This window comes from Triplophysa dalaica, chromosome 21 (genome assembly GCF_015846415.1).
Source record: "Triplophysa dalaica isolate WHDGS20190420 chromosome 21, ASM1584641v1, whole genome shotgun sequence".
Taxonomy (NCBI): domain Eukaryota; kingdom Metazoa; phylum Chordata; class Actinopteri; order Cypriniformes; family Nemacheilidae; genus Triplophysa; species Triplophysa dalaica.
The window spans coordinates 15,481,054-15,553,142 of NC_079562.1; the positions used below are offsets into that span (position 1 = coordinate 15,481,054).

A 72,089-nucleotide genomic window follows, 5' to 3' on the forward strand; every position below is an offset into this window, starting at 1 on the left:
AACTACAAAACATACATGCCTAATGTACAGAAACTGATGGCAAAGACCGTTCGCCCAGGGCCTGCGCAAGGATTTATACAAAAAAAACTTTACACAATCATAAACACACTGTTCCTCATACACAAACCTTAACCTTTTTCTTTCCTTGAGTTTTTCTCCTCTCTGGCTCCGTGACCTGTAGTTGTTCTGAGTCCCGAGGGCTTGAATAACTGTCTGGTGCCAGCCTTCTGCACCCAGAGGCGTATTGGAGATGAGACAGGGGGGGCGGAAAGAAGGCTGATGTGTGTTCAGTGTGTGTGCCTCTGTCCGTTCGTTGTGTTCCCTTTACCTGACCCCGATCATGAGATCTGGAATCAGCCACGGCGGGCTACTACAAGCACAAAAGCTAATAAAACTATCTGGCCTGTTTCGTGTCTCCCAAAGCAGCATTCCCAGAATTCCCTTTGTGATTTCATATTGTTCTCGTCGATAATTGATGCCTGCTACGGACGAACAGGGATGCTCCTGGAAATATATATATTCATAATCGTGTAAGTGTCACTTTTCATAGCTGTCTCGAGCAATAATCTCATTCCTCCGTGTGCTGTGGACACAAGGGCTACTGCTGTGCGTTGCCCCAGGGCAGGACTCTCTCTCTGGGCATGAGGGGCCTGGCTCCCTGGGTGGTTTGGCCTGGACGAAGGCTCTCGTGCACAATGACGGGTCTGGTTGTGATTTTGTGTCTGAATGTTCGCTGCTTTTCCCAGGGATCCCGGGTAATATAGAGGTCAGGAAGGTGCCAGACAGTATGTTTTGGAGACCGTGTGAGTGTGTGTGTGGCATGGTGTTTAATTTTACACATAAGTTTGTCGAAGATTTTCTTTAAATGTTGATTGATTGTCTGTTTTGCAGTGCCTGACAGCATATTTTCACCAACATAAATAATAATTTTGTTGATAATGATATGCAAAATCACAGGCACAAGACAAAACAAAACAACCTTTCACGCAGCTCAAGTGGGTTGAAGTATTGTTCTTTCATAAACGTTGCATATGAATTTTTTCTGGAAACATTTATTTTATCTCAATGTTGTTAGTGTTATGTTTTAATAAGCACAGTTTGTCACAATGCGTCGCTGTTGTTGACAAAATCAAAAGCCTTTCATCAATGAACAATTTAATTGGAAAGTTTCACCTCAAATTCAAATTCTGTCATCGTTTATTTAGCATCAAGGCACTCAAAACCTGTATATGACTCTTTGTATGTAACACAAAAAAGATATTTTGAGTAGTTTTGTGTTCATACAATGAAAATCGACGGGGAAAATGTTGTTCGGTTATCAACATTTCTTGCTTTGTAGGAGAAAGAAAGTCATTCAGGTTTGGACATGACATGAACATGAAGAAATGAAAGAAATTTCGTTTTTGGATGAACTGTCCCTTTAACAGGGAGAAGAATGTCTAAATCAGAGACAGCGGCGCTCCCCCAGCTTTTCTTAACAACTCAAAGCAAATAAACATTGTCATCCTCTGATCATGCTTGCCAGACGTGCACGTTCACTGGGGTAATCACATCTCCACCACCTCCCGTTTCCTACATGCCACTTAAAACAGGAAGTGACACGCTTAAAATGTTACTATTGGGTCGGGATTGATTTGACTCAGGAACAAAAAGGTCAATCAAAAACGGTTCTCAAGGCCACTCGGAATGACAATTACACTTACATTTCGGCTTTCTGTACTCCCACACGTCCAGCTAATCTCCGACAGGAAAAGATCCGGGGCATTCCTAACAAGTTCAGGGAACGCAGGGGTACTGGGTCAGTGTTGACTTTGGATCCTCGTGGACCTGCCCCTTTCATAAACGTCTTTCAAAATCTAAATTTGCCAAAGGCCGACAAATTCATCAAGCACAAATAATTGCTTCTTAGACTTGGTTTGATTCATGCAATCACCCGGCGCGGTGAGGTGACCTGCTAGGGGGTGAGGGCTTGTTGTGATATGGGGCGGGGCGTGGAGGAAGAACCCAAAGGTCATGGCCAGGTCAGCATAACCCGTCAAAAAGCGAAACAGATGGGAGAGTAGCACGCCGTTCGAAAACTTTATCTTCAGATATTTTTGTTCTTCAGGAGGGATTATGCTGGTTTTAGCTCAAGTGTACGTCCTGTTTTCTTAGCGGAACCAAAATCGTCGTCTCAAGCCGCATAAGACGGTGATATTTGGGTGATGCCAACACAGTGTAAACAGTGTAACCTTTTAATACCTCTGCAAATCTCGCCTCAGACCTCTGAAAAAACAGAGCTCACAGGTCAAATCCAAAAAAGGTTGCTAGAGAAAATCTAATTTAAAGTGTGCGTTTTGTTTGGGCTTTATACATGTATATATGGGGGTTTCATACGTTTTTGAAACTTGCACATAAACTATAACTATAATGTTATTATTTCAGGAGACAAATATTATCGTGCAAACTATTTTATTTCATTAGAATACTTTTTTTGTTTAACATGAAGAAAAGTATAGGCACACCTTCAATGCTGTTTAAGAAGCATATAAATATTTATATTAAATAATAAATAATGTATTTGTATATAAATAAACTTTTAATATAAATTATTATTATTATTTATGAAATTAAACGTTTTATAATAATATGTGTTTATTCTGATAATTTAACACAAAATAACTTATTTTATTTTTATATTAAATAAACCACATCCAGGAGACCAACAGTATACATTTAAGACATCACACATCACACACATTTCCACATATTTTAAATCATCATATATTGCTTAAATCTGGCTTCTAATTCAATTTGGGTCTGTAGATGAATGGTAAATGACAAACTCGGTCTGAGTTAATGAAAGAGCGGCACACTCCCGAACAATTTTCCCAGATTGCACCAGGATTCCTGTCGTCCGCCTGTCTGCCCTCTCTTTTACTCTTTTACTTTCTATTTTTGAGTTTTTGTTTGCTTGTTTCTCGTCTTATCATACCATCTGGAATTCAACTCCATGGTTCTGATAAACAAGTGGCACCACTTTGTCTCTCTCTCTCTCTCTCTCACTCACTCACTTTCTCAGATGAAATTGTGATTTAACAGGCATGACAGTGCGGGCACAAGACTCCCAGCATGTGAAAACAAAACAAAAAAACAAATCAATAAGATAAGTTTGAAATATGTGCAGAATCTTATCGTCATAGAAACCAAAAAAAGTGCAAAACTGGTGGAGCTGCTCCTTTGCAGTGAGGTGTGAGCGAGAAAGAGACATACAGTATCAGACAACAATAAGCAGACTGTGACTTCACACTCTGGCATTTCTTGCAAGAGTCATCTGAGATGTGTACGAGGTTTCAACATCATGGACATCATGAACCGATAGTCAGATAATGCTGCAGTTTGGTGAGACTAAACTGATAGCAAATGGAGATCTTAGTTCAGGAAATAGATCTTCCAAAAATAAAAATTAAATCATAATTTGATCGACCTCACGTCATTCCAAACCTGTTAGATTTTTTCTTCTTCTGCAGAACACAAAAGAAGATATTTTGAAGGACGCTAGAAACCAAACAACACTAACCACCATTGACTTCCATTGTATGAACACAAAACCACTGTGACATTTCTCAAAATACCTTTCTGTCTGAAAGAAGAGTCAAGTTTTGAAAGACAGGAATACATGATGACAGCCTGCAAATAAATTAAGTTCTTCTGTATGAAAATTCATCACCATTTATTATTACTCCAAACCGAAATGGCTTTCCTCTTTTCAGGGAAACACAAAAGGAGATTTCAAGACATGTTGAATATTCTAGTTGTGGTTTTCTGTATGACGGTGAAAGGTGACTAAAGACGACACGTAAACTGAAATTGTCTAAAGTTTGGCAAGTAAATTATGAAGAATTTTTCATTTTTGAATGAATCATAACTGTACATCTATGATGAATTAGGCCTATAACACTTTTCTCATTTACTTCTGTTTTTATTTATCCTATGAAATAAAAGATCAGTTTTTTTATATCAAGGCATTTGTCAATATTGGTGAGTGCATTAACTAACATGACGTAACAGTGAGCAATATAGTTTTCAGCATTAAATAATCCCTGTTAATGTCAATACATTTATTCATGTAAGTTCAGGGTGCATAAACAAAAATATGAACAAAGTTTGATTTAAAAAATGTATTAGTAAATGCTGAAATGAACATGAACGAAGATGAATAAATGCTGTTGAAGAACATTGTTCGAGTTAGACAATGCAATAACAAATCGTTAACAAATTCAACCTTATCAAGTGTTACAAAAAAAAACATAACTAAGAACTGAAATCCTGCACTCTAAAACAAATCTTTAATATTAGGGCACAATATACTATATTAATATGAAGGAATTTCCGTATTCATGTTTTACTGTTGTTTTACCAGTATTTTACATTTTACACCTCATTGTATTACATTGCAGCATTAACGGAAATGTCTGTGAAATAAAGAAAATGTACTGGTAATTTTCTGCCAGTACTTTATCCGTTTTTATTTACAGGATTTTTTTACAGTGCTTTGACGGATCGTTGAGCAACCTCAGAGCAGCAACATTTCTTCTGGGCCAGTCTTACATAAATCAAGATGCTGTAAATTTAAACCTAAAACTTCAAGCTCTAAAGTGCTCCCATTTTCCACAAGTATACATGAAAATGTAGATACAGGGCCTAACATAAGCAATTCAGGCAAATCTGATTGAATGAAGCCCAAAATCACATGATTCAATTCACAAGGCGCTGAAGGAAAAGCGAGAAATAAATGAATGCTTTCTTTAACCACTCCAAGCATGAGGGAGAAATGAAAGAAGCAGACAGTAAAACACAAAGAGCACATTAAGAAGAACAAGATCGTAAGAGCAAGCATACAAGGCAAGGAAGGAGACTAGAGGGAGATAAACCCCGGATGGCCATGCAGGTGATTCCAACCTCGGTCAGGTGTGTCCAAACAGCGTCGTTCTGAGACAGACAGGCGGGCACGGGCGGGCAGACTGGCGTCAGTGGCCACACGCATGCCCCGTCACACCACGCGCCAAGGACCCGCATACCGGCGCTCCCACACGCGTGCACACAATGAGAGCTCAGTGCTGCATCACGCATCAACGACAACAGAAATGTGAAATATTCAAACAGGGACAAAGGTACGGCACAAGAGCGGTGTGAGGGGTTCGCTGCGGACCATCGAGGGGCAAGAAATGGGCCGACGGGTGTAGAACGAGGCTGAGATGTGGAGATCAAAGCGTGAGATGACATGACGAAGCAACTTTACAGGACTTTGATGGAGTCCAGATCATTCAGGGTGAAGGTCAAGGCCATTAGATGCGGCTCAAGAGAAATGAGGTCATAGTTAGTGTTTAGCGACACACCGCTGCGGGATTCTTCATTACCTTTAGAACTTCCGCTGCTTGAATGATAATGAATCAGATCCTGTTACCTGTGATGCGTGCAGACAAGCGTGACACAGAGTACTGACAGACTGCAAAGACATTAAAATACGGACAGATTAGAATGACACTGCTGTAGAGATAGCAAAATATGGACAACCTAGAATACTGTAGTTTTAACACACTAGAGAACACCAAAAGACTAGAATAACAATCATATTCTAATAAACAAAATAAATTCTGTTGTCAAAATAATGCATAATGATAGCTCAACACGACTAACTACAGACACGAGAAATGTCATAGTGGATCATTGAAACAGGTTCACGGTATATGAACGTGAATTAGCTACTTACTGTAATTTTGCAATAATTGTTATCTTGGCATTAATTGCTAATTTGTTCTCGACGTTTAGTAACATGAGCAAATATTGTCTCATTATATGTCTAATTATATTCATGATGACTGAATAGAGGTCCATCCTATTTCATCAAAGTCCACATAACAGTGATATATTGACAGAGAAACATTAATATACTAATAAACTAGAATGACTTGAATGACATTCAAATAACGACACCACAGCATTATTAAAATACTGACAGACAGCTACATTAATAATGGACTGTTGTATAGTAACAAACTAGAGAAAGTTCAGTTAAAACAGCTCTGAGAGACTATCAAACAACATTTATAGAGATTTTAGCACCAGTTTGTTTGACATTTTAATAGAAGTTATTATATTTAAATAAAAATATATAAAAAGCTTTTGTTAAATATTTTGTTTCTAAAGATTTTGACTAAATCAGACTCTATGGGGCGGTTTCCCAGACAGGAATTATCTTAAACATCCTAGTTTGACCAAGGCCTAGCCCTGTTTTAACTCGTTTTTAAAACTTACTTTACAAAGTAAGGGAATCTTGAGACAAAACAATCACACTGATATGTTTTAAGATATGTTAATGCAAGTTGTTTTCGATTAAGATGCCTCGATTATTTAAGTTAGTCTGGTACTAGGTTTAAACCCTGTCTCGGAAAAACGCCCCTACTTAAGCTTAAAGTGCTTTTTACCATCAATATATATGATGTTTATACTGTATATATATATATATATATATATATACCTATATATATATATATATATATATATATATACAAAATGTGAATTTATATGTATTAGTAGAGTTAATATTATAAATTTGAAAAGATGAGAATTATCTAAACATTATGGGGTGGTTTCCCAGACAGGGCTGAAGTCTAGTCCCAGATTAATTTAAATGTTAGAGGTGTCTTGATCAAACACAACTTGCACTGAAATATCTTACAACATATCAGTGCATTTGTTTTGTCTCAAGATGCACACTATTGTTTTTTGTAAAGCATGTTTTTTTTAAACCATCATAGTTTAACTAAGGAATACTCCAGGTTTAATCTAATCCCTGTCCGGGAAACTGCCTCAAAATGGTTTAGAATTTGATACCATGATTTCTGAAACAAATTAGCGCTAGCATATACGTTGTAATCAATTAATGTAAATATAAAAACATGTCTTTGTTTAATAGTTTTGATTTATGTTTTGGTGAACATACCTTTCCCTACTTCACAACCCACATATTCATCTGCAAAGAAGCTTTACTTTTATTAAATATTGTATACAGTAAATAAAACATTTATGTATTGCAATATTAGTCTACTGATCATTGATTTTTTGTAAATGATGCACACCTGAGGTTGTGATTGATTACATTTCTAACTTAGTTAGAATCTAAACTATTATTGAAAAAATATGTATTTAAAAATATTGAAACCAATAAACAAGGAATATCAGCAACAGCAGCCAGGTCATGGTAAAAACAGAAATCTCAAAATAAATGAAGTTACCATTGAACGTTTTTAGCTTGCAGATATCATACATGCCTACATGTAATCCCTAATATCAAGTCGTTTTTTTATAACAATCAAGTTGAGGATTCTCAATTTCTGTCAAATTATGCGTCATTGCAAGAGGAAAACTCTTACATGAAATCCTGTGCTGCCATCTGGTGGACACCACATCCAGTTCAACACAGTAACTTTACTGCCCTCTAGTGTCTAAAGTTAGAGACTTCGCTGGACAGTGATTGAATAAATTACTATATATTATATAAGTTATTGTAAGCACAATATATATTTTATATCACCATTCAACTTAGTTAATCAATGTTAAACAGTTATAATGGCCCAAACGAAGTACCATACCTCTATGAAGGCCATATCTATCCTTTAGTGGTATTGAGAAGCACATCTGTTCTGCGTTAACAAACCCTCTGGCCTCGCAGACTCCTCAAATACAGCTCAACTCCTGAACTTCCGACATGATCTGGGTCAATTCCCCTGCCCTCGCCCTCAAGGAAACACACACTTCTAATCACGGCTGAAGAAGCACAACACACTTTAAAAGCACAAAACTCTCAAGCACATACACATCAAACTAACATGGTGAACAGTGATCAAATGTACTTGTTAATATCTCTGCATAGGGAAAATAAAACTCTCATTTTAAGAAAGCTTCTTGCACGAGTTATCGATGACGATGCTGATGTCTGATGTCACCTCCCAAATGGGGATTCTGAACAGTATTAGCAAACTTCAAAACTATCAAGAATTAATGAAACTTAAGTCGACTTAATTCCCGCAAGTTTAGCATTGAATTAATTAAACAGACTGATAACAGAAAGTATGCGATTCATAGAAGGTGTTGCCAAACATGGATGGAATCCAAGGAATACAGAAGTGATTCGAACAGGGGTTTAATATAAACAGATCAACAGAACAACAAAACAAAACTTAGACAATGTGTTGTTGATCGTGCTTAGCAAAGAGAAACAACGTAAAGAAATAAATCAAAAAGAAATAAATCAAATTCAGGCGGAATATATTGTGGACAGTTTATAGAAAAGACCGGGGCTAGTTGTCACACTGGGAAGTTTTAAGTAAGGCAAAATCTTAGTCACCATATGGTTTTGAGAAACAATTGTCTGCTTTCTCTGCAATGGTTCTTTAGGTTGGTTTAAATCAGAATAAAAAAAAAAAGTTTTAATTAAAATAATATTTTTGAGAACGTTGTCCTCCAGATTAAGTACCAGACTCAAGGTCATTCCTTTTTGTTCATTAACATTGGTTATTATTAATGTTTAGCTTAATAATACTTTCGTTACTGTATATCATTTTAATAAAAATATTCAGTTTGTAATTTAACTGGAATAGCTTGGTCAATTTTAGTCATGCCCTAAATCCACTGCTGTGTTTTTTCGATTCACAGTGATGGCCATTTATAGCAGTCTGATTCGGGCTGCCTAAACTCTGACTCCTTGTTTACCTTGTGAAAAATGACATCATATCTGACTTCAGCCTTGTTAAAAAGGGAGCGGTATGAAAATGAAAACATTCAAACACACCCGTAGCAAAGCTGACCAGACGTGACACATCAGAGACCGTAAAACCACGGACAAACGGATTCATTGATGCTAATACACTTCTGATTCCCACTCTCTATATTTCGCTCATCATCTTGATTACAGGACAACACAACACTTTTCAACACACACAGACTTTTCCACACACATATACAGAGGTATGTTTTGTGTGAGCGGAAGTGCTTTTGATAAATGAGAGGTTATATTGGAGTTATCCAAGCAAAGCGAGGCTAAGAAAAGCATCTCTACTGTAAGCAAGCGAAACAGGATGATGGTAAAGTTCATCCACAGGACCACATGTTGTGTGCTTTGAGGAAACGCACATCTAACCTGTGATGTTCAAAAGCTTGTGTGTCAGATTCAGTATATAACATTAGGTCTTGCAATATATTATGGTATTCCAAATGTTTTTTATATGTTGCCACATGGTGGGCGGGGCATTCTAGGTGGTTCCAGAGGAAAATATTATTGGTCTGAAATTGCTCTTTCGTGTCTCTGGAGATTTGAGTTCTCAGTTTCATTTAAGAAAATGTTTCTCCTAAAATTGCAAAATAGAAACATATAAAACCACTTTTTAAACACATGAATAGTATAGAGGTCAAATGATCTGAATTTTGGTCAATTTGATTATACTGAGATCTTCAAAAATATTGACTTTTGATTACAGACTTAAAATCCGAACTTCTCTCTTCATCTCTTCTGAAACTCTAATGACAGAGACATTTGTGAGATTTCGGACTCATTCTTAGGATAAATATCCGAGAAGCAGGTGAGATGTCAGATAAGGTTTCCATCTGGATTTCATCTCATTGATGTCTAGGAGAAATAACTGATATATTATAGTTATCTAACATGCAATTTATTTGTTTACCCTATCGGTATGAGTCAAAGTCTCTATATTACTCTGATCCTTCATATGGATTGGATTACGTCTTCACCCAAAAATGAAAATTCTGTCATCATTTACCCTCACATTGTTCCAAACCTGTATAAATGTATTTGTTTTGCTCAACACAGAGGAAGATATTTAAAAGAATTTCAGAACAGTTTTCCAAATGTCTTTCCAAGAATCTTCATTTTTGGGCAAAGTTTCCGTTAAACTTCCTATTTCTTTAACCATTAAAAGGAAGAAAAGAAATCACCTACAAGCAAACTTGACTCCTTGTGGTATCCATCATTTCCTTAGCACCAATTGCAGGTCCATTAGGATTAGGTTGGAAGTCTATTCAAATAGTAAGACAACATTATATATTAGACAGTATTTTAAAATTAACATTAAAAATGAATTAGAATTTAATATGTTTCTGTTTATGAGTCAAGGTGAATTCCACTGTTTTGGGTGGTGTTTCTGGGCAGATTATTGGGTACACTCACACACCCCTTTGGCAAGTCTTAAATGCCCTGTACAGAACACACAGACATTCATTCATTGGCTTGAGTTGCTCTCTGTCTCTTCTCACTCTGACTTCAGAACATTAGCAGGCAGAAGTGAAGTCAGTTCAGTCTTTACTTCATCATGACTGCACTGAAACGTATGATGCGTTTGTGCGTGTGTGTTAGTGTGGCTCTTAATGTTATGGCTCAAGACAATACACTCTTCAGAAATTCAGAACAGGTAAGATTTACTTTGTGTATTTTCATAGCATGAGAAGATTTCTGGATGGTTTCCTTGTATGAGTTCCTGTGTTGCAAATCGAATGTAGAAACTGTCAAAAGGGAAGGAACCTAAAGATACAAACGTGACAAACAAAATGAGATGCTGAAAACAATTTCAGGCCTCATCACTGATTGGAAGTTTCAAGATTCATATTAAAAATGGGATTTCTTACTACTAATTTCTTATCATATATAACACTTTTCTTCGGTGTACATGGATTTTAATTTTCTTGGCTGGCTAAATGCCTGACAACTGCTAAGCACAATAAATTATTACAGGCCTGAAAGATTTTTTGGAAAAAGATTGAGCCTTCTTTGGATGTATGACTGTCAGGGGGTCTGCAACAGGGGGTCTGCCGTGGCGCTTGCTGCAGTTTGTTTCTTCTTGTTTGTTCTCTTTTTTAATGTGTCAACTTCAACCAAAATAAGGAAGCTGAAGTAAACTGATTTATTATCTTTCAAGCATTACAATTTGTTATGTCAAATTAAAATGTATCTAACAAGTAAGACTTTGATTACTCAACGATGAAATGATTTCAGTTTAGCATTCAGACTAGAGAATGTGTATAAAAAAAATTGACTACGACCGCCCAAATCTATACCCAAGTAAGGTGGGCGTGCTTGTAAATATCTTCGCAAGGACAGTCTTCAGTTTAGCAGCCTGTTTGTATATTTTCATTGTAGAAGACTTTGTTGAACGCAAGTTGAATTTGTTGTATGTTTGTAGCGCATGTTATTTCTTTGTGAGATCTGCAAATGCAGACATGCGCGGAACTTGAAAAATGACAACATAAGTCCTAATAATCAATTATTATGTTCCAACTACAGGCACAAATGTGTTTAAAATGGGATTTATTGTCTTTATTAAGTCGAGATGAGACATGGCGTAACATTGGTTGATCACTAACGGCAAATCTTTATAATGTCGTATATAAAAGGTTAAACAGTTAGCTATAGTTTTTAACTATTTAACATAATATAAAAAAAATACCAATCCTTTAAATCCTGCTCATGTCACGCTGGCAAAGTTGATGTATCGGCTTGATCATCTTCATTTTCCGATTCGGGCTCGAACTGATAAGGAAAGTACTGAAGACATTTTATCACCTGTCAGTACAAATGCTTGGAAACATGATGTTCCGAATATGGTAAGAGGCCTTGCATTTCCGTCACACGCTTGCAGTATTCGACCAATCACTACACACTGGTTAACTCCACACCTCACTTTTCAGAGCGATGAGCTTTTTTTTTTAAATCTGCGCAAGGCAAAGAGGAGATAAAAACATGCAAGGAGTGTGGAAAGTACATTGTTTTGGACCTCAAATCGTGTTTACACGTTTCATTACATCTAAAACAAACAATAATATTAGTTTTAGCCGTATCATTTGACCCCTTCAACACAATGTACACAATGTACACAAACAACAAACCAAACTCTGATGCGACTCAAATAAAGCAAATACATCCATCACAAAGGAAAACGTCTTGGTTACGGGAACGAGACGTTGTGTCAAGACTGACAGATGGGGTTCGCCCTTGAGAACCAATCAACTCTGACTACTATAGAAAAGGCCAATGAAATTTGGCGAAAGAAATTTGCATGCCGGTCTCCGCCCCCCGGATGTCCGGTATTAAAGGAAGCCGGCGTGCAGCATTCATTTACCTCTTGTTCTGAAGAGCCTGAGAGCCTCTCAAGACTCCAGCAGAATACGATACGTGTTTGTGGCATAAGGGACACAACGTCTGGAACATTGAGGTGGAGGTCCACCTGGGGAAGCTCATGGCTTACCAAGAGTGGGAACCATTCTCATGAGGATACATCAGAAAGAACAGCCCACGGATGGGGTGTTACAGTGTCCGGTTAGAGCTATCTGTGATAGGTCATATGGTGTCCCGGCCTAAGGGAGAAGGCTGCTCTGCCTCCAGGGGGTGCTTGCTTAGTGATGGATTGAATGCCTGTTCTTAACCAGTGTTTGGGTTAGAAGGAAGGTTGGTGAGGTACCAGTTTCTTAGCCATGTGTTTGGGTAAGAAAAAAGAACAGAAAAAACTCTGTGAGTAAGTGGGCGCCAGGCCCTGAGAAGGGTGTTGTCCGGCTTTGGTGAAAGAGGCAGGAGCCGTCCCGTATTGACAGATCAGAGCCGTGGCTGTTAAGGTCAGGCCCGATGTTGTTCTCCCTGGGGTCTTCCCGTCAGTGTCCCTTCTCGCGAGAAGGTTGCTGACGGGTTGGAGGTTTCCCCCCTCGACCTCCACTTCCGGGGTGACACCTGTGGGGGCACAGGAACAGGAGCCGATGTCGAAGGGGTCCTGGGCTGCCGGGAAGCAGACGTCATGCAGGATCTCGGAGGCCTCTAGGCGGCCGAGTCGCGGTGCTTCGTCACCGTCAAAAACTGCTGAGCGCAGTCCTCGACGGTGTTACCAACAACCCACCCTGCGAGATGGGTGCATCAAGAAAGCAGACTTTCTCGGTGTCACTCTTCTGCGCAAGGTACAGCCGGGGGTGTCTCTCCTGGACCACTGCCATGGACATCGTCCGACCCAGGAGATCCTGCATTATACACGGGTCATCTTTACCCTCGTGGAACTCTCTCAACGCCCTGGCCTGGCGGACCTGCAGGATGGCCATGGCGTAGAGAGAGGAGGCCGCCTGGCCTGCAGCAGCGCAAGCTTTCTATAGCAGTGATGCCGAAGTCCTACACGCTTTGGATGGTAGGCGTGGCCAATTCCCCCAGGTGGTAGCCGTCCGCGGCACAGGTGCACCGCAGCCGCACGTTCCACCCAGGGGATCTCGATGTAGCCTTTGGCTGCCCCACCATCGAGGGAAGTAAGGGAGCCGGAGCTGGTTTGACTGGAGCGGGCCGTGACTGGAGCGCTCCAAGTTTTACACAGCTCCACATGCACCTCCGGGAAAAAAATGGCACCCGGGGTGGGCACGGTTTGCACCGGGTTACCACTTTTGACATCACTTCTGCTTCCTCCTGAGCTCGACTGCTGGGGGTGGAGCTCGGATTCCTCAGAGTCGGATACCAATCTCCCTCCGATGCTGCGAGCGACATCTCATCTACGTCACACATCGTTTCCGAGTGCGTGCCTGAGGATCCGGACATTATGCCACCGCCGGTTGGGGAACGTTCAGAAGAGAGAATCTGGGTGCGATCTGCCCCTGAGCACTTGGCTGGTGGGTTTACGTTCGCAGAGGTCCCCACATCACTATCGCTGCTAATACAGGCGGACTTCTGGGCCATAGCCACAGATGTCACGGCCCGGGTAGCAGACGAAATAGTGGCTGGTTCACATAGGAAGACAGCCACACGTGACCTCAACTTCTGAATGACAATCTGCCCGCAGTGCGGGCAAGATGTGTCAACGAACGCTGCTTCAGTGTGCTGGACGTCCACACACCTAATGCAGCGATCGTGTCCATCCCTCTCCTCGATGAGGGTGCCGCACCCAAGAGAACAGCTTGACATGCCACGCTGGAGAATGCTCAGTCCTGAAAAATTCCTTTTTAAAAAAAATCTTCAACACCTCCGGAACCGTCGAGACGCCAAGGGGAAGGTCGCTGCAGGTAGGGACGATCCGCTGCTCTATGTCCTAGATCCGGCAATGTAGAGGAAGAAGAATTCATTGAATTCGTTTTGTTCGTAGTCATGAGCGAAGGCTCTGAAGAACAAAAGGAAAGTGAATGCTGCATGCCGGCTTCGTTTTATACCAGAAATCCGGGGGTGGAGACCAGCATGCAAATTTCATTTGCCAAATTTCATTGGCCTTTCCTATAGTAGTCAGAGTTGTTTGGTTCTCAAGGGCGGACCCCATCTGTCGTTCTCGACACAACGTCAAGAGACCGACAGAAAGGGAACCAAATTACTCCATGTGTGTACACTTTAACAAGCTGGTACCCACATTCCCCTAGTGGAAGTTTATTGCAATTACAACACTTTACTGTAGTTTCCAAAACTGAAATTCTCAAACATCTCTCAATACTGGTGTGTTTTTATAGTGAACTATTCCTTGCACGAATGATGTCATAGTAAAGATAAAAGTGTTGACGTGTAAATGTAATATAGTTGAACATTAAAAATATAAATAATAGTTAAACTGTAGAATGATCTTGAACTTTTTCCCACTGTTGCTCTCTCAGATAGAGCTTCAAAGCATGAGAGTGGACTGCAAGGTCGCATCGCGTTTCGCTCACACGACCATGACCACCAAAGCCCTGAATGCAGCCAACGATTCAAAGGAAGTTTTCTTTGAAGTGGACCTTCCCAAAACAGCCTTCATCACCAACTTCAGCATGTCAGTCCCCCTTTGTTTACTACTGCCCCCTGTTGAAATACTTTATGTTTTTGTATTCATCTTCATTTATGTTTTAGAGAGATTGAGGGTAGAGTGTACATCAGTGAGGTGAAGGAAAAAGAGAAGGCCAGGCAGCAGTATGAGAAGGCCTTGTCATCCGGGCAGACCGCCGGACTGGTCAGGTAAACACAGATAAACAGCTCTGGAATGCTAAACATATTTACAGTTCGGTATTTTCTAATCTCAAGCTAGTTTTGCTTTCAAGGGCTTCTGGAAGGCACATGGAGAAATTCTCAGTGTCTGTGAATGTGGCAGCACAGAGTATCGTCACTTTTACTCTTACTTACGAAGAGCTCCTGCGCCGTCGTCTCGGCAGCTATGAGATCATGATAGGTCTTCGACCCAAACAGCTGGTTCAGAATTTTGAGGTTCATCGTTTAAACTATCTTTTGTTTCCTTTGTAAACATTCAAACGTTGTAAACTGTGTTATATTAGTCCTGTTTGTTTCTCACAGATTGCGGTAGATATATACGAACCCCAGGGCATTGCGTTTGTGGATGTCAACAGTACATTCATCACCAATGAACTGCTCCCTCTAGTTGAGAAAACGGTCACAGATAAAATGGTTTGAATAAAAAACTACTGAAATTTTGCATATATTACCTATATATATATATAAGCTTATGAAATAAATAAAATCCAACTTTTCTAGCACTGTTCTACCCACATTTCAGACACACTTTTTAATAAACTTGTATCACTGTTTTTCATCTATAGGCCCATGTGTACTTTTCTCCTACGCTGGGTCAACAGAGGCAATGTTCGGACTGTGAAGGCACTCTGATCCACGGGGATTTATTTGTCAATTATGACGTGAACCACGCACAGGATATTGGTGAAATTCAGGTCCAATATCAGCAAAACTACTTTTCATTGGTCCTTTAAAATTTCCTACTGTATGTATTTTTCATATGTATTATTCAGATGGCGCTGTTCTCCTGTTTCTCGATTGCAGATAGTGAACGGCTACTTTGTACACTTTTTTGCTCCAGATAATTTGTCTCAAATCCCTAAGAATGTAGTTTTTGTGATAGACCGGAGTGGGTCCATGACAGGAGAGAAAATTAAACAGGTAAGTCAAACATTAAGAGCCCTATTATAAAATTGTCGCAATGCGGCCAGTTTTCTGCTAGTTGCAGCCTGACGCAGTTTTCATTTTTACGTCCTGCGCCACGTTGTTTAAATAGCAAATGCATTTGCGCCCATTTGTTTGCCCATGGACGTGCTGGTCTGAAAATGAGGTGTGTGCAGAGGCATTGCTATTTTGAGGCAACTGAAATAGACTGTGCCCTTGACCAACTGTGCTCTAAAGATAATATTTGTGTAATATTTGTCACTTTGATTAAACAGCTGAGATAATTAACATTTTTTGTCAAAGATTCCGCCCAGATTCCACTCAGAACTATCATTAAAACCGCAAAAACTTAATGTTCTAGGTTCTGGGATTCTGTACTTTTCCCAAAAGGTGTGTAATAGCGCCACCTGCTGTAAAACAGTACAAACACTGATTGCCGTAATAACTCGTCTTTGGCGGGGAACCGTTTTTTTAAATGACGAGATAACTCCTATAGGCAGGTGCACAGAGCACATACACTCTTTAATACACACAGATGGATGCGCAGCAGCACACAAACATGACCCATATTACAAATAAATAGATTACAATGTGAAAGATTATTATTGTGGACATAAAGATACAAATCTGGTTTGTCCTGTAGATGGTCTGCTTGCGCGCTTTAACCTTTGCACAAGAGTTTCCTTTCTGGAGAAGTGTATAGTCTTTCCTCTTGCAAATTCCCCAGTGCAAATAGCAAATTTGCCATCGCGCGACCACAACTGGCTCTTGAAGGGATTGGGATACTAGACTTTGATTGGATTACGGCATATTTTGCCCAAAACACACCCATGACTCATTAAGGAAATCGGACAACCCCTTTACTTTTACCTGACGGTACCATGCAGTGGAATGGGCCTGTCACTTTTCCCATCATTAAACTTGCATAAGTGGACACCCCCAAAGTGAAATTGAGCCTTGCACTTTAGACCAGTCACTTAGATCGTTTAAATATGGCCCTAAGAGTAGAGACGTAAGTGCGGAAAACTTTCTGAAAGTTCCTTTTGAATCATCTGCTGGTTATCTTTCGGTAGACTCGAGAAGCTTTGGTGACTATATTGAGTGACCTCCACGAAGACGATTACTTTGGGCTGGTCACGTTTGATGATGTCATAGAGTCATGGAGGCCTACGCTTAGCAAAGCTACACCAGAGAATGTGGCAGAAGCGAAAGAATTTGTCCAAACTATTACAGCCAGACACTGTAAGTATGAACAGTTTGATAAAACAAGAGTAAAGAACAGTTCACGATGAATTTGTGGTGCATGTGGTCTATGCTTTCGGAAAAATACTTACCCCCAAGGTAAGCTTACTGTACCATCTAACTCGTTACACGGATAGTTCAGCCAAAAAATAAAAATATCTTCATTTTTTATCCTCATGTCATTCATATGTATGACTTTCTATCTTCTCCAGAACACAAATGTAGATATTCTGAAAAACACTGGTGACTAAACAATATAACTAAACATATGGACACCAACCCACTGCCACCCACTTCTTTTGTGTTATATACGCAGTTTGAATGATGTGTGAATAAATGACAAATAAAGGGATATTTCCCCCCTAATTTCTTTTTCATAGTCTATCATTTATTGGACGTACTTAAACACATTGAGCCATGGTGCTCATGGACGTTTGAATCCAGATCAAACTTAATAAATTTTGACATTTCTTGATCACTTCCTCTAACAAAAAGATATACTGAATATGTTAACCCATTCAGGTTAAACCAAGGAAAAATGTGACTTGAACATGAAGTACACGTAACATTTACGGTATGGTCTCTGTAGTAACATATTTTCCAAATCTGTCCCATAGTAACTGATATAAACAAGGCCATTCTGCATGCGGTGGACATGCTTACGGCAGAACAAAATGACTCCCTCCCAGACATGTCCATGATCATCCTACTAACTGATGGAAGACCAAGCGCTGGTGTGTGCTGATTTAATGCCATGTTAAACACACAGATTTGAAACAACCTTAAAAAATAGAAAAGATCCATATTTTAGTTTTTGACTCTTTTCTTTTTAACCTTATAATCTTCATCCAAAGATCCCATCTCTATATAAACAGTCAATACAATAATACCCGGTTTATGGAAACGAAATAACCAGTACTGAACAATTTCTGTAATGAAGGGGAACAGGATCTTCCCGCAATGCAAGAAAACATCCGCAATTCAATTAATGGAAGCCTGAGGCTCTTTTGTTTGGGCTTTGGCTATGATTTGGACTACAGCCTTCTCGACACTTTAGCCAAGCAGAACGACGGTTTGGCTCGCAGAGTCTATGAGGCCTCAGATGCTACACTTCAACTGCAGGTAGAAATACAAGCATACTCTCAATGTATAAAAACTATGCCCTGTATAGTTGCACAAGAGTTTGGGTTATCTCCATAGGGTTTTTATGAAGAGGTGGCAAGCCCACTACTCTTGGAGGTGAATCTCGACTACCCTGATGACACTGTCACCTCCTTGACCAAAAGTCACTTTAAGCAATTCTTCAAGGGTTCTGAGATTGTGGTAGCCGGTCGCATTCAGAAATCTGAGATTAACACATTTCAGACAGAAGTGTCTGCTGACGGGGTAAAGAAAGTTTATTTTTCCTGATTCAAAGACTTTATGTGACTGCAGTAGTTCACAAGTATTATTTGTTTCCATTTCAACAGTTGGAAGATCGGTTTGTTGTCAAGGGCTTCGCTGTTGTTGAGGAGTGGGACACTGTGTTCCCTGAGCAAGACTACATTTTTGGGGACTTCATAGAGCATCTGTGGGCTTATCTGACCATCCAGCAGCTCCTGGATAAAATGTTTGTTTATTACTTTTCTGAGAATGCATAATGTCCAGAGAGATAAGTTAATAAGTTCCTGACCAGGTGATACTGTCTCAGGGACAACTGCTCTCCTGAGGAGAAGGAAAACATCACAGCTAAGGCTCTAGATCTTTCTCTGAGGTATAACTTCGTCACACCACTTACTTCCATGGTGGTCACCAAACCACAGGCCGGAGATGAAGAAACGCTCATTGCTGACAAGCTGACTGAAGGTACCTTTAATATGTCAATGTTCACATAAATATGTTCGCCTGATGTTTTTGTGGTACAGTCAGTAGCCTCAATGAAAAAAAGCATCTTTGACTTTACTGACCATACAGTTTTCTATGGTAGTTTCACAACACTGTAGATCTAAATTTCTGAATATTTGCAGAGGTACAAAGATACAATATTAACATTTAAACATCATTTTTGTATTGTGGTTTCTAGATCAACGGGAGGACTTAACAGAAACTGGTAAGACATTATTCAAATAGTAAGTGGTTGAATGTATCACTGTAGAATTCCTTCTAGAATTTTGAATAATCCAGTTTAGGTATATGATATCATTCACGCTGATGTAGGCGGACAAACTGAGCGAAGAAATGAACATCGAAACGATAAAGTTAAAGTAGTTGGAGCTGTAATTCACGCCCACCTATTAAATCAATATTTTGGACCAATACCAGTTAGAAGATGTTTAAAAGCCAGTACGTTTTTTCTAAAATTTTGTGATAGTGAACTGCCAACCACTAAAGTGAACTTATGCTGTGCTCACACCAAACGCCAAGTAAGCGATTTGCGCAAATAAATGACATGCAAAGACGTGAACAGACGCAAACTCGGGGCAGGTGATGTGAAGGACATGAATCTGAAAACATTTCAACTCAAGCATGAAGAACCACATTGATGCCATCTGCACAAGTTAGGCCACTCGCACGAAAATTACAAATATATTCTTTTAGCTTCAAATTTTGGTGTGAATGCAGCATGAAACACATCCAATTTTGGTCAGAACCTGGAAGCCTGATTTCTCTTTGTTGCCCTATTAAAATTCCCATTCCATTCCATTTTCTACCGCTTTATCTGAACTACCTCGGGTCACGGGGAGCCTGCGCCTATCTCAGGAGTCATCGGGCATCAAGGCAGGATACACCCTGGATGGAGTGCTATTAAAATTTAAAATGTTAAAATGCTTTAGCAAAGTTTTAGTTTATACTCCGACATGTCGATACATAGTTCTTACCCTGGAAGTGAAGTAATAATATGTTAATATTCCCTCTTACACAGACTTATCTGTAGATGCCCTCTATGCTCCACCCCAGTGGTTGAGCAGTATCGCCAAACCTTCATATTTTGGTAAGAAGAATCATTGTGTTTTTTCATTCTTTAAGAAAAATACCTGCGTTCACATCTTGCATTTGTTGTTTGGCAGCTGATGGAGATCCACACTTCATCCTTGAACTGCCAGATCAGAACGATTCCCTTTGCTTCAACTTTGATGACAAACCTGGAACCATCTTTAACCTGGTTAGAGACCCACTAACAGGTGATTCATGCTGTCAAAAAAAATGTGGGTCTCATTCATGAAACACAAGCAGAACAATTTTTTGTGTAAATCGTTCGTAAAAGTCATGATGAGGTAATTTTCAGATTCATTAAAATGTTTGTATTTTAAACATGTTAGTTGGTACGAAAGAAATGTGCACCTTTTCCATACCACGTGTAAGTAGACAAACTTTTAGACAAACTGGTGACACTGCATTTTGATGCACTGTGTAGACTAAGCAAATCTTAACTTGATTTGGGATTCCTATCCTATCTTACAAAATCATATCTCTAGGAAATCTTAAATTGTACCATCAAGCTCGGCAATCTACTTTCAGGTCTGTTACCAAGCAACCAACACTGCGTGACCTGCTGATGAGATAAACAAAATGGAAAAACAAAACCAGCAAACTTTTAATTTAAGTGCCGTGGAGTAACGACAGATAGGACAGTTGCGGGGTCGTCCAAAAGTTAAGACCATTATGTTGTCAAGTTAAGACGCTTCTGTTATACCCCTTTCCTAGTTAAAATAAGATTATGCATTTAGAAAGTGCTGTTCTGTAATAGCTTTTGTCCTAAATGAGTTACCAAACAGATAGGATAAGATTTTCAAGTTATCATCTTTCTGATATACGCCCCCAGGTATTGTTATTTTAGCTGGCTAAAACACTTTGGTGGACAGAGTTTAATTGATTTATTTATTGGAAAGCATATAGCCTATTAGTATCTTATGCATTTATGCAATGTAATATAGCCAAACCAGAGAATGAAGTCCAGAGGATTCCAGCATTCCTGGATACATAATTTGAACAGCTTTAATTCATAGGCAGGGATTACGCTAATCGTGAACGAATGATTGGAATTCATTAACATACAGAAATTTTACAACGAAATCTGACGTCTACGAAGTATTTGTGAATCCGGAGGAACGTTTTCTCGAAGTTCTTTTTCGGGTGCAAATTACTCATTTTTCTTCATCAATTTTCTCATATATTTACAAATGTTTCATGAATGAGGCCCATTGTGAGTCCTTGTGACATACTAGAAAATGTGTTTCAGGTATAACAGCGAATGGACAGATCATTGGAGAAAAAAGACCAGTGCCAGGGGGCAAGATGCAGACCTACTTTGGGCGGTTTGGGATTGTTCATGAGCAGCTTGGTATCAGATTGATGGTGAGCACGAAGGAGATCTCAGTGTCTGAAAAAGGGAAAGAGACTCAATTCTTTTGGTCTACCACAAGCACAGTAAAAGGACAGAGGTAAGCTACATAATAAATTCAAGTAAACTGATTGTTGTTTAAAGGAGTGATCATGGCTGTCATGGGACTAAGATGTTAGATTTTCTGAAAATATAATATTATAATAATCAAAATGTCCGTCTGTTACTTTGCTATCACGTGGCTTGTGCACAAGTTCATGGACAAACTTTTATGTTCTTATACTGTGTTTGGTTACTGTGAACTATCCGAGTATGCAAAGAGCTGTGATGGTCTTTATTTTGTGTTCCTAAAAATACAAGTATGCAAAGAATGCAACTCAATGGAGAGTGTAGTCTCTTTCATCAGTGAAAAACAAGAGAAGATATTTTGATAAACGTCATGATTTTGTGTCCATACCATGGAAGTCAATGGGGGCCAATATTATTTGGTTATCAAGAACTCTCTTCAAAGTATCTTCTTCTGTGTTATGCAGAAGAAAGTTAGTCATACATGTTTGGAAATATGAGAGGGAGTAAATGATGGGTGAACGCCTGGGGGAGCGAATAAGGCCAGATATAATAAAATAATGCAAATTTGTTTGTGAGCATAAATTCAAAGCCTTTATCTTTTGATTTCTCCAGCATGGATCTGCAGATAATCAAATATCACAGTTTAACAGTGACCGTGAGAGACTCAGTCAAGTTTCAGATCATCCTGCACAAAATGTGGAAAAACCACTCACATCATCAAGACTACCTTGGATTTTACATCCTGGACAGCCACCTCCTATCCAACAGTGTCCATGGCCTGCTTGGTAAATTTTGAGATATACAGTATTTAAAAGTAGCCTGAAGATTTCAAAGCGGAGTTATGATAGGATTCTGTTTACTGTTGTCAATAGAGGAAAGTTCAGAAAAAAATATCTAGTGACTTTAAAGCATTTGGTTTACATGTATACTTTCTGAATTGATCAATCAATATGGAAGCTATATATTTGATTAATATACAGATGTTAATAGTTGTCCAGGTCTAGTTTTTTCTTCTGAGGAACGTTACATGAACAATAACATTATTGGGTCTTTCCTTTTACTGCAGGTCAGTTTTACCAGGGCGTGAACTTTGAAGTAAGTGACTTGTTTCCAGGAAAGGACCCTGACAAACAAGACGCCATCATGTTTGTGAAAGGAAACAAACTCACGGTTACCAGGTGAATGCAAAAACACACAATGGTGAATTCAAACAGTAACAACAAATTGTGCTGACCACTTATCATGTCAATTCTGTCCATGTTAAAATACCTGATTTTAATTGAATTTGACACATGATTTTGCCTACCAGGGGCTGGAAAAGAGATTTCAGGAAGGATGTGAAGAATGGTGAAAATGTTCCATGTTGGTTCATTCATAATAATGGCATTGGACTTCTCGATGGAGTTCACACCGACTACATCGTGTCTAGCCTCTTCTAAACCATCTGAGAAACATCTGTGTCTCAATAGACTTCTGCAATACACACAATGAATATGAGATTAAAAGTACACGTTAGCTGTCTCCTACATTCATAAATACATTCAATGTTCTTTTTTATATAAACGCCACTTGGCACGGCATTAGAAAGCTGTTGATACTAACCTATTGAAGTAGGCCTACTGGTTTTTATTAGCTTAGAAAAATGCATTTCTAACGTTTGCCAGCTGTTCAAATGTATCGGGGGATGTTTCGCTAGCTAGTATATTCATGGCACGTTTGCATTCTGTCTAACTGTGGCATCTGTTGTGCTTGTCTAATGCTCACTATCCTCACATGGTGTTTTAATACAGCCCTGCTGACCAATAAAGCAAGACTTATTCACATTTTTTTGCTTCTGTTGTCCAAACGACTGTGAAGGGGCTGAACGCGACCAAAACTACTTGCAAATACCATTGACTGACAAAGATAAGATTTGTCAACTTGTCATTTTGGGAAGCCACTAAAGGGGTTAAAAGTCACTGCACTTTACCTGCCTTGTGACCAAATAACACTCCTAGTGTTTCCATGAGATTTTGAACGCTTTTCCACCATTGCACCGAAACGTTCAAATGCTGCTTTTATGAGTTTCCCATGTAGAAATTGCACACGAACGCCCTTAGATGTCGCGTTTACCAATAGGAAGATGGAGAGTAATTTTGATAGCCAAGTTCCTAGGGGTGAGTGTGCATGCATGTGTTCTCAGAAGCAATTCCCACATCTGATGAAATGATTACGAGCTGGTTGAGTTCAGCTGCTTTGATGTCGAAAAATGGAGGTCGCCAGATTCATGCTTGCGTGGGTCTTGGGAAAATGTAATATGGTAATAGTTTTCAAAAGTACATCCTACTTTTGAGATCCCCCATATGATTGTAAAGCGCTTTGGGTGTACAGCTATACATAATAAAACGCTATATAAATGCTTCATTCATTCATTTATTCATTTATTCATTCAGCCTACTGTATAGTTTTAGCTGTACTGTATAGTCAGCTGCTGACTATTCTGCAATATTTGTGAAATACAGGCTGTTTTCGCAGTGTATAAAACATATGAATAACCATTTCATACGTAATGTATATGTAAACATGTACTTATTTAATGACAATGAAGCTGTTGTGGAAAAACCAATAAGTCATATCTGTCACAAGGGCCAGGTCTAAACATTTGGAGGTCCTCGGCTAAACATTTTTTGGAGGACTCTCACAGCAACCCATCCGCTCCACCTTTTAGAATAAATAAAGTATTTTGTACACAATTTTTAACAAGTTAAAGATAATGTGGCAGCCGGAATTACAATTTTTTTTGCAACAATTTTACATTAGAAATTGGATGAGTATGTATTCAAAATGGGAAAAAATTACCATAATAAATAAATGACTTAAAATCAGTCAGCTGCAGGAAAGTGTTTATTCTCTTTATAGGCTAGATTCAGAGACTGGACCAGTAACTGGGCAGTAACTTTGTTTTTTTGATGCCTGGTGGACAGGTGTATAGGGATAAAATAGGTGTGTTCCAGTTCTATTTCTAAAGAAAGCTTTCCTGTAGCTCAGTGGTAAATGCATTGCATTAACAATGCGAGGTTTTGAGTTTGATTCCAGGGGATTGCAGATACCTTAGTATAAATGTACAGGACAACGTAATGTCAGTTGCTTTCTAGCATAAATTCTATTGCATGAATGTAAATGACTATTTTTTGGTCATGTAGATGACAATTTGAATCAATCTTTGCATTGGAATGGGTAATTTTGGGGAAGGAATCTGTTTTAACTAACGGCCACGCTTCTACCCCCTTTAATCGTATGCATGGATTCACATATAGTCCAAAACGGCTAGTTCAATACGTGCACATAAGCAACACTGTATGTCTCATGAAGAAATTATTCTTCGTCATTCTTCACCCAAAAGCCCCAGTTTTTAGTGTGTTGGTGTCGGTATATGACAGTTCTCAGCTCCCATATACCTGCAGAAACTGGATGGGCTTCATTTTCCAGCATTATATTAGCAATCATATAAGTGGAATAGTGGTTACACAGAGCGCTCCCTGCTGAGGCTCGTCCACTCTCCGTGTCTGTAGCGGATGTTACCCGATCGCTCCGGCGATTGAATATCCACAAAGCCGCAGGACCAGTCAGCATTCCTGGCCGTGTCCTTAAAACATGCGTTCACCAACTAGCTGAAGTCTTCACAGACATTTTCAACCTCCCATTCCCTGTCTGTTGTCCCCCTATGTTTCAAAACATCCACCATCATGCCAATACAAAAGACACCCAAAGCTTCTTGCATGAATGACTGGTGCCCTGTCGCTCTGACTCCCATCATCAGTAAGTGCTTTGAGAAGCTTATCAGAGATAACATCTGCTCTGTATTACCAGCATCACTCGAACCACTGCAGATCACCCTACGCAATAACTGCTCCACTGACGATGCAATTGCTTTCACCCTGCACACTACTCTTCCCATCTCGACAAGAGGAACGCTTATGTGACAATTCTGTTTGTTGACTATAGTTAAGCATTTAATATCATAGTGTCCTCTAAGCTTGTTGAAAAACTCCAGGCTCTAGGTTTGAACAATTCTCTTTGCAGCTGGATCCTGGACTTCATGACAGGCAGACGGAAGGTGGTCAGAGTAGGCAGCAATATCTCCTCCACGCCAACCCCCAACACTGGAGCCCCACAGGGCTGTGTTCTCAGCCCTCTCCTGTATTCCCTGTACACACATGACTCTGTAGCCACGCACAGATCCAATGTCATCATCAAATTTGCGTGACACATTGGTGGTAGGTCTGATCACCGACGACGATGAATCATCCTGCAGAGAAGAGGTGCACACCCTGACTAACTGGTGTCACAACAACAACCTCTCTCTGAACATCGGTAAGACCAAGCTGCTGGTGGTGTATTTCAGGAGGCGGACCATTGAGCACCCCCCATCAACATCGACAGGACTCCAGTGGAGCGGATCAGTAGCTTCAAGTTCCTAGGCATAAACATCACAGAGGACCTCACCTGGACTACCCACACACAGTCAGTAGTGAGAAAGGCCCACCAGCATCTGAAGAAATTCAGTTTGAGCTAAAAAATCCTCAAACAGTTCAACAGTTGCACTTTGGAGAGCATCCTGACTAGCTGCATCACCACCTGGTACGGGAACTGCACCGCTCCCAACCGGAAAGCCCTGCAGAGGATAGTTCAGACGCCCCAGCACATCGTTGGAGGTGAGCTTCCCTCCCTCAGGACATCTTCACCCAGCGATGTGTGAGGAAAGCACGGAAGATCATCTGAGACTCCTGCCACCCAAGCCATGAACTCTTCTTGCTGCTACCATCAGACAGACGGTATTGCACCATCAGGACCAGAAACAGCAGAACCGAGAAAGCTTCTTCTCGCAGGCCATCAGACTGATGTACTCCACTTATATTTTATATTACTTATATTTAGATAGACATGTAAACATTTCAAGGCCAGAAAAATTACGTTACACATAGGATAATCTTTAAAGGGGGTTGGGGTGATTTTGGGCCTTGATCTGTTTTACCTGACAGCCACGCTTCTACCCCCTTTAACCTTTTAATACTTAGACATTAAAACACATCTCTGGAGACGTATTTGAGATTATTACAAGACTTTTGAACTTTTGTGACTTTAAACTAGGGGTGCTGATGTTTTCTGTTAAAACTAGCTGTCATTACACATGGATAACTGTAAAAGAGTTCTTAACACCTCTGTCCTGGAGGGCCATTTATCTGCAAAGTTTGTAAGGGGTGCCTCCTTACAGCAGTCATGACAAATGTATAACGGTGAATATTATGTACCTCAATTAGTTTTCACCAAGAGTCACCAACTATAATTTGATAACAGCAATGTTTGTTCTGCTATTATTAGTGCTTATGCTGTTATTTTTGTTTTTAAAAGTCACATTATAAATATACATTTTTTTATTAGTTCTATTTTCTCAGTTTTTATCAGACAGTTATATTACAATACATAACCATTACTTTGTTTTGCTAAAAAACGTTGTTGCAGTTTTATAAAATTTTAGAAATAAATGTGTTCAACACTTTTTGTTCACCTCCACACTGGATCTCTTTTCTTTGTTTTCCTAAAATGCTGAGTAAATTGGCATATTGGCATTGATATTTTTATTGTTCTTACATCTATGCCAATTGCACAGTTTTTATTAATTCTGTGTAAGTGAAAGGCCTTTTGGCCTTTGCCTTGTTCCAACCCACACTTGGATGCTGCGATTGCATTCTCCTGCACGGATGTGGTTTTGTAAATAAGAGCACAAATTGTGTTACCTTCTGTTTGCAACTAAGAATGCAGACTGCAGTTGAAATTGCTGTTCAATGCCCTGTAATACCGTTTTCATGTGATCAGCCTTACAGACTGCCACCATCTGCGTGCATAATAAACATGTTAGCTTTGGATTGTGGTAGACAGGCACTACTTTTTTCTTTTTCACACACACCATATTTCGCCGTCACCCCTTGTCACTAACTGTCAATGAAGCTACGCCGTTTGCATTTTCATGCCAGCATTGTGATTGTACCGTGAGAACTAAGTGAGATTACAGTGCTTTGTGTGCTTTCATGCTGTTCCGAACCCTAAGTTAATGAAGATGATCAAGGCGATACATCAACTTTGCCTTGAGAAAGATGTAAAGGATTGGTAAGGTGTTTCAAAAAAATATTAGGTTAAATAGTTAAAAACTATAGCTAACTGTTTTACCTTTTATCTACAACGTTATAAAGATTTGCTGTTAGTGATCAACCAGTACTAAGCCATGTCTCGTCGCAACTTAACAAAGACAATAAACCCCATAATAAACATGACATTTGTTGCCTCTAGTTGGAACATAATTACTGATCATTAGGACCTATTTAGTCTTTTTTCAAGTTGAGCACCTGCTTGCATTTGCAGATCTCACGTAGAAACAACATGGGCTACAAACACATGACTAAGTCTTTTACAATAAAATAATATACGTACAGGCTGCAAATCTGAAGCGCCAGAATGTCCTTGTGAAGTTATAATGGTTGGAATTGCCCCGTTTTTTAACACAAGCTTTCGAGCTAAGCCGACCTTGATCTCTCCCATGTTCATGAAGCAAGGTTCGGCGCCCATGTCTCCACGGTGATACAATGAGATTTACAATTACACCTTGCGTATAGATTTGGGCGGTCTTAATTAAATCATACCATGAAATGATGTAGATTTGTGCGTTTGTGGTTACACAAACCAATTTTTCGTGTCTAATACATGCATGGGCAACTTAGGAAACACCAAAGACACAAAAAACCTGTATTCGCGCCACATGACCCCTTTGAGAGGGGTGGGATGAGGGGAAAAGCTCGGGGATATTTGACTGCCGATCACACCTGCTTATCCTTTTCAAGTAGTCCTGAGTACTTTGATTAGCTTAGTCAGGTGTATTGATTAGGGTTGGACCCCTTTCCGGGTAAACCTTTAAACTAGTGTTGCATCCAAAATCGCATACTGTAACAGTACGTACTAAATTTGAAAAAATACCTCCCTATCTGCCGTTAAAACAGTACGTTCTATATAGTATGAGTGTATGCAGTATGAATACATTTTTGACATACTGCATCCGCCATGTTTTATGGTCATGTGACGTATGCTATCTGATCCATGACGTTTTAACAACAAACTATGCGTGAGCGTTTATAGAAACATAATTTAGTAATGAGAAATTTGTTAATTGGCACTTACATTAAATAAAGGACAACTGCCTTAAGGTTTTCCGATATTTTTATTTGATTTACTTTTGAAATTTGAGCGTTGCTCAGTTCCAGTGGCATCATGAGATAGAAAAGTGTCCATCCAATCCACACACACGAATCTCGGCGGAAGTAGTAGACCATCCGGGTATTTCTCGCCTTATGTTTTTTGCATACTGAGGTTTCAGAGATACTATTCATGACTCATACTCATTTTCGCCTACTAGTATGAAAGTAGGCAATTTCAGACGCAGCATGGGTGTTCCTGCTGTAGCCTGTTAAAACTAGCAGTCATGAAAAATGGATAACTGTAAAATAGGACTGGAGATACAGGAGGCCCTGTGATCTAAATAGTTTGTGAGGGGTCCCCCCTTTTCGGGGAGATCGTTAAACAAGGTGATGCTGTTGTCAGTTATGTATTATTGTGATACGTATGTGTTGGAAAAAGCCACGTTCTATTCCACGTTGTTTGTTTACGTGTTGGACATTTCACAGTTGTTTTTTTAGGGTTGTAGAAAGTTCCTTGGTGGAGGGGATATATCTCAGTTGTAGAGCATTTGACTGTAGATCAAGAGGTTCCCCGGTTCGAATCTGGGTCCCCCATGTTCGAGCAAACCTTTATATTAGTTCAGGACAAATGGTCAGCACATATGGAGAAATGTCAAAGAGGACTAGTCAACAATGGTCCTGGAGGGCCAGTGATCTGCTGAGTTCGTAAGGGGTTCCCCCTTTTCGGCCAAAACTTTAAAGTATGTGTTTCTGCTGATGCCTGTTAAAACTAGCCGTCATGACAAATGGGAAACTGTAGCTGCGTATCCATTACCCTTAAAAATGCACAAATGGAAATAGCACATTGAAAATACTTTCCTAAGAGGAAACCATTTTTAACGTTCTCTATTGACACATGTTTAGTTCAACTTATTATTGATAGCTCAAATTGTATTACATTACAAGTGTCAATTTGTTCTTTTATTACACGTATTGAGTGATGCCACCACTGAGGGGACTGACAAATAATTCAATATAGTGCTCCAGATCAGAAGAAAGTTATGTGAAACTTGGGCTGGTAGGACAGGAAACACAACCAGCAGTTTAATCACAAACTTATTCACAAATGATCTGCTTGAAAGTAAGTCATATACCTAACATGAAACTCTGTACTAGACACTAAATTAGGGCAGCTACTTAACTGCTGAATCGTAGATATAACTGTACATACCGGTGCTGTATTAATGTATAATTACAGAATACATTTGAATATGCAAATTATATTTTTCATTAGCACATAATAGGTGATGCTAAACATTTACAAATGATTCAGAACAATTAGACGATCACTGTTCCCTGATGTCGGTCTTCCAGAACATCTGTATCACCAGTCTGTTAAAAGAAAGACAGCAAGATACTAAATTATTCATACTACAGTTTAAAAATAGTGTACTAACTTACATTGTGTGTTAATGTATATATATAATATAGACTTAATAAAAAAATGAATCACAAATTTAACTATGGGAATCATGTTGTGACCAAAATAAATACATCAAAACTGTAATATTTGCCACCATTTACCTTATATTTCTATTATTGGCTGAATTATTTAGAATTTTAAGTCATCCACTTGAACAAATTTCTGTTATTTCAAAAAACTAATTCATAACTAATTTCAAAGACACCAGATCAAATGGTTAAGGACCATGGAAAAACAACATTTCCGTCAATTGCCACTAAACTTTACAACTGTATTGTAAGTATCTTGAATTTACCTGGGTTTACATGGTCATATTCGCTTTTTCAAATCCAACAAGTTCGAGCATTGAGGGAATTGTCTTTTTGTAGATTGTTCGCTGCATAAGACACAACGACATTTATCAGCATACACATGTTGCAATGTGATTACAAATCTTTGAAGAAATACCATATTCATATTAAACCCACCACAGGGACTTTCAGTCTAAAGTCAAAGGTCTCTGTCGAGGTGACCACAACATTGACAGATGCCTGACGTTCTGGGTTTTTCTCGTGTTTCTGGTAGAAGCCCAGAAGATAAGACATTCCAGGCACATATTCTTCAATTCTGATGCAGGCAGATGTATAAATAGAATCATGCCGGATATTTACAATCTTAGAACCAAAAACATGATTATCCTTGTGTTGAAAAATGGAATCTCAAGGGAAACTAAATTCACCTTTGACTGATCGCAGTGAATATGGAGGGCAGGGCTCCCCACGTCATTTTCATGTACATTGAAGGTTTAGCCTCTGGCTGGCACGCCTTGGACACCCTCATAGACATATCGTATGTCTGACACTCTGCGCCCCATCGAAGGTGGGCCTAGAGAGCATGACAAGAAAACAGAGGCAATAGTGAAACCAAGAAGTATGAGCCTTAAAGTGCAAACATCAGAGTACTCAAGAGACCAAAAAGACAACACCATATGAATTTCTAACCTCCTGAAAATACGTCTCAAATATAATCTATTTCAGGGTAACACTATTATGTGGAACATTAATACCTTTGCTGATGAATGGCTCTTATCCATATTTGCATTGGCACACATTTTCCAGTTTGCTTCTTCTCCAACTTCAGAGAGAATCATTTCAATGTCTTCTCTCTGGGATGTTGGTAAATAAAAGGCTACGCCTTCGTAACCCAGTGGCTTTGCTGCTGGACTCAGAGCAAGAGCTTTTACCATGGCTATTGGATCTGGGGTGGCCTCGAGAACCTACATCATGAAACCATCAGATCTCATCAATCTTATATGATTTACATATATGCTGTATAGTATATGCTGCATAGCATAGATGTTTATAACATTTGTATATAAAACGACTTCATTTAAATGAGTAATATGCATGCTTTGCACCTCAAATGCTGGAGTGATGCTGGAAATATTGTGTCTTTCACAGGAGAAGATGGTCTCATCTCTTGTGTCCTATACAGTGGTAAGAATGTGTAACAAAAGGCCATTACTATAATTCAGTGGTCAACGTGCAAAATGATCCCGTCACACGTATTAATGTCATGCCTAAACATCCAGTAGATGTACTACCTGGAATATTCTGCGGCTGAGATCCATCATTCTACTCACTTCTGGAGGATGTTTACTACCTGCGTTGACCTGAATCTGAATCTTTTCTATGGGCTTGGCTCCCTTTACTTTAAAAACAAAGGAACAAGCGATTGAGAGAATCCATGAAATAATATGCACGTTTATATGAATAATCCATTCAGGTTGATGTTACCTGGTTCAAGTTGATATAAGAAACGTGTATATCCCAGGAAGTAATACAGAGGATATTCGTGAAAGTAATGTGTTCGTTTGGCTTCTGCTTCTACACAAATAGCAGTTTGATAAATCTTGGTTTCAGCACAATGCCTGATTTTCCACTCAGAGTCCTCAGTCTGCCACGGAAAACCAACTTTTTAGTTTAGTCCAATATTTTCAAAATGTCTATTTTCTTAAAGTATTGCAAGGATTGTTGTACCTGTTCATCCCTAGAGGTTGGTAATATTCTCGCCAGTGGCAGAGCCTGCTGGGAGGCCTTTGCCTCGGGCATCATAGGAGTCATTTTAGCTAAAGATGAATCCTCAATGTTCCTCAATACAGCATACACATCAGAACTGTTTGAGGAAAGAGAGATTTTCAGCATTTTCAATCACATTTTATTTATTTTGCAGAGGTGCCACTAAAATCATGCAAAACATACTTGAATGATATCAACTCTGTGGCTGTTTTGCTTGGAGTCATACTCATTTCATACTTCCTCTCTTTTACATTTATTTTTAAGTCGAACGCCCATGGCAAACCGAAGACTGCCTTACTCTTCATCTCGATACCACACTGGAAGAGATCAGTGTTGATTCCATAAAAGACAAAATGATCCTTTATCACCCTGTAAACAATAGGGAAGTAAACTTTCAGTCTGGAAAAAACACCTTAACCTGTGCCAGGTGAGAAAAAAGCTGTTGCAGTCTTATGAACGATATTGGCATCACTTTGGCCAATATATTTTTGTAAATCAGATAAACATGTAATAAACATTGTAAAGCAGCAAACTAACACAAGTAAACTACAAAAAGTTGATCGAGTAAAGAATGTTATAATAGGCATGCAGTGTAGTCAAGTGCAAATGCTTCAGGATACTGCATCCCAGGCTACAAGGAATCACCCTATGAATAATAGCAGTTGAAGTTTGTGTATTACCCAACGAAGCCATCAGTCTGCAGGGAAATTTCTGAGTTTAGCATCTCGCCCAAATGTTCCTTAGGAGGAGGATTCATTTCAGCTTTAGCTAAAGACACAGAATATATTATCATTATTATTCAGCACCATCTTTATCTGATATTAACAAAAGTGTAACAGAGAATTGAAAGCAAATGGAATTTTAAAGCTTTTCACCTTTCATTGTAAAAACATTTACTATGGGAAAATATTTGCTGATCTCAACTGGGAGACCCAAACAAGTTGGCTGCACAGATCGAGCTTCGTAGACAAGGTGTGCTTTGGTCCAGTGCAAGGACGTTCCTTTCTGAAGATTCTGAATCTTTTCCCAAACTGAGCTTTCCTTTCCTGCAGAAGGACTAACTGACTGGGGAGCACAGAATAAATATATTTCACTTTTCCCCAAATATTAGGAAATACAAGCTTATGGATAAGCATCCATGTGCTGATCAAGAGACAGGTGTTGGAAAACCTTCATAATGGTCTGCATGAACTCTCCCCTGAAATCCATCCAAAAAGTTTCTTGTCCAAACACACGTGCATAGGCAGATAATAGAATCTTGTCCTTTGGGAGATTCTGCCAGTCTGAGAGCTTTCAAAGATTATTTGGATGCAAATTCATTAGTAACATGACTGACTTAAATCATACATTTAATATATTTTGAGACTAAAGACACTTACAATTTTTATAATAGCTGGAAAATCTGTAACTGCAAAATCTTTCTCCAGTTGAGGAAGCTTTTCTGTAAGCAGCCCTTTGATTCCATCTGAACGGACACCAAACTAAAAAAGATAAAAGATAATTTTTAGTACCCTGCTGAAAAGGGTATTCTTTGATGCAACTTTTTGCTTGTTTATATTGGTAATGTGCTGGTTTAAGCTGGTCGTGTGCTGGTTCCTCACCAATTTAAACCAGGTTAGGACCAGCACATTACCAGCTTAAAACAGCACATGACTCTCTTAAACCAGCACATGACTAGTTTAAACCAGCACATGACCAGCTTAAACCAGCACATGAACAGCTTAAACCAGCACATGACTAGTTTAAACCAGCACATGACCACCTTAATCCAGCACATGACCATCTGAAACCATCACATGAACAGTTTAAACCAGCACATGACCAACTAATACCAGCACATGACCAGCTTAAACCAGCACATGAACGGCTTAAACCAGCACATGACCAGTTTAAACCAGCACATGACCAGCTTAAACCAGCACATGACTATCTTTAACCAGCACATGACCAGCTGAAACCAGCACATGACCAACTAATACCAGCACATGACCAGCTTTAAACAGCAAAAAACAGCAAACAAGCATCTGAAGTGTTTACAAAGTATTTCAATCTTATTTCTCTAAATTCTATATAAGCACCCATAAAATTTGTTACTATTATGCCAGACTAGCCTTTAATGATAAAAAGTAAAACTTTTTTGCCAATGTGTTTATTATGCATTTTGTGAATAAGGCAGGTCGACCATATTTTGAACAAACTCTGTAAAATATGGATTAAAAATATACAGACCCAACTATTGACCTATCCTTTGCTATTTCAGTTCAAAATGTTGGATTATTTGAAATCAAAAGTAGGGTCAGTTCTGGCAGGTCAGGTAGTCAAACTTGCTACAGCCGATCACGTCAGGTGCAGCTTATCAACGTTAACCAATAGTCATACAACACATACTAGACTACTTCCTATTTAAGTTGCCTTTCTTTGCTCTTTATCAGCTGCTAAATCATGCTGCACTCAAAACCCACCTCCATCCCCATTTCCTCCATTCGAATGCTGCAACCTTCTAAGCTCGCGGACCTGATATCAAGGACTCTGTCTTTAAAGCATGTAGCCACAAAAGTCCATGAAGCAAACTGAAATGAGATGGTCTTGGGGAAGATTTCCTAATTGCTTCTCCTTCTGCTTTGAAGGAACCTTTGAGTCAGGACAGCCTTACCAGCCTTCAGTCGTGCTGCTGTGACTCAATCAGTATTAAAATGCAGCCTTCTGAAGACGCAGCCCCCAAATTGGGACAGAGTTCATAACTGCCTGAATCTGTCAGATCATTTTAATTTATTAGGAACTTTTCTGGTTCCACAGTTGGGGACATGCTTCGTTACGCTCCCGAGTTTCCCCAAAACAGATGGTTTGATCAAATATGGACATTTTCTTAGTTAGTGTGTACTTAATATTGGGTTTATTTATTTTTATCCAGCAATATGTTTGATTACCTCAAGAAATTGTAATATTCTTCCAATGACGTGAATTTTTCCCTTTAACATCATATGTGTGGGTATGGGACTTGATCCATTTTTCAGCATATAAGCGTCAGTGGATGTCCCAAACAAAAGGTCATCTGAAAAAACAACGACATAAGACCATTTAAACTTCTGAAGGAGGTCTGAGCCCATCTTGTGAAATAAATTAAATGAACCCACTATGGAACCAGTCCAAGTGTATATTCTTGCTGTAGCGGTAACTCAAGTGACCAAGTCTGCGAGTAAGGATCTTCATGGCAATATTACAGGCAGTGGATCTGTTTTGCGGGATAGAAAGAGATGAAGATTAAGGAATTTCATGAAAGGTAAACTAAATCCAGTCACACAAGCTTACAGATGTTGATTATCAGGAGTGCGGGAGTTTGCAATGCCTCTGAGGACTGAGTAGGTGAAGCTGGCCACCTGTAGGTCATCCTCCTCAAGGAGAACTTCACTTATTACTGAGATCATAGCTATGGATGGCTTGGTCTCTAGAAGCACCATGCAGGCCATCATGCGGATTTCAGCAGGAAGAGTCCTCTGCACAAAGAGGCTTAAGACAATATCCTGTACCTGTAAACACCACAAAAAGAGAGATGGTATGAAAATTATCCTTGTAAGAGATGTGTGCTGATTTGCGCTTCATACAGTACACAAATAATTATTGAATGATGATACCATATATCACAGTTTGCTCAGTAGAAACATATTTGCCATAACCCTAAAATTTGTTTAGGTTACTAGGAAAGTTGTTTGAGGACCAATAATGACAAAAATCACGGTCACCTTATTGCAGGAGAAATACTTACATTGTGAGGGTCTCTAGTTGCAAGCAGTCGGAAGGCCAGGACAGCAGAACCCTGTACTCTGGTTGGAAGTTTCTCGGCTCCAGCAGAGTATCCTGGAATGAACTTTAGAATAGTCTTGATGCTGGAGGGGTGAGCTGCATTTCCCAAAGCCTTCAGAGCAAGAACCATGTCCTGCTCTGAATTTTTACTCAGTCCACCAGCAGCCATATCCAGCAACGGCTAGGCAGCATTATTTTGAAGACAGATAAACAAAAATAAATAAACAAGTTCTACCTTTATGTATGACGTTACCAGTATACAGTATGTAGCAAAGAATCATATCTACCTGCACCACTGTCACAGGACAAGGATCAGTATAAACACAGTATCTGTGCAGTAGAGAACCATATGCTAAAACCACTGTGTTCCACAGGAAAGGCTGGGATTTACTGAAGGGTATTGTCAGGAACTCCTGATAACCACAGAAGAACATTACAAGACCGTTGCAAATGTTAATCTTGGTTTTGACAGAACAGGGTCATTGTCTTACCTCGGCTAATGCTACTGTAACAGGTTCAGCGGACAAGTGGTTAAATGCCACTACCAGAGCCTGTACCGCCTCGTTTGCAGTGATGTCCCCTGCTTTGAATCTGGACTCAAGGAACTTGAGTATCCTCTCATCCGATACCTCCACAACTAGGTCCAGGAACCACCTCCTGAAGATTAAAAGTGTATCTAGGATATGATGACCTCAGATTCCATTCTACTTGGAAGGGTGTTGAGAAAGTACCTGTGCTCATCGTTTCCTGCAAGCTGCTTCCACAACTGCTCGAGATTATCAAGCGTTGCCACACGCAGCAACTGAATTAGATTCAAAACCTCTGTACTGGTTGCACTGTCCACATGATATATGTTGGCCTGTGCCAAGCGCTTGATCAAATCTACAATCTGTGGAGTACATAATGAATTAAACGCTACACAATGCAGCTCAATATTGAATCTACATGTTTGTGTATTTTAATATGCTTGTGTGTGCATAATCTTTGTGGGTTTACCTTTGGCACTGGATCGTTCAGGTTGATCATCAGAAGGGGAATTGGTTTGAGGTCTCTGTCAGTCTTGTACATCAGGTTGCCTCTACTCTGCACTTGCCCGGTCACTATTTTATCTGTGGTGTCTGACACTTTGAGAAGTTCAATTTCGCGTCTGCAAAATTATCACAGCTGGGTTATTAAAACCACCAGTGTTTCAACCATAGACATACATACATAGATTGCACAATGCACAATGTTCTGGCTTCTTGAAAAACTTGGTGATTATTACTTTGAGGGACTTACAATGCCAACATTCTGGAGTTTCCTCCCTTCACATTCAATGGCGAGAAGAACTGTCGTTCCTGAGCGAAAGCTTTAGTGATCAGACCACCTTCTGTTGTGGACTTCACAGTGTAGATGTATTTCACCGTGGAAATAACATTGTCACCCCTCTGTAGGTCAAAACAGTTTCAGATTAGTTCAAGACTACTTGTTTTATTGGATTGCCATGGTTAGAGAGACATACTTGTTTACTGAGTTTGTCCTCAGTCGCGAGAGCCATCCCTCTGTACAAAGCTGCTGGTTGTTGACAGTTGCTGATATCAACCATCTGAGTGACCAACAGCTCTTTGGCACTAGAGTCTTCTTCAATAGAGTAACTGCTCTGACACACACCATGAATTCCCAACTAAAAACATACAAAATAGCCAAATAGACTAAGTAAATAATTTCAAGCCCCATAAACGTATGCTTGTACTAACTTCTTTCGAATATGATGTTAAATTCGTACCTCAACCAGTTCATAAAAACTTTGCGTGGTTTTGACTGTGACTTGTAGAAATCCAAGTAACCCTCTCACAATATTTACTACTGTGTTGGAGACGCCAGGCACTGTGCGGATATCTGTCACTTGTCCTTTTGAAAACTCAAATACGATTGGTTGGCTGAACTCAGCAGACAAACGCTTGGTGAGTTTTTGGGATGGGCTGAAGACTCCTTTTCCAGGGATGCCATTAAAGTCTTCAAAGTCTACATTTGCGATCTTCAAACAAAAATCGCTTTTTGTAATTATTTCATGTATCAAGTGTAGTCAAGTGTTTAGGGTTGAAAATAAAGAGAGTATTTTATGAAGTTTCTAAATTTGGAAATAGATAAAAAGAACAAAACAGTGACAGAATTGGAGGAACAGTGTTATTTACCTGAAGGACAAAGGTTTGTGGAGATTCACCAATTATATTGAAAGTGCACCTCATTTTAAGGGCTGACTCCACCAGGTCTGGCATTTCTCGGCCCACTCGAACCAGTCCTTCATATTTATACTCGTACGTCTTTTTAGAGTTCAGGAAAGGCTCTACAAGGTTGACCATTGAAAATTGGAATGGAGGGAAAATACAAAACCTTTCATTATTTGTCCACCATATTTGAATCCAATCTACATCTAATAATGGGCCTTATTCAGAGTAGACATGACACATATAAGTCATTGAGATATTTAAACACTAAAAATCCATCAATGTTTCAATAGACAAAATACAGTACAGTGGAAAAAACCGTTGTGAAAATTGCATGATCCACCTTTAGCCTGAAAAAACTATTTAACTAACAGCATGCCCTTCCATAACAGCATTGTTAAATTTTTCTAATATTAAAAGTCTACTCTCCTCTAAAGCTCCTTTGAATTCATTATATAATACAAATAAAATGAGTGTAAATATTACAATAAGAAGCGAATGTTTGTTCTTTGTGGTGATAAGTGTGGTGTTTACATACCATAATTGACGTTCTCACTGGCTAATAGGAGAAAGAAAAACAATTACATATCTGTTTACATATATAATTATTTCACATATTTTTAACTGTAATTTTTATTGTAGCTCAATCAGTGGCACATGACACTCGCCACACCAAGGTTGTGGGTTTAATGACCAGGCAATCAAGTGCATTGATTAAGCGCATTTCAAATTACTCAATAGCATTTGCCCAATGCATGAATGTACAGTAAATAAAGTGTATTCTGTGCTGTTTGCTGCATTTACTTACCAGCCAAAGCCACCAGGAGACAAACATAGAGCTGCCACATGGTGAGGTCCAGGGATGAGATCAGCAAACTTGGACATCATATTTTATAGCAGGGCTCTTTTTTCCCTCCCACTATCTTATCTGATTTTTTTACTGAGGTGAAATGACCTTTTGGCATGGCACCATATTTGTCCAATATTTAAAAAAAACATCCTACATTTTCTATTTTAAATATATATATATATATATATATATATATATATATGTATATATATATATTACACATCTTTGGACTTTGATACATATAACACAAGCTATTGGATTAAAAGCTGCAGTAATGGTATTGTACAAGTACATGCCCTTCCAGGATCACATTAAAAACTGCATTTTGTTACTATTTACTATGTATACATATGAAGTTAAATTGATATAGAATTGCTGTAAGTAAATAGAACAAGAGGACAAAGGTGTGAGACAGGTCAGTCTGATCACAGACAGTGTCAGCAAGACCTGTTTGAAGAGCAAGTGACCTGGTAAACAAATATCAAAATCCATCAGTAATCTGATTTTCAAACCCCACATTATGTGCTAACACTTCTTTCCTGCTCTGAAATCATGAATGTTATTTTGACATGCCGTTTTTATAAAGTTGTATTCATGTATATTTTCCCTGATGTTATAGATATTTCAATTATTACAATTTCATTTAAATACAATGAGACTTCAGTTTTGTTTTGTGGAATGTTTACTTATTTCTACTAAACAAAAGACAAATAGGTTCACATGATATGTGTTAGCCTGCAAGCGCTTGATCAAATCTACGATCTGGATCGTTCAGGTTGATCATCAGAAGGGGAATTGGTTTGAGCTCTCTGTCAGTCTTGTACATCAGGTTGCCTCTACTCTGCACTTGCCCGGTCACTATTTTATCTGTGGTGTCTGACACTTTGAGAAGTTCAATTTCGCGTCTGCAAAATTATCACAGCTGGGTCATTAAAACCACCAGTGTTTCAATCATAGACATATATAGATAGATTGCACAATGCACAATGTTCTGGCTTCTTGAAAAACTTGGTGATTATTATTTTGAGGGACTTACAATGCCAACATTCTGGAGTTTCCTCCCTTCACATTGAATGGCGAGAAGAACTGACGTTCCTGAGCGAAAGCTTTAGTGATCAGACCACCTTCTGTTGTGGACTTCACAGTGTAGATGTATTTCACCGTGGAAACAACATTGTCACCCCTCTGTAGGTCAAAACACTGACTGTTCAGATAAGTTCAAAGCTACTTGTTAGAATTTTTTAATTGGATTGCCATGGTTAAATAGACATACTTGTTTACTAAGTTTGTCCTCAGGGGCGAGAGAGCAAGTGACCTGCTAAACAAATAACAAAATCCATCTGTCATCTGATTTTCAAACCCCACATTATGTGCAAACAGAAATCTTTCCTGCTTTATAATCATGAATGTTATTTTGACCTGCTATTTTTATAAAGTTGTATTCATGTTCTCTGGTGTTATAGAAACTTAAATTATAACAATTCCATTCAAATACAATTAGACGTATGTTTTACACTGAAAAAAGTACACAAAGGCCATATGTCATCCAATTCACCTTTTTCAGTCCCCGCATCCAAATTTTTCTCTTGTCATGTACAACAAGTTGGACAAAATATGAACACTTTTGTTACAGAGTACTGGAGGGAGTTTTGTATGTAACATCTGGAAGCAAGTTACCATTTTAGCACTTCCAGTTCCATTGCCCCAAAGCTAATAGGTTTTTGAATGGGATTTTGGTTAAATGCAATAAATAAGGTCTGGTAAACAAAAGCTTTAAATATTTTTCTTTTTTTGAGCTTTATCATGTCTACAAAAACATTGGCTGCTAACAAGTTACTACAGGCTACACGCAACAGTGATTCTTATTATCGTTTTCACACATGAAAATCTCTCAAATAATGCAACATTTACATTTAGTCATTTAGCAGACGCTTTTTTATTTAAAGTGACTTACAGAGAGTCCTGGGAGCAATAAGCGATATGTCATACAGGAGCAATAATACAATAGGTGCTATTACAAAGTTACAAGTTTCAACAAAAGCCAGAACAATACCTGTTGAGAGAGAGAGAGAGAGTTAGTTTTTTTTCTTTTTTTTCTCATTTGTCTGTCAAGTATTCATAGAAATTATGTCATTTAAGTAGTTTTCTGAATGTTGTGAGTGATGTGGGCGACCGGACTGAGTTAGGAAGAATGTTCCATCAGAAAGGAGTTGTGAATGAGAATGAGCGGGAATGCGATTTACTGCCCTTATGGCAAGGCAATACAAGACGCCGCTGGTTTGCTGAATGCAGGCATCTCGGTGGGCTGTAGGAGTGTAGGAGGGTGTAAAAGTGTGCCGGTGAAGACCCAGTGATAGTCCTGTAGGCAAGCATTAGTGACTTGAATCTGATACAGGCTTCAACCGGTAGCCAGTGGAGAGAGATGAAAAAGGGTGTAAAAACCCTATTATGTCACAATAATAGGCAGTTATTCTTCCCTTACTTCTTGACTGACTCTCAAATGATTCGTTCCGCAATTCATCCGTCTAATCCCTTCCTATCCGTTAGCCAAGTTTCATGTCATTGGTCAAAAGTGTTCAGCATGTGACGCAAAGAACATCTATCATCATTACATGTATCATTTATGTTTTATATTTCTTGAAACTTTTATTATTTCATTATTTTGACAGTTGTTGAAGCAAAATAATAAAATGTTGTCGTCTACTGTTGTACAATAAATTAACTGAATTGTGAGTATGCATTGGTCATTTATATTTCAATTAGGGCCGTCAAATGATTAATCGCTATTAATCACACCCAAAACAAACGTTGTTGTTAACATCATATATGTTTCTGTATTTATAAATATAAACACATACACATGTATGCATATTTAGGAAATATTTAAAGGTATTTATTTACATTTACCAATAATTTAAATGATATATAAATGTTTATTAATTTTTATGTTTTTTTAGTTAATGAATTCAAAATTATTATGCACAGAGCACAGATATATATTATGTAAACTCAAACTTTTATTTTGGATGCGATTAATCGCAATTAATCTTTCGACAGTCCTAATATGAATATATTAATTTATATTAACACACTTTCATTGTGACAGCGTAATCTAGTAACGTTTGTGACGTTGTCAGTAAGTAACCGTGACGTTGTGACCCAGTGCATTATTGGTACATTATCACAACATTGCGGTTACTTAACGAATCCAGGAATTTCACTTTTCCAGTTGTCACAACGTAATTGGTTATGTTACCACAACGAAAGTTTGGTCGTCAGATTACGGTTCAGTTATGTATCAATCACCTGATATGGTTAGCTGGGTGGTGTGGTTTGATAGTCCTTGCAGGAAGACCAGCATTGCAGTAGTCCAACCTTGAGATCACAAGGGCCTGAACAAGGACTTGTGCCGCATGTTTAGTGAGATAGGGTATAACCTTTCGAATGTTGAATAAGGTATATCGGCATGACCACGTTGTCTTTTTAATGTAATCATTGAAGGACGGCTGTTCATCAAAAATGAGCATATTTCAAAAAACTGGATAGAGATTAATTCACTGAGAAATGACTTACCAGGGAACATGTTTTTATTAAAGCTAGAACAAGTTTTTGGAGAATTAGTGCTGGTGACATTGATGCAGAGTCATCCCTGGTGTAGTCTGTTTGTAGCCTCATGTTAAGGTTTTTACATCTACCAATTATTTCTACCTTTCAAATTTCATAAATATTGTGTTGATTTGTAAAGATCTTGTTGATAGATGCAATGAATTCGAATCATAAAAGTTTGACAATCACTGAGATTATTGTTTGCAATCTTACAAAAGTTTATGGGAAAATTCCATAAGGTTTAGGTTGCAGAACCCAAAAAAACGTCTTCCACTCTATAGGGGTGAAGATTAATTGTGTAGGCAAACAGTAGAAATACAAAGGTTGAATACCAAAACAAGGTTTTGAACAAGTTGTGCCAGAACAAGCTGCGTTTAACAGTGCTTAGTACAAGAAATTTGTGAAATGGGTAACTTGTCAGATTTCCAATGGGGACAAATCGCAGGAGGTCACTTAACGTTAGGATCTGTAACCACAGAGTCCCAAATTTTAACGATCTAACTGCATGTTCTAAAGCGCATGGTGCAGACCGCAAGTGGTTGTTTCCGAATCTACTTCTGCAAGTTTGAGGACTGGAAAAACTGTCAGCGTGCCAGGCGCATGGTCTAAAAGGGTTGTCCCTATTCTCTTGATGAATCATGGGTGTGTTTTGGCCAAAACGTGCAGTGAACCAATCTCTTAACTCCAGTCTCTTAACCCATTCCCTTTAAGAGCCGGACATGAAAACGATAACTGTTTCGGACTGAAACTTGCAAAACAAACTCGTAATATTGTCCCTGGCGTCGGGTGTACAATAGGGCCCAGACAGTTTGTGTTTCATGAGCAACCATCTCCACAATTATGAGAAGATGCAGATTTAGAGCATCAACCTCCCTGAAACCTTCAAAATCAACTGGATGCACCTTATTTATAAAGAGATTTCACCTATTTCCCAAGTGTTCACATTATTTTGTCCATGCTCGAACCGAGTCATGTCTTATGGGTAGTCCCCACTCCCCCACCATCAGATAACTTGTTTTGGGCGGGACCAATTATCTAAAAATGCAGACATAATGTAAAACAAGTGTAAATATATTACTTTTATTAAACTCCAACCATCAGTATCTGATTGGAATAGAAGAAATATAAGAACGACCATATTAAATATGTTTTTTGAATTTGTCACACCATAGTGTTGGATAAATACAGTACAAAAACAGTATAAAAATGTATTTTTTTCTGAGTCCAAGTGGCGATTTCTTGGAATTCGTCTTTTAACCCAAGTAATCTTTAGAGAGGCGCTAAACAAGCAGTAAACGATATCAAGCACTTACATTGTAAAGAGACGTGAAAGTCACCTAAACAGATGTAAATTACTTTAATAATGTAAACAATACATTCACATTATTTTCCGTATCATACCTGCACATAAGTCTGTGATTTACCCCTTATATGCCCCCTAATGCCCTATGGGGGGTCCCAAATCCCCAAGCCCCCCCACCCATTCAATTCGAACACTGACTTTTTCAACATCATGCCAGAAACACAACGTACATAAGAACAGAAAATGTTTTATTAGTCCAGAACACTACATATCAAAGTCACTTTTCAAAAAGACAAATATTTAGCTGCAAAACATGAAAAGGAATCAGTCTACTTCTGATTTTGTGTTTTAGAAACGATAAGATGACGGCATGTAGTAACATTTTCGTTAATACATTTAATTAAAAAAATAAATATGTTGTAACTTTCCCTCTTTAGATGTAAATCACTGTGAGGTTCCTGTGAACCTACAGGGATCTAGGTCTCTCTTACATGCATGTCCGTTGCAGGATAGTGCTGCAGTTACGTGTTCATTTGATAAAGTTCATCTAAGGCATTGATAGCAACATGGAATATTCTTGAATAATCTGTAGTACTCCTCTTGAATCTGATGAAAGAATTTCAAACATTTTTTTAGGCGGTTACAGTTGATGCTGAATAACATAATGTGATGGACTAAGGCACAAAATCATTCTTACCCTTCTGGACAGCACACATAGGAATATGAAAATGAACATCCCTTGGAACGCATTGGCAAATGTGAAGAGGTACGCTGTGAGGGTGGTCTCATATAGAATGTGCACAACACCAGCTGTCCACGTAACTCCCAAAACAAAGAGAAGAGCTATAGCTCCCCTCGCACATGACCTGAGGAACATTAAACACATTCTCAGATCTTCTATATATCATAACATATCATATCAATGCATAAGTGTTTACTTATGAGTGGTTTAGAATGTATTGCTATTATCATTTGTTTCATTTTATCATCAATATCTTTACCTGATATTTTCATAATGACTGATTTCAGGTTTCTTAACTGAAGTGTGACGATAGACCTTGAACATAATCACAGCAAAAGCCATCAGATTGACCTAAGAGGAAGCCATATATAATATAACACGGTTACATGGATTTACTGAATGTTTCTATGAAACATCAGGCTGATTCTCATGAAATCTAGCATGTTTAAAAAAATCTTTATAATTTTTTATAAATGTATTTGTATGTATTAAATATGAAAGCATTCTTTTTAAAATGTACAAGACCTTTAAAATATCATTATCGTAATAGTCTTTCAATGTCAATACCATAGCTTGCAAAAAAGCAGAAGCCATGAAGCCTTAACAAGTTTTATTCATCATACCAATTATTAGTCACATTAATGAAGTATATTTCTGTAGAAAAATATTATGATAACACTTTTTTAAATATGGAAACTACCTGAAAACGTTCCTATTACAGTAACAATTACAGTGTGTGTGTGTGTGTGTAATGTTTTGTAGTCCTTTGAAGTTTGTTGTGTTAATTGGTGTTAACTGGTGTAAACCACGGTGTTTCTTTTCATATTGTTATGCTTGTTCTTCCCTCGGTATATACAGCCCTTGTGTTTCAGTTGTGTTTTGACAGTCGTTGATGTTTTGTGCTCTTTGTTATCCTTGTGACCTGGTTTGTTTTTGTTTCTTTTGTATTTCTTCTGCCTAGTTTAATAAATCCCTTGTTTTGCATCCTGCATGTGGATCCGAAGCCCTGCCTGGTTTATGCTCTGTTACAGCGTGTTTGTGTAAATAGTCTTTAAAATTAAGACCATCAGTCATGGACACCTATTTTTTTCTGCTAATTAATTAAATTATACATGAATATTCTCTCAAATATTCTTCATTTTAGAACATGTTGTAGAACATCGACGATTTTTTTTTTGCCATTTCAATTAGACTTTAAATTAAAACATATGCATCTCATTCTTTCAGACATAGCTAGACCTATTACGGTACTGACGATAAATACGTACTGTGTCACTGAAATATGTCTTATATTTAAAATGATTGCTGCCATGATGTTGCAATAATGATGTTTTCTTAGAATGACCCCCGAACAGATACTCACCAGAATGATCAGACAAGCTGGACCGATGAAACTCCAGATGAAGTTATTTTCAGTGCTCAGCCAACACCTTTAATGAAAATATCAAAAATCATAATATTTATATTGTTTATAATTATGACAGATTTATAATTATGGTAGATACAAAAATAAGTGCATGAGTATTGTGTTTGGTCTTTAGGTGATGTTTACAGTGCTGCAGCTTAGAATTAAAGGGGTCTTGACTAAATATTGCTTTGGGTTCCTTATAAAAATCCACTGTTCAACACAAGGGATGAAAGAGTCCACATAAATCCACGTAAGTCGGATCTCTTAGAAAAGTAGCATAACTTCTCAACTAACCATGGCTCAAATGGGGCTTTGTTCAAGTCCAAAAAACCCAAACATTCCATAACTATCTTTGAATTATTAATTAGGACAATAATAATAACTTACACAGTACTGGTGCCATAATATTTGGAGCCAAGGGTTGCAGATATTGCGACGACTACGGCAGGGCTCCCGTAGCCAAATAAGTAAAAGTTCCGATGGAGGAAGCCTTTGTTGTAGATCACACCAACAACGATGAGATATAAATGAATCCCCTCGATGCACATCCACGTAAACGCAGACAGGAAGAAATAGTGCAAAAGTCCCGCGATGAGAGAACAGAACCACTACAAAAATACACATATGTAAATAACATTAAAATGTAACATTAAAAAAACACAGTGTGTTATAAAGTTAATAATAAAGGATATGGTGTGGACCCTGTGTGCGATCTTGTTGATCCCGATGAGAAAGATGAACTGGGCCATGAAGAGGCTGCAACACAGGTTCTTGTGGATGGTTGTTCTGGTGTTCTGGATGTCACGGAAGAACCAGAAAGTGAAGATGCACATGGAAAGACAGATGATGGAGATGACCATTCCCAACTGAGTTATCCGTGTCAGAACATTATAATGTGCGATAAGCTGTGTAAAACACAGGAAAGAAACAAATTTTATCATTTATACAGATGTAATAACACTACATGTTTAAACTAACCACAACATTATTTTCTCTAGATTTTGTTATCCAGTGCCATGACATTTATACATCTTAAAAGTGAATTACGTGTCCAACATGTGTTGTTTTGTTGTATTGTGAAAGTACACCAGCAGGAGGTGTGATCAGGTGTGACTTACATTGGCTCGAGCGGAGGACATGAGAATAGCGAAGTGTGTCAGGTGGTTACAGGAACAGGAAGTATGAGTGGCATTAACATGGATACGTTTACACCCCTCCAAACTCCAGTGTCCCATCATGCTCTGCGAATACTCCCAGAAGGCACATTTAGTCTCATCGTGGGCAGCATCTATCTCCTGAATGCAAGAGTGAAATTCTGTCGACTCCGCTTTCAAGTGATGTTGAAAAATGACGTGCATTGAGCGAAGGTGATCGTACCTCTGTGTGTTTGAGCGTGAAGGTCACATTGTTCAGCGAGAATGCCTGTGTGTTACTGATGGATGCTGCGATCACGGGTGAATTCACCGAGATTTCACCGGCTGCGGCGTATCGAGAGTAATCGACCACGCCGGGGTCATCGGTGGGCTTCAGAAGACCCCCAATACCATTATACGCAATAAACACAATGGAGGTGCTTTCTGCAACCGATACAGAGATATTCCTTATTAAATCAGTTGGTAGATTTGACGTTGGTCATAGAAAATGGACGAACTGGAAAAATATACCAACCATTGCTGCTTTTGTCTTTTGCGTACTTGGGTGAAAGTGAAATGGAGTTTCCTTGTACAATGGCTGAAACTGGACGCTTGGGAGCCTGGTGCGGTTCAAAGGTGTATAGTTTCATTTCTAGAAATAACAAGATCAGTTACTGTAATAAAAGAGTATTTTGACAGTAGTTTTGTTGTTAATATTCATATGAAAATGAATGATGATTTGTCATCTTGTGTCTCAGATGTCTCACCTACGTCACCAGCGTCCACCTGCAATTGCTCAGAGCGTGTGTATCCCGCAGACAGAGCGAGCGTTTGCTTCTCTGCTGTGTGAAGGAGTGTGGTGAGATAATACTTCCTTGATTCTGGATTGATCTTCTCCCACTCCACCTCCTCATCTCTCTCCACGAAATTATTCACAGTAAAAAACAAATCCTGCCATACACACATGCAGTTGATTTAGGAAAGAACAACATAGAATTTGTTGTTTACAGCCGCAGAAAAAGTTGATAGATCACTCGTTTTGACTATAATCAGCATTACTGAATGTAATTTTGTTTCTGTAATAATAACAGAAACTATGTGAAAATACTGACACTTGAAAGTTGTGAAATTAAACTTTTTGCATAATGTGTTATCACTAGATCGCAGAATGAAACAAATATTATAGTTTTACCAAACACAAAAACTGAAAACCGAGTTGGAAAGGTCTCTTATTGTTTTTCCTGTATAATGTATATAGCTGCTCAGACATTGCTCAATTTCTATTCATATTTTAGAAAGGAAAAAAGTCAGATATGAAACAACAGGATGACAGAATTGTCATTCTTGGATGACAATGTATCCCTTTAATTTTTAAATGAGAGCTAATAGTTTTAGTGTTTAAAAAAATACAATTATTTTGGAGAATGTTGAAATTAAACTTTTGAGAAATAAGTCTATTAAGTATACTAAGTCAACTAAAACAATATATTTGTGTGATGAAAAACTGAAATTGAAATATGGTTGGACATGAACCATACTGAATAATGCCTTTTTTCAGTTACCAAAATGTTATGTTCTTTAGAAACACCATGGTATGACTTCTGAAGATTACCATAGTATGCCAAACATACAGACAACTTTAAAGGGATGGCTCACCTGACAAAAAAAATCTGTCATGATCTATTCACCTTCGAGTTGTTGAAAAATCTGTATAAATGTATTTTTTCTGATGAACACAGAGAAAGATATTTGGAAGAATGCTTGAAACAGAACAAATCTTGGTCCCCAGTGACTGCCATACTAGGAAAACTTACTTTTTTGTTCTGTTGAACACAAAAGAAGATATTTTGAAGAATGTAAGAAAGCAACAGTTCTGGGGCACTTTTGACTACCATTGTATTTTTTCCTATGGAAGTCAATGATGGCCAAGAAACGGTTGGTTAAGAGCATTCTTCCAAATATCTTTCTCTGTGTTTAACCAAATAAAGAAATGTATACAGGTTTTGAACAAGTAGAGAGTGAGTAATTCATGACAGAATTTAAATTTTCGGGTCAACAATCTCTTGTGCTTTTGTTACATTCATTTTAAAATAAACATGTTGTCGTGACATGATCTTTATGAGTGGTCATGTAAAAAAGAGCTTCTTCCTCAAAACATCCTCCTTATGAAGACAATAACTGCAGTAAGGTTTGGCACATCATAAAGGTGGGATAAAAATGAGAGATTTGTTTTCGGATGAATGATTCCTTTACTCTCCATATTGGACCAGTTAGATGTTTCAGGCTTATTCAAACTTTGACATTATGACATCTAAAGGCACGATGAGTTACCGTGATAGTTTGATTAATGTTTTCATCGGGATGTTCTCGTCCATCTCCAGCATTCAGGACAGTGCTGGCCATGGCCTCGATGTATGATATGAGAAGAACCGGATAGAGGTCAGCTGATGTTTGAAGTCTTATCTCTTTAAACCGCGCTTGAGTTGACAAATTTATCATCTACAGCCCAGAGAGAGAAAAAGGGCTTTAATATATGCCCAGAGACAACATTGTTGACAGCATAAGAAATGTATCCATCCATGCTAAAAAACAAACAAACAAATAAATAAAACAACTTAAACCATAATAAAGCCACTGATTCCTAATGTCTCTATTTAATCAAGACATCAATGAGATTATAAGGAAAGCAAAGTATTTCTTAGACAGATTATCAGTTCAAAAAATCTCCCAAATGTCTCCATTTAGATTTATAAGAGATCATGTCTATCAAAAGTCACAATTATTAAAGATTTCAATATTCATTGACTTCAAAAATTTCTAATCAAATTCACAGAAAGAAATCTTCATTCATTTTAAACCTCTATACTCTGAATTTAAAAGTTGTCTCTTTTTTTTCTTTCTTTTTTTAAGAAGAAACATCTATGTTGATATTCAAATGAAACACAACTAAGACCTCCATCAAATCTGATTTGAAAGAGCAACATATGAGCAATCACATTTTTCTTCTGGGCATTGAACAAAACCTTTGCAACTATTAAAATGACTGAAGGAGATCAAATACAAACCAGACTGGTTTAAAATATTTTCCTGTTCAAGGATAATGAAATGACAGCACACAACAGATGATTGAAAATGCTTGTGTTGTCTTGAACCTCATGATTCTGCTGACCGTAGCTTACAGGATTTCATGTGGAATACCGATACATTTAAAAAGAAACTTAGCACGTTTAAGTTGTTAAGCAGGTCCTAGAAAACAAAGAAAACATCATCTAAACCTGATCATCTTCTGTCATTTATTTTGAAAGAGGTGTACATCTGCATCTGCACCACCAGAGGGCGCAATGCCCTAACGATCAAATTAAAGGGTGAATTTATTATTACCACGAGTCAACACTATAGCGATCTACAGTTTAGAGCAAATGTATGAGAATCACTTAATTCATTTTTAATCGAAGATTTAATTTATTTCTTTTTATGTAATGGACTGATAGCCTATATTTGAAAATAAAATTATAAACAACTAATGTTATACATTAAATAGATTTGATATTGATATTTTTCTCTCTTATATTTGAATGTTTGGTGGTTATAATCATTAATAGATAATCATTAAAAGTTGATTTACGTTTTATAACATGTATGATCATATTTGAATGATGTATGGTACTGTGCGTGTTTGTTCTTGCGTGGCCTCTCACACACTTCTCTCAATATTGATGCTGCTTACATTTCCAAAAACATTGTGTCCATCCTGATAGTGACATGACAAAATCCTCCTGACAGAGCTCTCGTGGCAGCTGTTTCCTGAACTAGAGCTGCTCTCAGCAAGGTGAGAGGGAAACATCAGAGAGCTCTGAGAGTTCCAGTTATCACTGAGTCTGTCTGGTATTTTTGCACATTGCACAAATCTGTTCAATGAAGCCTTTACAGTATTTAGAGGAGACTGTGGAGTACAATCTCTAGTGCATATACATGTATTATGAGCTTTGGTCAGTATGTTGAACTATTATTTCAGGATAAATTACTCAGAAATAAACATCTCCATATACATTCAAATATTTTTTTTTTTTGGCAAAAATGAACCCATAACCTTTAATAAAAAAATATATTTTAAAATATTGTCTGGTGTAAAAAGCCTTGAAGCTTTGTATGTGTTGTAATCATTTTGTAAGTATCCATGCATATGTAACTGACATGTAACACAGATGTCACTTCTCTATATATTTTCTTTATAAATGTAATGACAAACTGGTTATGTAACTTATGTTAAGCAAACCATGTGACGAAGTGAATATTTGACTGAAATGATGTAACTCACTTTTTCCAGTGTGCTGTTAACAGTCTCTGTGATACACCTCTGGTCCTCATGACAGTGGCTCTTTGGGTTTTCTGACAGATCACATAAAAATAAGAAGTTTAAACACAATTTATATTTGACTTAAGCAGGGGAACAGATTTTGTGGCATTTTATGAAATATAGACATTTATCCAACTTTATGCAATCGAACATAAGAGAATAAGCCCACCCACCAAAATAATTAATGTTCCAGCTTTGTATAACTGAATGTGTATTTGTTTTAATAAAATTATAAGTATAAGATTATACGTCTTTATTTGGCGGGCCGATGCATTTCCCACAATGAAAAATTTTGAGAACCACCGACCTAAAGGCACATTTTACTCTCATCATTTACTCATCCTCGTGTCATTTTGAACATGCCTGAATTTCTCTCTTCTGCAGAACACAAAATTAATTTTGAAACATATTTCAATGGAAGTGTTCTGCAGATTAAAAGAAAATCCTACAGGTTTGGAACAACATGAGGGTTAGGAAATGATAACATAATAATTCTTTTAAATAGATTTTTTTACATATCTCAAAATGTACAAGCAGTCACCTAGTGAGGGAATTATGAAACTGTACAGTCGGTTCAGCGTGAGTTCTTACCTCTACATTCTCTTCCTCTGTTAGGCATAAACCATGAACCTGCTGGAGATGTATATCCTCTCTTGCACGAGCAGATGAATGAACTGTTTGTGTTGTGGCATTTAGAGAAGGGTCCACATCTACCGGCATCTGCACACTCATCAATATCTGTAAATGCACAAGAAAACATTTCTTGTGTTAATTTATTATTTTATAAACATGTTTGAATGGAATTTAAATGAAAAATCAACCAAAAATAGTCTGATTCTTTACATTATGCTTTATTGATATTATTTGCAGGATTGTGCAAAACTTGATACATTTATTTTCAACAGCATTTTAATGGAAATCGAAGTCACAACTATTTGTTTTATGAGTGACCCAGAATGTTTTATATTTAATAATTGTATGTAGCGTCAAATATATACATATGATTGACATTCGTGTTCTGTCATACCTTGGCAATGTGTGCCATCATTGGTTTGAAAGTGCTGTTGTCCATTTGAAATGAATCCAGAAACACAAGTACAGTAATAACCTCCAACAGTGTTGGTGCAGTTGGCATTCGGACCACATATTTCTGTCACATTCTCACATTCATTATCATCTGTGAGGGATCAGAAACACAGACATATTCAAATAAGGATCAGTCCTGGAATAACACCCCATAAACTAACGGGCATAACAACAATACAGTTAAACAGAAAACAGTTGTGTAATTCAGAGATTTATTCTGAAAGAAACATTTTGCCAGAAAAATACAATGAAATTCATAATAATATGAAACAATATGATATAAAATAATATGATATATAGAATTAAATAAAAATAAAGAAAAATGAAGAATGATTAACCTTGATCATTTGATCACTATATATTTTGCTATAGTTTGTATTTATATCAACATTGTAAAACATGTTTTAGATTGACTTGCAATTATACTGCAGAATAAGATAAATTATACACATTAAATGATTTTTTTGATATGTAAATTTAAATGTGGTTTGTGAGGTTACATCCAAATGAACTGTTTTCTTAAAAGTAATATTTCATACGACTGAATTACGTGTGCTTGATAAAAATACAAAAATCTACTTTCTTCCAACCCCAGTTTAATTAAATGATTGAAGATGTTAAATGTTTTGCTTTAGCTTTGATAGTTCGATTCCAAGTCAGCTGAATCTATAGCTGTGTGTTTGAATATTGACATTGAACACACAGCTCCATTGCACCAAATACTCTTCTATTCATTATTTAGGAATTGACAAATCTTCTACAAAAAATCAGTTTAAAGCAAAAGACTATTAACATTAGCTGTTACACAAACAAGCAAAGTGCACTGTGGTACATTTATTGTCTTGATTCATTGCAATAAAAACAAATGGCAAACCCCGGCAGTCATTGATTCCGTCGCCGGTGAAGCCTAGTTCGCAGAAGCAGGCGTGTTTGGAGTCATCCTTCAGTTTACAGACCGCATGCTGACGACAGGACTTACAAATGTCAGAAAAACTGCATGGATCCAGCACACTTGAAAGCAAGGCTTTAAAAAGACGGCATAATAAAAAAGTTACTAAAAAGCTTAACATAATTGCAAGCCAAAGATCAGAAAGTTCATCGCAGTGCATTATGCAGTATCTAAGCACTCACACTTCATGGATTAGTACAAAAATATAACCTTAAAAATATATGTTGGTTTGCTGTTTCAAGTCTTTTCAACATAAAAACTTTCGTCGTGATTTACTAATGAAAAATAAAGTTGAACAATAAAATAACGCAAAAGTTCAGACAAACTGTTAGAATATGACAGATCAAGACATTTACATGGTGTCTGGACACCACACGGCCAGCGGTCGGATCTGATCAGAGTCACTTACCAGCTAAAACAAGAAGTTTCATTGGAGAACGGAGGAAAAACTCCATTTCGGAGCTGAAGCTGGAATGTCTTGAAGCACCAAGCCAACGTCCATCTGACGCATATCATTTCCTTATGTCACTTCCTGTTTCTCTAATCCTGATCCTTCCTGTCCGAGGCCTCAATTAGAAACACTGAGGGACAAGGCAACTCATCCCATCACGCACAACACTGCCATTATTCAACATACACAATAATACAAACTGACATACTTGTTTAAGACCAATAGTCAGTCACACAATAGATTTTTATTATGTCTCAGAAACCGTGCAAAATCAAAAATGTTTGACCTTTATTTGAGGTAAAACTTGTTTGTTGTTATTTTTTTATCGTAAAACTTTAACTGAAGAAAAATGACATATATGAAACACTTAGGCTTTTCTATCCCACTGTATTATAAAAGCTCCTCTAATACCTGAAGTCTTACTAACCCAGCTCTATTTACACATACAGACACATAAACCTCTTATGTTGATTTCTTCACATCACACTACAAATTCACTTATTCTGTCAGTTGTTATTGTTTGTAGTCTTGGGTTACAAAATGGGTACCTTCGAGCCAAAACGTCTTGGTTACGTATGTAACCTCAGTTCCCTGATGGAGGGAACGAGACGTTGTGTCGAGAACGACAGATGGGGTTCGCCCTTGAGAACCAATCAACTCTGACTACTATAGAAAAGGCCAATGAAATTTGGCGAATGCAATTTGCATGCCGGGCTCCGCCCCCGGAAATCCGGTATAAAAGGAGGCCGGCGTGCAGCATTCACTTACCTTTGTTCTGAAGAGCCTGAGACCTCTCAAACTGCAGCAGAATACGATACGTGTTCGTGGCATAAGGGACACAACGTCTCGTTCCCTCCATCAGGGAACTGAGGTTACATACGTAACCAAGACGTTCCCTTTCTGTCGGTCTCTCGACGTTGTGTCGAGAACGACAGATGGGGTTGCCTATGGAAAACGCCACAACGCTGTATCGCGTCACAATCTCTAGCGAAGCGACGGTAACAAGCCTGGGCGTGTCATCTCGAAGCTTTCGTGAGACTGTAACCTTCCAGTGTGGTGGTCGGGGGGTTCCAGAGCTTTCTTGGAGAAAGATGGGTACAGCCCTGACCGGTAACTTTCACGGACGGGGCCTTAGCTCTCTATAGGCGAGAGGCCGTCCAGATCAGTTTACACCGGGTAAGCGCGACTCTTAATCAGAGAAGCGCTACAGAGGCCACCTCCTACCCGTGGGGAGGAATATGGTGGATATAGGTATGGTCTCGTCCTTGGAGGAGAACGCATGGAACGTGCGGACTGAGTAGTTAACCGCGAGGTGGAGGCCCACCTGGGGAAGCTCATGGGTTACCAGGAGTGGGAACCATTCTCATGAGGATACATCAGACGGAACAGCCCACGGAGGGGGTGTTACAGACGTCCGGTAGCACTAGGTCCGGTTAGAGCTATCTGTGATAGCTCACATGGTATCCCGGCCTAAGGGGGAAGGCTGCTCTGCCCAGCCAGCCCCCAGGGGGTGCTTGTTTGGTGATGGATGGAATGCCTATTCTTAACCAGTGTCTGGGTAAGAAGGGAGGCTGGTGAGGTACCAGTTTCTTAGCGATGTGTTCGGGTAAGAAGAAAAGGTAAATAGCACACTGACCCAACCTGTTAGAGGGTGGAAAGGTGCTTTCGCAGGCATACGCCCCCCCGGATGCAAGTCCTACATGTCGCCACGCAGGACGTGGGCTGACACCGGGTTTACGCGAAGGTTGTTAACCCTTGCGAAGGTGTTTGGGCATAGCCCAACCCGCAGCTCTACAGATGTCTGCTAGAGAGGCGCTTCTGCCAGTGTCCAGGAGGTGGCTAAACTCCGTGTGGAGTGAGCCCTCACTGCCAATGGGCATGGGAGATTCTGAGATCGGAATGCCGTCGTAACGGCGTCCACGACCCAGTGCGCCAGCCTCTGTTTGGAGACAGCCTTCCCCTTCTGCTGTCCTCCAACAGACACGGAGCTGGTCAGAGCTTCAGAGCTCTGCGTGCGGTCCAGTACGTACTGGACACAACACTAATCGGGTTGGGTCTTCCTCCCCTATGGGGAGCGCCTGCAAGTTCAACACTTGGCCCCGGAGGGAGTAGTGGGAACTTCTTGGGCACGCATCCGGGCCTGGGTCTCAAGATAACGTGAGAGTTTCCAGGGCCGAGTTTAAGGCAATCCAGGGACACGGAGGATGCTCGGTGGTCCCCTACCCTCTTGAAGGAAGTGAGCGCCGTCAGGAGGGCCGTCTTACTCTATGAGGAAGATCGGAACCTCCGAGGGGCTCTTTGGGGGGCCCTGAGGCTCCCCAGGACCACTTAGGGTCCCAAGAGGGTATGGAGCGGAGATGAGGCGGATTCCGCCCTCTCGCTGCTTAGGAACCTGGTGACCAGGTCGTGTTGCCCTAGAAACTTTCCACCGACTGAGTCGTGATGAGTGGCAATAGCGACTACATACACTTTCAGTGTGGAAGGGAGATGTTAGTCTCCAGTCTCGTGAGGAGGGGAACACAATCCTGATCAAGCACCTCAGTGGGTCTTTCTCGTTGAGAAAGACACCAGGACGAGAAGAGGCACCGTCTAGAGGCGTGTAACCGCCTAGTAGATGGGGCCCTAGCCTGGGTGATGGTCTCAGCCGTATAGGGGGAGTAGCCATCTTAGGATCTTCTCGTCCCGTCTAGAGACCAGACATGGGTGTTCCAGAGGTCTGATCTGGGATGCCAGAACGTGTCCTTCCCCTGAGAGAGCAGGTCCTCTGTCAGGGGAATGGTTCAGGGGGAGTCGCTGTCCAGAGCATCGGCTCTGAGGCCAAGTGCGGTTAGACCGGTGTGGTGTAACCAATAACACTTGGTGCTCCTGCTCCCTGACCTTGCACAGAGTCTGTACAAGAAGGCTCCTGGGGGGAAGGTGTGCTTCGGCCCATCCCGCGGCCAGCTGTGCGCAAGGATATCCGTGCCGAGGGCAGGGACTATCAAGCGGGCAAATGGTGGTGTTACGGGAGGTGAACAGGTTTTACCTGGGCCTACCCGAACAGCCTTCAAATGAGCTGGACTGCACGGGGGTGGAGTCGCCACTCTCCACGAGGCATAAACTGGCGAGAAAGCACGTCGGCTGTCTAGTTCAGTTTGCCCGGGGTGTGTGGCCTGCAGGGAACGAGTCACCTGTTGACTCCACCGGAGGAGGCGTCGAGCAAGTTGTGTTTAGCTGCTGTGTGCGAACGCCACCCTGACGATCTGTATTCGCTACAGCTATAGTGCTGTCCTCGGAACAGCACGTGCATGTCTCGCACGAGAGGCCGTAGCCTGCTCAGTGCAAGTAGCATAGCCCACAACTCTTGGCAATTGATATGCCAGCGCAGGCGGGGGTTCGTCCAACACCCCACCTGCGTGCCCGTTGCACACTACACCGCACCCCTGCAGGGAGACTTCAGTCGTCACCACGACCTGCCTCATAACCTGCTCAGAGGGACCTGAGTCCGTCGAAAAAGTCATAAAGACTAGGGGTTATGGTGCGTCGGCATCAGGGCGGCATCACCATGCGCCTGCTGCCGGTGTGCCACGCTCTCCTCGGAACTCGACTCTGAAACCAGTGTTGGAGCGGTGTCATGTGCATCAACTCGAGGGGTATTAACCCGCGAGGACGCCATGTGTCCCAGGAGCCTCTGAATTGTTTCAGGGGGACCGCTGTCTGCCTAAAATGTTCATTTCAGACAGTTCAACACTGGTTGGGCACAACTGCGGACAGGTGTGCCGACATGGTGACAGAGCTGAGTTCCATACCGAGAAAGAGGATGCTCTGCACTGGGGAGAGCTTGCCCCTCTCTTGGTTGACCTGGAGTCCCAATCGACCTAGGTGCCGGAGCACCAGGTCCCTTTGTGTACATAACAGATCTCGCGAGTGTGCCAAGATAGGCCAGTCGCTGAGATAGTTTAGTACCCGCTCGCCTTCCTCCTCTCAGGGAGAAAGGGCGGTCAGGGACAGACCGAAAGGGAGGACTCTGTACTGATATGCCCGCCTCTCGCACGCGAACCGTGGGAACGGCCGGTGTCGAGGAGGATCGAGACATGAAAGTAAGCGTCCTTCAGGTCGATTGCCACGAACCAATCCTGACACCTCATAGATGTCAGGACGCGCCTCTGTGTGAACAACCTTGAATGGCAGCTTGTGAAGGTGCTCTGTTCAGGGTACGCAGCCTTTGGGGGCAACCCGCCGTCTTTCTTGGGAACGATGAAGTGCGGGTGGTGACCCACTGAACATCTTGGTTTTGAGGGACGAACTCGATGCCTGTTTTGCCAGAAGGGTGGTGACCTCTACCCGAAGTACGGAGGCGTCCCTGCCTCTGACAGAGGGAGAGATGATGCCCCGAAACTTGGGTGAGTCTCTGGCGAACTGGATCGAGTAACCAAGACGGACCGCCCTCATTAGCCAGCGAGACAGTGTGGGCAGCTCTCGAGCTCCCAGGGACTGTGACAGGGTGACCAAGGGGACGGTCTGCTTCATCATTCCCACGGGGGGTGGTTCGTCGGCTGGCGGAGCTAACCATGTCGCGGGGAGTCCCCGGAGGGAAGGTTTTTGCTCCGCCTGCTTACCTGCCTGGCGGGACAACGGCACGCACTGTCGGTTTGAGAGTGGTGACGGCTGTCGTATGTGTACGACCTCACGCCTCGCCAGGGTGTGAGGTCGGTTCGCCGAGCACAGTCCAGTGGAGTGTGCGATCGGCTGCAAGTAAACCCGGGGAGAACAGAAAACTCAGTGAGTAAGTGGGCGCCAAGCCCTAACAAGGGCCCGGCTTTGGTGACGAGGCAGGAGTCGTCCCGTACCGACCGATCAGAGCCGTGGCTGTGAAGGTTCGGGCCCGATGTTGTTCTCCCTGGGGTCTTCCCGTCAGTGTCCCTTCTCGCGAGGAGGTTGCTGACGGGGTGGAGGTTTCCCCCTCGACCTCTGCTTCCGGGGTGCCGCCTGTGGGGGCACAGGAACCGGAGCCGATGTCGAAAGGGTCCTGGGTTGCAGGGAAGCAGACGTCACGTGAGATCTCGGAGGCCTGTAGGCGGCCGAGTCGCGGCGTGAAAAAAATGTGGTTAATTGCCACTGTCTGCTTCGCCGTCAAAAAACTGCTGAGCGCAGTCCTCGACGGTGTTACCAACAACCCACCCTGCGAGATGAGTGCATCAAGAAAGCGGACTTCCTTGCTGTCACTCTTCTGCACAAGGTATAGCCGGGGGTGTCTCTCCTGGACCACTACCGTGGACATCGTCCGACCCAGGGCCCGTGCCGCCGCCTTAGTCGCCCGTAGAGCGCTGTCAGCGGTGGCACGGAGATCCTGCATTATACCCGGGTCGGCCTTACCCTCGTGGAGCCCTCTCAACGCCCTGGCCTGGCGGACCTGCAGGATGGCCAAGGCATAGAGAGAGGAGGCAGCCTGGCCCGCAACATCGCAAGCTTTCGACACCAGTGATGCCGAAGTCTTACGTGCTTTGGACGGTAGGAGTGGTCGATCCCCCCCAGGTGGTAGCCGTCCGCGGCACAGGTGCACCGCAGGCGGACGTTCCACCCGGGGGATCTCGACGCAGTCCTTGGCTGCCTCACCATCGAGGGAAGTAAGGGAGCCGGAGCTGGTTTCACTGGAACGGTCCGTGAGTGGAGCGTTCCAAGTTTTACACAGCTCCTCACGCACCTCCGGGAAAAACATGGCACCCGGGGTGGGCGCGGTTTGCACCGCGCATCGACCTCGGGAACCACGCATCCCCGGGTTAGCACGGATGACATCACTTCTGCTTCCTCCTGAACTCGACCGCTGGGGGTGGAGTTTGGATTCGGCAGAGTCGGATGCCAGTCTCCCTCCGATGCTGCGAGCGACATCTCATCTACGTCACACATCGTTTCCGAGTGTGTGCGTGAGGATCCGGACGGTAGGCCACCGCCGGTTGGGGAACGTTCAGAAGAGCGAATCGGGGTGCGATCGGCCCGTGAGCACTTGGCTGGCGGGTTTACGTTCGCAGAGTTCCCCGTATCACTAACGCTGCTAACGTGGGTGGTCATCGGGGCCGTAGCCACAGATGTCACAGCCCGGGTAGCAGACGAAATGGTGGCTGGTTCCCGTAGGAAGACAGCCACCCGTGACCGCAACTTCTGAATGACAATCTGCCCGCAGTGCAGGCAGATGTGTCAACGAACGCTGCTTCAGTGTGCTGGACGCCCAGACACCTAATGCAGCGATCGTGTCCATCCCCCTCCTCGATGAGGGTGCCGCACCCAAGAGAACAGCGGGACATGCCGCGCTGGAGAATGCTCAGTCAGTCCTGAAAAGGACTTTTAGAAAAAATCTCTAACACCTCCGGAACCGCCGAGACGCCCAGGGGAAGGTCGCTGCAGGAAGGGACGATCCGCTGTAACACGTCGTAGCACCAGCGTGTAGTTGTAGAGGATTGAATCCTGAGTTGTACTCATGAGCGATGGCTCTGAAGAACAAAAGGTAAGTGAATGCTGCACGCCGGCCTCCTTTTATACCGGATTTCCGGGGGCGGAGCCCGGCATGCAAATTGCATTCGCCAAATTTCATTGGCCTTTTCTATAGTAGTCAGAGTTGATTGGTTCTCAAGGGCGAACCCCATCTGTCGTTCTCGACACAACGTCGAGAGACCGACAGAAAGGGAACCTTTATTTCTTGACGTTTCTATCAGGACTCAAGGTATCAGAGTTGGGTGGAGAGCTATATTTAACAGGCTTCTTTGTTCTAGACGTCTGCAAGAAATGTGTGCTTGAAGATAAGAAGCAAGTTTGAGTCTGGACGGGTCACAGCACAACACCCACTATTCCAGACTCCCCAAAACTAACGGGAAAGCTGAAGGGCACATTTAAAAAAACCTTTCATTTGCTACATGTTAAAATAAACGGTTGCTATTTTACTAGTTTTTTTTACAATTGCTTACCATGTTGTCAAACACACTTAAGCCATGTTTGTGTCATCTGCCTCTTTTATCAAAGCTACCTGTTCTCTATTCAAAGCCTTTTTACAATGATATTAACAGCTTGTGTTAGTTTATTGCCTCGGATACATGTGTAGTTCAGTCAAAACTATGGAAATGTTACACCAACGTTTAACAAACACGTGTCCAAATCATCCGACCATTAAATCTATTGCTTTTGATCTAATGTTTTGCTTTAGAAATATCCCTGTTATATTACTGATGCTAAGTGAAGTGCAAAGACATTCTCATCTTATAAGTTAATCTTGTGTTTAAGGTGCTTACATTCTTTTGTGGTCACTGGACTGTATATTTAACAAAATAGGAAGAATACAAATTGTTTAAATTTTGGAAACAGTGAAACAGAAAGTTGGCTGCGACATGAACGATGATCTCTGTCAGCTCTGTGTGTAACTTTTATCCCTGTGTGACCCGTGACCGTAAGATGCAGGGTGCGGCTTTTCCTTCTGTTTCAAAACAATAAGACAGGACCTCCAGCCGACACACATCCGCTCAACACTGGAGTCCTGATTACCGTAAACTCTGCAGATCTCGACTTCAATCCATACTGCCCCCTGTTGGCTCATATTGTACGCACAGCCTTAACAGTTTCATGATGAGTGCTGTTTGTCAATTTGCTAATTTTGTAAACTGCAAACACAAGACTTTCTGAGTTAAACTCACGTGTAAATAATATTAAAATGTGAATTTTGTGTAATGTGAATTCTTAAGTTAATATGTAACTTGAAACATGACTGGTAATAAATAAAATAACTTATGCCTACTTTTGAATAATACTAAAAGTGTCATTTTCAAGTTTGAGAATTGAAACGAAAATCTGAGACTTTAAAAAGATTTTGTCTGAAAAGAGAGGACGTTTTTCTGTTGCTTTCTCCTTTTGTTGTGCTTCTTTTAAGATGTGTGGCAGTATAGGCCTTAAATTGGTTTCTTACAAAAGTCCATACAAAGCCGGAAAGTACAATTTCCCTAAATGTAAAACTTCAAACTTCACAAAAACACAAACGTTTCTGTAATTTGAGAATCACCCGTACATAACATCCATCCTTTTAACCTCTCTCTCTTCGTGCGAGCATTACACAGCGAAACACTCGACTGCCGCTTGTAGCAAAGTCTGGATCGGCTTGAGGATCAAATTGGTGGTTGTGAAACTCCAAACAAATTAAATTGTATATTGCGAATGTCTGCAGGCCTGAAGTTTCGAGATGAGTAAGCGCTCAAAGAGCAGTCCATATAAAGCACTGCCTCTCCTGTCTCACAGACTCATACATATATTTGTCTTGCCTGAGATTCACCACAGTCGACTGAACTAATCCATAGTCCCTGCAGTTTAAGGGCAGTATTTCCATTTTAAGAACCACTTTTCTTGGGAATTTGCACATGCCTTATGGGCAGCAAGTGTGGACAAATGCACCATTTGCTCTCCTGTGATGTGCAGCTCATTTCAAACCTGAAACCAAGAAGCCTGAAGACTTTTTTGCCTCAACGTGGACCACTTGCCAATGTATTCCTCGTGCACAGAGACCGGGAGCAGATTTTGATGAAACAATTGTGCTGAAGTGTTGGAGCGCAAAAGAAAAACTTTTGTGAATTTTAAAGCTTGTAATGTCCAATGTGTTATTTCTTGGAGGATATAATATAATATACACAACTTTGTCTTCAGAGGTGTGTAAAGACCTTGAAGTGTTATGTTTTTATTAGCTTAGAATGAGCAATTTCTATCTACATACACCGCGGGTCTCCTTACATGGAATTCACCATGTTGTTTCTACAGAAGCCCTAAATGGACAAACTGCTCTACAGAGCGCGTTTCGTACATACGTTATCTCCTTCATCAAAGAAGCGAAAATGTGACGGGATCTTAATTCCATACATAATAATTCCTCACATTTTATAGCACTTATTCTGGGCACTCTAATTGCTTTACATGGAAGGAGGAATCTAACCATCAATGTGCAGCATCCACCTGAATGATGCGAAGGCAGCCATACAGCGCCAGAATGCCCACCACACACCAGCTTATTGGTGGAGAAGAGACAAGAAGCCAATTAGTACATATGGGGATGAGTATAAGAGGCCATGATGTGTGAAAGCGAATTTACTTCAAAGGACATCTAGAAAAATTTTAATACCCACGAAGAGTCAGGATCCCGGTTTAACATTTAATGCGAATGACGGTGCTTTTTGACAGTACAGTGTCCACATCTCTATACTGGAGCATTGGGACCCACACAGACCACAGTGTGAGTACCCCCTGCTGGCCTCACTAATACCTCTTCCAGCAACAGTTTTTCCAGCAGGTCCCCCATCCAGGTACTGACCAGGCTCAAACCTGCTTAGCTCCAGTGGGCAACCAGTCTTGGATGCATGGTGATATGGCTTCTGGCTAGTTCTTAGTTCTGTGTCAGCCACCGTCGTGGTGCAGTGAGCCATTGATTGCAATTTGCAACCTCACCACTAGATGCTGCTAAATTTCATAAACTGGAAATGAAACCAGGGGCATGTTCAAGCTCAAACCGGTGCGCAACGTTTTGCTACGGTTTCCGGGTTGAACGACATGTTTCCTGGAAACAATTTGCAACAGTGTGCAACAGGGTTTGAGATATGTTTTCTCTTGTTTGGTGGGTGTGTCAAGAACATCAGCCCAATCAGCAGCAAGATGTATATAACCCACGCGGTATTAAAGAGACAGCAATTAAAGTCGTTCAAATGTGTCTGCTGGAGCTCAGTATACCCAACAATTAAAGATGTTAGAAGAGATTTATTTTGCAGTATTCAACACGTATTTGTACCGATTTCATCAGGCTCCGAAAATTCTTCAAAAAGAACACAAAGAATGGCCATCTGAGCTACCATAGTTCAACTCTTGCGTCATTACAACAGGGTGTTCAATCGCACCACCGTTTCTTTTAAAACGTTTAAAAAACGTTTTGTTGGGGCTGAACTCAGCCCTGGACTTATTAGTAGACTTTGCTCTGTTATAGGAGACGTGGTTGTCTTAAAAAATGCTGAAACCTTAATTCAGCCCAAGCGTTATTAACAGATTAAGCTACACTAGACATCGACATAAACACTTCTAGGTATGCAAGCTAGATTTTATGAATTATTTACACATCATGGTTTTACTACAATCCTCATAGTTTATTTTTATTAACCGTATATAGAAACAAATCTACCTTTGTCTCATTACAACAGTTATAGTGTAATCACAGTATTTGAAGTAATTTAGAACAAATGGTAATTAAACTGTAAAAAAGTGTAATGTTACTTTTACTATTCATTTCCAAGGCCATTGAGAAATGTTTTCAAATGAGATAAAGTCTGACTACATATCCAGGCATCTCTATACCAAAATCAGGTTTCTCGTCAAACCAGCGGTTCGAAGTGAATCCCTCCTTGACACTTTTTTATTGGGCTGAAATGAATCGGTTCGCGATTCGGTCCGAGTCATTCAGACGCTTCACTCACGCACTGAATCATTCGGTGAGACATCTCTCTCAGTGAAACAGTTGCGATCAAACGGTAAACTTCACCACTCCGAGAAGAAAAAGTCTGCTTTATAAAGTCTTTTGTTTGTCAACATGGGAGACGTTTCGGTTTATGTGTGTGTGTGCTGCTGCCTGTGAAAGACTCCACTGCAGGTAATGTTCTGAACAAAGCAGTATTTAACACCAACATGACACTAACAGAATGTCTTTAAACACACTTCACCATCTCTTTCATACTGAGATAAAGCTCGGTTTTAATGCTGGTCTACGCATCGTTAAGCATGGCCATTTATATTTAGCAGACAACCAATCACAAACGACCAAACATTCACGAGCTTTGTGAATGTACGTCCCAAAAAAGTGCATATTTGTTATCCTAAACATCACAACATTATTACCTAAACTGTGCGTTATCGTATTTATGTTGATATGGCAGATGGATAAACTGTTCAAGTGAACATGTGTGCATTACCACACAGTGTAGTTACAGATGTTTGCTGTCACAGATGTGATATGTGCAGGACTGATGTCTTCTGCCCTCTTGTTCATCTGTGCGCAGAGCTGTATCTAGACAAAGCTTTATTGGCTTTGATTTGTTTAACTTCTTGGTCAGGACATATCCTCAACATCTCAATTCATCAAAAGTCAAATTATACTAAATGAGACCGTGAGAAGATTTGACCAGTATATTCATGTTTCAATGTTCAATGTTTATTTTCATTTGATCTATTTAACCAGGATAATCCCATTGAGACTTCACAGTCTCTTCTTCTAGGGAGACCTGGTCAAGACAGCGGCACACAAAGTTTCACACAAAACCAAGACACAAAATACTGAGTACCAAAAACTAATATCAAGTAAATCAAGAAAAACACTTAAAACAGGATACAAAATACATATAAAGTGCATAACAATGTTAAGGACTCCAATTGAATAACCTTTAAAATATTTGTAGTGTAGTGTGTCTCTAATGGGTCCAGTAGAGGAGGCTCTCACTCTTTCAAATGATGGAAACCGCTCTTATTGGTGCGACTGGAACTGGATCCAGAATCTGGTGTAGATGGAAAAGTGTTGACTTGTGTAATGCTTTAACTTGTCATAACAATACACAGCACATGTAATTTACCTCAAGTTATTATTAATCATACAAATATTAGGATTTTGTTATTTACTCACCCTCGTGTTGTTCCAAACCATCAGAGACTCCTATGATCTGTTTCAAATACATTACCTAGCTTTTGATAAGGTTTTTGCTTAGTATTATTTGGATGAAACGTGTTCAGAACTGTCTTAAAGTCTTAAAGATGGGGTAACACGCAGTTTCTGTTTATCTCATATTAATCTTGAGTACCTATACAGTAGTATTGCATACATCATATCGTTGATGATTATTTAGTTTGATCAAATTTATATAAGAGTGGGTCTTCGTTTTGCTCATTGGTTGAAGCGTGGGTGGGCTATTTCTTTCGCAAAATAAAGGAATAGGATCCTTCTTACGAAACAGTGATGCAGACTTATATAAAACTTTCCCAGACAAGTTGGAGTGCTGGGGGAGTGTATTGAGCACAGAAATACTACGTCATACGTCCAACTCGTTTTTAAACAAGTTGACCATGTTAAGCTTGAGAAGCCAGCACGTTTAACATTGTAAAGAAGTCAGAAAGCATGTTACCCCACCTTTAAAAAAGGCTTCACTTATTTTTGCTTTATTTCTGTACATGCAAGCATTTCGAAAATCTTTAAATGATTCATAAAAATGTTCTCCCTGCATGGGTCATTTGAAGTTAGCTCAGAGTATGTAGAGCGTGTATTTAAACATTAAAAAGACAGGCTTCAACCTCTGACAGCCCTAAAAAGTGTCTCTGACTGGGTGCCGTGGCTCACAGAATTCATTAGAAGAGATGACACTTGATTGGACAATTTATTGTCTCCTCTGACCACATGTCTGTGCGCTTCATAGATCAAAGCTGCCTTTTATCCGCCTTATGCCCAGTGTCACTCATTTATTAATAAAGCACCTGTATTTGAAAGTATGGCTCTCCTGTATACCCGTGTGCACTTAAATTGAAGTCTGAAACATTGGATTGTAGGCCTGTCTGTTTTCATTAAGATTATATAACGTGACAGATTATGATAATACGTGTAAATCAGTTTTAACAGATGTTTTGACCTTTAAAATGTTTATATTGAGTGTATTATTGTAATTATTTAAGTTGTTTTTAAAGGCCCATTGATCCTCTCACATGAAATAGATTGAACACATTCCTACCGCTGAAACAACTTTTATGTGAAAAAAAAAACATGAACAAAAAGTTGACTAACAGAGAAAGTGTTTATCATTAAACGCATATGTAGTGCTATGCAATGTTTAACTCACAAATAAGATGGGTTCCCCTCATTAACTTCCCAGTGTGGATTTAACTAATGAGTTGAATAACATGCAGATGGGATTTGAAATATCGAAGCTCCTTGAAAGCGAGAGACAATAAACCCAACACACCCGACAGGCTGTTTTCTTCTGATGGATTCTTATGGACTTAATAACCTTCTGGCCGTAACGCAGGCTCCAACCAGCACTGAGCACTGACAGTGGAAAAGTTGAGGAAAGTTGTCGAACATTTTTTTAACAAACAAGATGTAATTAACAGAAAGAGGTTCCAATCTCCCCAAAGCAGGTGATGATGTGAGTTGCGAAAGAATTTCTGGATGTGTTTGTGAGAGACTTTAATGGATTTTTCCATAGTTTGAATATTTGTATTATTCTCTGTGGTCTGTAACATATTACACTAGTTCAGAGTTAACAAAAAAGGTAAACAGAAATGCTTTAAATGTGCATACATAATGGGTGTTTTTAAACAGGTTTCCCGGACATAATTTCCAAAGCCGTTGCTCAGACAAACATCGGACAAACAGTCAGTGTCACTCCAAACAATCAAGGTAAAAGTTCTACATCAACATATCAGCATGCAAAAAATCACACCACATTGATACAATATATTTTACAAGGCAAATGCTTACTACACAATAGAGGTATATCATTTTATCTTAAATAGTTTTCTAAGGACATTGATATTTTGCACAATTGAAACTTTTATTGGGGGTATAATTAGGTTTAAAATATAATTTATATCCTGTTTAATATTGCTTGGCTAAGACAATGGTTTGATACACTGTAAATTTGTATTTGTATTTTTTATTATTTTAAGATCAATGGTTCATTTTTTTACTTACAGTTAGAATTTTTGAATGTTGGCTTTCATTCATAAAATGATGCTGTTAAAGTGTTGTTTCTACATTACTTTGGAGATAAAATGTGAAATTATTAGAAATTAAAAGTATATTTAAAAACTTATAAGTGGCCGGACCCCATAGTCAAATGGTGATTTTCCACTAAATGGTACCCTCAGGTTTAGTACTCAACTTGGTACAGCTTATTTCACGTCGACTCAGTTTGCTTTTCCACAGCAGCTCAGTACCGCTTCAAAGTAGGTGGGGATTATAAACTTATCGTCAATTTAGCGCCATCTCTAATGCCGTAGCATCAATGTGAACGCGATAAACACATGCACTACACAGGATTAATGGAGCATATCGATGGCGGCAAAACAAAATACTGCTAAAATACCAAATAGAGAAATACTGCAAAGAGCAGACAACCATCATTTGATTTCCACGACGGTGCACGAGGGTAAACTCATGTAGCATTTACCATTGTGTTAAGGGTCTCAATCTCTATTTTAATGTCACGAAGCATGCCAAATATTACGAATTAGAAAATCCAATGACGCTGGTAATGATTCTCTCTGACCAATCAGTGATCTGTGTGTAAACACGTCATATTTTGGAATCGGTACATTACGCTTGGAACCTTGAATGAGGTGGTACTAAAAAACTTATCAAGTCCTAGGTATTGTACCCAGTGGAAACCCCCCAAAAGTGAGCTGTACCATGCAGTACTACTGTTTGCAGTGCAAAAGCACCATAATAATTGAATGGGAAACCCTTCAATGTCCTCAGAGGTATAAGGACCTTACACAATGAAGCATTATGTTTTTATTACCTTAGAATGAGCTATTCCTATCTACATACACTGCAGGTCCCTTTGCATGGAATTGACCATGCTGTTTATACAGTAGCCTTTAACGGACAAACTGCTCAGAGCACATTTCATACATTATCTCCTTCAGCAAAGAAGCGAAGACGTTACGACATCTTAGTTCTGTGTCAGCCACCGTAGTGCTTCAAAAGAGAGAGGTGGAGTGAGCCGTTGGTTGCAATTCATAACCTCACCGCTAGCTAGCACTAAATGCTATGCACTGGCCCTATTGATAAAGTGCATTTTTATGCAGGTCAATTGCAATGCAATTGAAGGTGTATAGAATGTTTAGCAAAAAGAATCAATCAGTAGAATCAATGTGACAACTTGCCTCGGTCTTTCCTGTTACCCAAAAGCAATTTTTCCCCTCATTTCATAGGTGACTGCTCTCTCTACTAACACTTTCCATAACCAACCACTGTATTTTTTAGTTTTCTGTTCTTCATAAAGAACAACCAGATTTTTTTTCACATGTCATTTCCGATGACAGAATCAGGTTTACGCAGTAATATAAAACCAGTTCATTCAAATTCTTGACATCAAAAGAACTACATGTTTTATTTAACCTGTTTTAACATTTTTAATGTGTACCCACTGACACACTGTGTTAGCTAGACCCAACTTTTAACACAGGTCATAAGCATCACCTATATACAGATTTTTATCAAACACCATACATAATACTTTACATATTACATTAAATATATATTATACATATTACATATTACATTAATATTTACATATTAATGTAAGACACATGCAGACACCACACATCAGGTTGGGTTGGGAGGGCAGACAGCGGCCGTGACAGAAAGGGGGATTGTGGGAAATCAAAGCAGCACAGAAATGAAGACTCCAGATGTCTCTTCGAAATGCCTGATGGTTGTTGAAGGCCATGAAACATTAGGTTCAGAGAGTTATATCTTTAGTGAAAGTAGCAATCTGTGCACCGATGGGTGGACTTTGTATTTTTAAAATTGACCCTATAAAAGTAGTTGACTTTAAATAACGTAAAACAATAATAATAATGTCATTATTTTAAGCCTTTGCTTAAGAATAATGACAATTTTTTCTCAACGTATGTTCCACATTTTAGTTACAGGGTTGCAGATAGTTTCAAATGCCTCAGTCGCTCTAAATTTAAAAGAAAAATTGCGTTTGATCGGTCACTTTTCCACTGAAAGCGATAGCGATCATTTATCTGCACACATCTACAAAACCAAAGAGTAACAAAGCCTCTTTTTCCGGCCGCCGCATTTGGCTCTCTCGTCCTAATACTCGGAGGACACACTCAAATGACTGAAGGGCTGTGCGGCAGCCACTTGCGGTCAGCCTTATTTATTTAATTATTAATTTGAAGCCTCACCACCAACACTTTGGATGGACCCTAATTGATGTGAATTGACGCTGCTCGCCATAGATAATGGCTTCTTGGGTGTCTCTCTGTACCCACAGTTCATTCAGTGTCGCCACACAGCAACTTAACTGCCCTTAAAATGTCGGCCCGCAACATGGGAGCTGTTGGGCGGACAGGATTATCAGTCATTGTTATGGTGGAGTGTCTATTATGCACAGGCCTTCTATTCACAATGGACCTTAAAGAGTGTGTCAGTGCAAGCCACATAGCAAACTAGCCCGCTGACAAACACACTAACATAACCAGCTCTCGGCCGCAATGCACGGCACCCTGGAGCAGGTAAGAAAGCGGGTTTCATTAAATGTATTTGCCGATTGTTGTTCTGCTTCGTGGTTCGGAAAAGTGGCTGATTCTTATGGTCCATTTGTGTTCAGTGATGGCGAGTGATTCAATGCTAACTTAACATTTTACTCGACAGCTTATTATGAAACCGCGAAAACTGATTGAGAACTAGGCACTTTACTCAACTTGGAGGGTTTCGAAAGGTTACGTGAGTGTGCTTTTTATCACGCTGACTTGTCTGGAGAACTAAATCAAAATGGACAAACTGTTCTCTCTCTAAAAAGAGGAAGCTATTTTAAAGAAAAACGACATGTTTAACAATTCATGTTAATTAAGTTTAGTTTTTTGTTGTTAAAAATCGAGTTATAAGTTAATAAAAAAGTACAAAATTCCATCCAAAAATGAATTGAAGATTTATAAATTCAACTGTTTAGTGGCGAGAAATTATGGCATCATTTGAACTCAACCCATGTAAAATAACATGTACTATTGTGTTTTAACCAGAGATGGCGATAGAGAGGCAAAAGTGAATTCGCAACAAATGGGAATTCATGACATAGTCACGACATTGATTCTTGATCACAACTTTCAATCGAACGTAGTGGCTCATTCATGTGATTTCATACTTTAATATTTAAAATCTATTGATTTGTGTTCATTCCTTATTTCATATCAGCACTACATTCATACAATATACATTCACTTATACACTTATATATTTAAAGAGTTTGGTTCCAAAATGGGAGAAAAAAATATTGTGCTTTCCAATTAATATAAATCAAAGTGCAGTTGGTTTCTTTTGATGTAATCCATAATATCAAAACAACACAGCTAACCAATACAATAAAACAAAAACAAAAACAAAAACAAAAACAAAAACAAAAACAAAAACAAAAACAAAAACAAAAACAAAAACAAAACATGATATAATAAACATTTTAAATTATTTACAAAATAAAAAAAACAGAGTTATCTCATTTTGAAACCAAACTCTTTATTTATAACCTTATATAGGGGAAGTCGTACATATTTTACGAGGTTGCTAAGCAACCTCTTATCCTGCCCCAAACCTTAATTTCACAAGCATAAAGAGTGACATTTAGATGAAACGCGTGGTGGCATAGCAGCAATAAAGGCCCTTCCTAACCCCGCCCCTTAACCTAATGTCTCGGGTGCAAAGTCAAATCATTATAAAACGTACAAATTAGAATGTAGTTAAATGACGCTGTTTGTAACTAATGCAGGTTTTGGTCTAGAATATGCAAATTAGTTTTTTTTTCAGTTGAATTTATGCTTGACATCTCATATCATCCTCATAGACAACTACTTTATTGTAAGTAATTTTTAGTTGCTTGACTGTAATGCAACCACTTGAAATTACCAATAGCTTTAAGTATTGCAACAGTAAAACTCTGAGTTAAGTCTTGTCAGGGATTCAAAATTGGTTTGATACAAAAAGGTTAAGATTTGCAGTGTTAAAAATGAAATAGGCACAGAGCTGTGTTTCAGCGTGTTTGACGCAGAATCTGTGCAGATTTAGGCTCATGTGCAGCAGCTCCGGTATGGCAAGCATGTTGTTTCAGATCAGTCTCTGAGCCGGTACGAGA

At 39.7% G+C, this 72,089-nt stretch overlaps 3 protein-coding genes across 3 annotated transcripts; 1 reads left to right on the forward strand and 2 right to left on the reverse strand.

Moving 5' to 3' along the window:
- The first annotated feature begins 10,298 nt into the window (after positions 1–10,298).
- itih3a.2 (inter-alpha-trypsin inhibitor heavy chain 3a, tandem duplicate 2) lies at positions 10,299–23,392 on the forward strand. The gene is made up of 20 exons (XM_056734728.1): positions 10,299–10,466; positions 14,647–14,801; positions 14,879–14,983; positions 15,067–15,229; positions 15,317–15,427; positions 15,580–15,708; positions 15,818–15,934; positions 17,011–17,179; positions 17,797–17,913; positions 18,120–18,301; positions 18,380–18,565; positions 18,649–18,788; positions 18,870–19,024; positions 19,242–19,268; positions 20,082–20,150; positions 20,227–20,340; positions 21,399–21,600; positions 22,182–22,354; positions 22,636–22,747; positions 22,879–23,392. Exons 1-20 carry the CDS (start codon positions 10,368–10,370, stop codon positions 23,006–23,008), a joined length of 2,655 nt encoding a protein of 884 aa, XP_056590706.1. The 5' UTR covers positions 10,299–10,367; the 3' UTR covers positions 23,009–23,392.
- Positions 23,393–30,552: 7,160 nt separating this feature from the next.
- Positions 30,553–39,170, reverse strand: vtg3 (vitellogenin 3, phosvitinless). Its single transcript, XM_056734917.1, has 27 exons — positions 39,131–39,170; positions 38,861–38,881; positions 38,290–38,441; positions 37,881–38,132; positions 37,617–37,778; positions 37,394–37,542; positions 37,112–37,262; positions 36,847–37,004; positions 36,607–36,772; positions 36,403–36,528; positions 36,078–36,296; positions 35,624–35,841; positions 35,449–35,546; positions 35,242–35,366; positions 33,694–33,795; positions 33,485–33,604; positions 33,190–33,379; positions 32,995–33,082; positions 32,498–32,683; positions 32,276–32,411; positions 32,033–32,192; positions 31,840–31,946; positions 31,654–31,722; positions 31,303–31,512; positions 30,976–31,121; positions 30,725–30,863; positions 30,553–30,633 (listed from the first exon to the last, which is right to left on the reverse strand). The coding sequence occupies exons 1-27, from the start codon at positions 39,168–39,170 to the stop codon at positions 30,559–30,561; spliced, it is 3,765 nt and encodes a 1,254-aa protein (XP_056590895.1). The 3' UTR covers positions 30,553–30,558.
- Positions 39,171–44,312: 5,142 nt separating this feature from the next.
- On the reverse strand, positions 44,313–54,251 carry adgrl4 (adhesion G protein-coupled receptor L4). The gene is made up of 16 exons (XM_056735575.1): positions 54,166–54,251; positions 53,682–53,831; positions 52,749–52,898; positions 52,313–52,459; positions 51,683–51,753; positions 49,696–49,863; positions 48,132–48,315; positions 47,900–48,016; positions 47,609–47,808; positions 47,350–47,526; positions 46,933–47,136; positions 46,619–46,839; positions 46,187–46,253; positions 45,083–45,174; positions 44,779–44,947; positions 44,313–44,687 (listed from the first exon to the last, which is right to left on the reverse strand). Exons 1-16 carry the CDS (start codon positions 54,209–54,211, stop codon positions 44,625–44,627), a joined length of 2,226 nt encoding a protein of 741 aa, XP_056591553.1. The 5' UTR covers positions 54,212–54,251; the 3' UTR covers positions 44,313–44,624.
- Positions 54,252–72,089: the final 17,838 nt, after the last annotated feature.

Coding starts and splice junctions, on each gene's coding strand:
- adgrl4 (XM_056735575.1), bottom strand. CDS start 54,211: ATGGAGTTTTTCCTCCGTTCTCCAATGAAACTTCTTGTTTTAGCTG. Junction 51,754..52,312: donor CAGAGGAAGAGAATGTAGAG/GTAAGAACTCAC, acceptor GTGATCTGTCAG/AAAACCCAAAGAGCCACTGT. Junction 46,840..46,932: donor TCAACAAGATCGCACACAGG/GTCCACACCATA, acceptor GTATTTTTGTAG/TGGTTCTGTTCTCTCATCGC.
- itih3a.2 (XM_056734728.1), top strand. CDS start 10,368: ATGACTGCACTGAAACGTATGATGCGTTTGTGCGTGTGTGTTAGTGTG. Junction 18,789..18,869: donor CAGCAGCTCCTGGATAAAAT/GTTTGTTTATTA, acceptor ATACTGTCTCAG/GGACAACTGCTCTCCTGAGG. Junction 20,341..21,398: donor GGTTAGAGACCCACTAACAG/GTGATTCATGCT, acceptor AATGTGTTTCAG/GTATAACAGCGAATGGACAG.
- vtg3 (XM_056734917.1), bottom strand. CDS start 39,170: ATGTGGCAGCTCTATGTTTGTCTCCTGGTGGCTTTGGCTG. Junction 37,779..37,880: donor GTTTTTATGAACTGGTTGAG/GTACGAATTTAA, acceptor GTATGTTTTTAG/TTGGGAATTCATGGTGTGTG. Junction 32,684..32,994: donor CAGACTGATGGCTTCGTTGG/GTAATACACAAA, acceptor TATTGTTTACAG/GGTGATAAAGGATCATTTTG.